Source organism: Blennius ocellaris, assembly GCF_963422515.1.
Source record: "Blennius ocellaris genome assembly, chromosome: 13".
Taxonomy (NCBI): domain Eukaryota; kingdom Metazoa; phylum Chordata; class Actinopteri; order Blenniiformes; family Blenniidae; genus Blennius; species Blennius ocellaris.
In genome coordinates this window covers 6,565,323-6,625,154 of record NC_137662.1, presented here as the reverse complement: position 1 = coordinate 6,625,154, position 59,832 = coordinate 6,565,323, and the positions used below count along the sequence as shown (strand labels likewise).

At 40.4% G+C, this 59,832-nt stretch overlaps 3 protein-coding genes across 3 annotated transcripts; 2 read left to right on the top strand and 1 right to left on the bottom strand.

Moving 5' to 3' along the window:
* Positions 1 to 1,267: 1,267 nt before the first annotated feature.
* On the top strand, positions 1,268 to 27,644 carry blnk (B cell linker; the record flags this gene model as incomplete). Its single annotated transcript, XM_080507385.1, has 24 exons — positions 1,268 to 1,336; positions 1,444 to 1,506; positions 12,637 to 12,683; positions 17,014 to 17,079; positions 17,713 to 17,759; positions 18,865 to 18,908; positions 20,051 to 20,162; positions 20,322 to 20,425; positions 20,504 to 20,576; positions 20,651 to 20,734; positions 22,016 to 22,041; positions 22,141 to 22,169; positions 23,072 to 23,128; positions 23,297 to 23,321; positions 23,413 to 23,464; positions 23,550 to 23,613; positions 23,695 to 23,722; positions 23,799 to 23,829; positions 25,491 to 25,566; positions 25,665 to 25,693; positions 25,780 to 25,835; positions 25,918 to 26,001; positions 26,128 to 26,283; positions 26,892 to 27,644. The coding sequence occupies 24 exons, from the start codon at positions 1,268 to 1,270 to the stop codon at positions 27,006 to 27,008; spliced, it is 1,539 nt and encodes a 512-aa protein (XP_080363511.1). The 3' UTR covers positions 27,009 to 27,644.
* Positions 27,645 to 28,806: 1,162 nt separating this feature from the next.
* On the bottom strand, positions 28,807 to 34,992 carry znf518a (zinc finger protein 518A). Its single transcript, XM_080507384.1, has 2 exons — positions 32,821 to 34,992; positions 28,807 to 31,163 (listed from the first exon to the last, which is right to left on the bottom strand). The coding sequence occupies exons 1-2, from the start codon at positions 34,982 to 34,984 to the stop codon at positions 30,454 to 30,456; spliced, it is 2,874 nt and encodes a 957-aa protein (XP_080363510.1). The 5' UTR covers positions 34,985 to 34,992; the 3' UTR covers positions 28,807 to 30,453.
* Positions 34,993 to 44,835: 9,843 nt separating this feature from the next.
* Positions 44,836 to 49,542, top strand: ccnj (cyclin J; the record flags this gene model as incomplete). The annotated part of the gene is made up of 6 exons (XM_080508183.1): positions 44,836 to 44,916; positions 45,161 to 45,252; positions 45,808 to 46,018; positions 46,106 to 46,405; positions 48,884 to 49,043; positions 49,188 to 49,542. The coding sequence occupies exons 2-6, from the start codon at positions 45,184 to 45,186 to the stop codon at positions 49,540 to 49,542; spliced, it is 1,095 nt and encodes a 364-aa protein (XP_080364309.1). The 5' UTR covers positions 44,836 to 44,916; positions 45,161 to 45,183.
* Positions 49,543 to 59,832: the final 10,290 nt, after the last annotated feature.

Genomic DNA, 59,832 nt, shown 5'->3' with positions numbered 1-59,832 from the left:
TGGCGGATATTTACATCACAATATGACTTTATGTGCTGTTTTTTTTCCAGGATTCTGATTGGCTATCATGGCTTCATGCTCCTTGCTACACTGCCCCCTCCAGGTTTGACATGCTCATAGCAGCCCTGAACCAGATGTATATGTGGGTCAGAGTAAATGAAGAATTATTTATTTTTTTAACGTAGAGAGAGAAATATCCGTTTTTATTTTTTTAAACTGCATACGTGTAGACGTGGCCTAAAATGTGAGGTTATACACACAGGGGCAAACACAAGCCATGTTTACACGAACCTGGGTTTTCAGAAAAATGCATATTTCCCTCAAAAAATGTCTCGTCTCTGCGTCAACGCTACGCAAACCCATAGTAATAGAGTAGATGCAATACCTGCCCTGTAATCTGATTACCCCTCATGTGCCCTCTCACTTGTTACTTCTTATGGATGATCGTTAATCGCTGTGTAAAGTCGCTAATTTATTATGGAAGCAACAAAAATCTAAAATCGGAAGTTAATTAAAACAAGATCTGAAAGACCAGACTAGTTATACAGTTTAAGGATTCGTTTTTCTTGATAAAAACTTAGATAAACGTTGCACTCTGTGATAACTGACATCACCAAAATAGAAATCATTCAAAGAAATTCTCAGCTCTGAAAAAAATCTGAATGTTTCACGATATCGCTTATATTTCCTCTGCGTTGTTGAAATGTCTGATCATCTCCTCTATCAAACAAAGCAAGGCTCAAGGAGAAAGTTTCCACCCCAAAAAAAAAAAAAATGAGTTAAGGGAACAAACTCCTTCTTAATGACTTTCATTTGAGAAGTGCAGCTGCTCGCAATCTTTCCACTCGCGGCAAACTGGAATATTCTCGCCACTCAAATGAGGTTATAGCTGGAAATAAAAATAAATGTGCAGTAAATTACACAGTTTGTCTGACGGTAAATGAAGCATGCCTGAGCTCCGGGGTGAAAATAGAGTCCCGTTATGATGACACTTTCTTTTGGCTTTTAACAAGGAGTGACATTGAGGAAGTCCCTGCTTCCCTTTTCTGTTGCTTCTTGCAATCTCGGGCCCAAAGTGAATCTTTTCCGTTTTTCTTTCTCATGCGCCGCCTTATTTATGGATGAAGGAGAGGGAGTGAATGTGTGTTGGTTTTAATGAGGTGACCTCCCCGTGTGTGCTTCTGCCTGCCGTGGCTGCAGAGTGAGTGTGACGGGTCGGTTCATTACTGTACTTCCAGACGCTCAGGGCTTCCCCGCCGAGGCCGAGATGAACCTGCCGTCCAGAGAGGAGTGCGAAGGCTGGGACCCGGCGCAAGTGGCCTTCTTCATGTGCAGGGTGAGTTCACTGTGTGTGATCTCACTTTCCCGTGACCTCTGTGTCAGAGGGATAAAGTGTGTTCACATGTGAACAGTCGCCTGGATCAGAGTGTTTTCTCTCGTCAGAACAAAATGCCAGAGTGTGCAGTCACTGTGAACAGACTGAGAATTAATGGACACAGATTTCTGGTGAGTCTCTTTATTTTATTTTATTTTATTTTTTTAACCTGAATTCTTTCAGGAATTACTCTTTCATCCCCTCCACTAATCCTCTGAGGATCATATCAGGGTTTTGTTTGTGTTGAGTTCCTTATTTTAATTACATCAACATGAACAAAGCAATTATTAATATTTGGGATTACAGTCTTAAAATAATAATATAAAAAAAACAGCAGCCCAATGATTACATTTCCTCAAGCTGTATGTGCTAGTTTTTTCCTTTATAAACAACATTTTGTTACACTTTCTTTCCCCTCTTTGTCCCTGTCGCATTTAGATAAAAGGAAAGCTTTGAAAATTCTTTCTGACTGAATTAAAGCAAAAACGCGTCACTGACTGGTGTGGATTCGTGCTGCAGCGATGCAGATTCTTCCATAGTTGGAGAACAGAGTTTACCAGGTGTGAACTGATGTGACTGGTGAGAACTCGGCCGTTTGCGTAACTTCCCATGATCCCTGACTGCGTAACCAGCAGGTCCGCCTTATATGGAAGCCAGTAAATCCTGTCACAACTTCTGCTTTTCGCATGACTGTCACTGCATCCTCTCAGTCATCCAGGCCACATGCACCTTCACAGTGAAACTGGGCTGTGGCTAAAGAAATGATTGTCCTGGCTAATTTAAAGACCACAGAAGAAGGAAGCAGACTTTATTATCCCTGTGAATTAACCTGTGAACCTCCCAAACGGAAACTCGCTTTTCTGTTCCTAACCTCTCGAGCCACGTTTACACCACAACGCTTCAGGTGATAATGCATCATTTTTGCATTTCGTTTCAGAAAAGTTGCATTTTCAGAGGCTCCGAGCACCGTTGTCATCTAAACAGATACACAAAACGCAATGAAGGTTTTCTGTTTTCACTTGAAAACGGGGCCTCGGTCAACCACTGCACAGAAACAATTGTATCTATTGGCTGATTGTTCGCTTTTCTCTTAATTTGCAACAAATATTGTTCAAAGCATGATGATTTTCAAGTAAAAGGGGGAAAAAAAGTCCTCATTTTCTAGTAAAACGCTGCGCACGGAAATTAGATTCTAACAATAATGATGTAAAAGGGTAGGATTAAAAAAAAGGTTAAAGTCCTTCCTGCACATAACACACACATTTTAAAATTGCAGTGTATCATGTGAACTCTGGAGGACAGATTTGGAGGATTCTCTCTTTTTTTAATTCTGTTTGTTTCTCTCGTTTCTTTTTTCTTTTATATGTTTCATATATAAAGAAAGAAAGAAACAAAGAAAGTATATTCAACCATTTGTTGATCAGCTAACCAGATATGTTAACTTTTGTCTTTCACTTTTTTTTTTTTCAAAATTAAAGATTTGATAATAATAGTCAACGATTACACCCGCAACATGTCAAATAAGTCTTTTTAAGGTCCTTTCTTACAAATTCTGTATTATATTGCATGACAGTAGTCATCTATTTTAAAATATTCTACATTGCATAGAAATTCAGTGAGCAATATGCTTATTCTAGGAAATCTGTGAGCCATAAATCATTAAATATGTGTGAATTGGACCCGTATTATTTCATTGCCTGTAAGATGAAGATGAAGGTTAGTTTTACTGACTTCAAAAAGTCCTTTAATATCTTTCAATAACACCCAAAGTTACATGAGGGAGAAATCAATTTAAATAGTTTTTTTTAATTATTATTAATAGCAGAAGTGTGGGTTTATATCTCCCAGATATTTAGTGTTTTGAGGATTTCATAATGCTTGAGTAAGACCTTGTGCATCCTTTAAGTGGCCACTTTTAAACACTTCTTGTCAGGAAGCAGGAATCTGTATATTCATTATTGACTGACCATGAGCTGATTCCAGTTTTGGTGAGATATTGCATTACTGTGGGACTTTCTCTGTATTTTCTGCACCGTGAGGCTTTTTATGAGATGGTTTAATGTTTCAGAACGGCGGTTTTGATGTGAGAGTTGCTGGCCCACATCTGAAAAGTGCATATCCAGTATGTTGATCGACGGACTCCACAGCAACAGATGCAGATGCAAGCACAGCAGAATTTTATTAAGCTCCATGTAAACCCAAGCTTTGTATGGAGTGCTTGCACACAGTTGAAGCAGCCTGCAGCAGTTCATATTTCTGTTTGCAGGTTTTGATTCAAACCAAGCGAGCAGCGTCGCTCCGGGGGGGAGCCAAGCATTTTCATACAAAGAGTGCAGGTATTCAGTGTCTTGGAGATATGTTAAGTGCTTCGTATTTCATATGGAAATATATCTCAACAATATGCACGGGAATTTAATTTACAGCAGAAAGTATAATTAGTGAAAGCTATCTTTTTATTTAGTCTTAATGATAGGATAGGGAATTTTTGAAATTGCCTTTTATTTTCACTAGGATCCGATATTGAATAAGATGCTGGACAGATCTGCTGACCATTGCAGCGAAAACAAAGAGTGACACACGCTCAGACAAACTCACACCTACAGGAAATCAAGAGAACATTTTAGGAGAAAATTCCTCCGACGAGGAATTGAACCAGAAAAAAATATTCTCTTTGAGATGAGAGTGCTCACGTCTATACTAAAATCCCTCTGACTGATCCAGATGCTCTTCTATTTCAGTCTTAGTAATGTATAAAACAACAATCTGAACAAAGTATAAAACAGTACATCTGTATCTTTCATAGTTTCAGAGAGATGTGAGTAAGCGTGATTTAAACAACACTCGAAAAATCATACCTGCATTTTACAGATTTATATTAGTTGACCCATATTTAATAACTAGATGAAAGCATTCCGTCGAGTGGAGCTCAGCATCTTCTCACTGTGACATTTAATAACTGAATGTAGTGGGATTGTAATAAACACAAATTACCACAATAATATAAGCTGTAACAGATCCTAATGTTCCATGGAGATATGGTGATTTTTGATACATTAATCCACTTGATTTGCAAACAATGTTCACTGACTTTAAAATCCTGACACATGTTTAGTCATACAATGGAGGTGAAATTTGCCTACAAGGGATTAAATAATCCAAAAACCCCTTATAATTTCAAGAATCCTGACCATTTAATGAGACAATGTCAAACGTCCAGTTTCATCTCAGATGAGTCAAAAGTGTGAACAAAAACTGCAATTGAATTAGGAGATTTAAACCTAATCTGTGTTCAAACTGTGTGTAAAAACCACAGTATTGGAGAAGCAACAGATGAATAAATGTGTGACTCAGGCCTCAAACGTCTCAATATCTCAAGGGAAAGCACATCGTTTTTAGCTGGTTGATGTGAACCGACGCCCAAAACACAACGAAAGTGTCACGTTTTCACTTGTAAATGGGCCTGAAAACGTTTTTTTATTTTATTTTTTTTAATAAAGTAGTCTCAGGAAACATGAACAGCTGTGGCTGGGCTTTGGCAGCTGTACATAATAAATTGGCTGGTGAGTGTGTTAGCTGATGGATGAGGGGGTCAGCATGAGGTGAAGTGAGCACGATTCATCTTTCCCTGTCCTTGTGTGTCCTTGCACCTTGTCTTCATCATGCGAATTAGACCGGACAACGTTAATATTTAATCAGAAATCTGCATCCTCGTTTATGATTCATGGTCGGATCCCTTTCGCTTCAAAGAGTCGCCACCGAAGAGACACATGTCACTTTGCAAACTGGTCTTATCTCGAATATCCTGTTGAAAAAGCTGAGTTTTTGTAGGCGGCGCCACAAATGTGTTCCTGCTCATTGCACACGTCCAGTTCCTCTTCTAATTTTGACCAACCTCAAATTGCCAAGAGCAGTGAAATCTCACTTCCTTTATTTCACCGAAACAATGACCTGGAGGATTTACTGTAGCTGGTCGCGTGTCGCACACACAGTTTGGTCATTTTACCTCAAATGTATGCAGCAAAGTGTCGGGGGGAAAAAAAGTACGGTACCTGAAAAAGTGGATAAAAGCAGAATTTAATTAAATGATCCATGATACCATTGTGCAGCTATGATATAAATCCTTCCACTAATCATACATTAGATTTTTTTTACTGGAATATTGGGAGTAGAAAAATACTGTACTCTCGACGATGAATTATGCTTGAATTAGCTTTAACAGTTCAAAAATAGCTAATAAATAGTACCCATACTTGTATTTGTCTATTAAAAAGTGGTAAATGTGCATGTCTTGTTGTGTAAGAATATGTACATTTTTTTAAATACTAAAATATCATTGCAAAACATTTTTACATGCGATGAAAACAAGTATACTAATCGCAGTTTAATATTTCACTATTTTTAGCTTAAAAGATCTTTAAATTTGTTCAACTTCTCGCTGCAATGATATGGAATATATGTTACATGCACTTGAGCCATTTATTTATTTATTTTCAAAAAGCGTCCCAATGAAGGCATAATTTTCCAAACCTGCACCAGTTTTAAATGCACAGTGCTGTGTTCAAGTACAGTTTTTCCTAGTTCATTTATTATATTTATAAAACGCCCCATAAGGACATTGTACTTTATCAAGAGAAAGACATAAAACACCATCATGAGCACATCTTTCATTGTTTATCATAAATAATATGACTGTAGTCCAGATACCGTTAAGAGTTTAAAAGAAAGAGGAAGAAAAGCAAAAGTCACCAAATACTGTTACTTGCTCAATAAACCGTTGAAAATTGTGTCACAGTTTGATCTTTTTTATCACATTTTTTAAACAGAAGTATCAAAGAGATACTCTGAGAAAGTGGAAATATTCCAAGAGAAATTGGGCAAAAACTCCTCAGTGTCTGAGACTATGTGAAACGTTTAAAGCTGAAGTGTCACATTTGTCATGATTTACACATATTGTACAATTCCGACATAAGCAGCACCAATGTTCTTCATGTTCTTCAGGAAAAAAATTACCAAATAATCGATACTGGGTTAGAAGTACACAAAAAAACAAAAACAAAAAACAACTGTGTATCAGTGTATTACATGCAACATAGATTTTCTCCAACAACTCAGACCCACATTATTTATTCATCATCATCATTATTATTATTATTATTATTATTATCATCATCATCATCATCATCATCATCATCATTATCATTATTATTATTATTATTATTATTATTATTATTATTATTATTATTATTATTATTTAAAAATGGCAGAGGGATGTCATGCAGTGTTTTACCTCTGCAGGAATCAGAACTCTGGACGCATTTACACAACGCCGTTTCAAGAGTAAACACAGTTCTTACATTTCCATTTCAGAAAAGCTTCACTTTTCCACTACAACATTCTTAAAACAATGTGCGTTTATATGGAAATGATGAAAAACTGAAAACTGTAGATTTAATGTTAGGCCACTCGTAGGTGGTGATTGATTGTTTTTATAATGAATCCACACACATGCACAGAATAGAATAGAATAGAATAGTACTATTAAATCCACAAAAAGAGGAAAAACACCAATAACCACCCATCCCTCATCAAGCATTATGTCATTGATCTGATCCCTCATAAACATATCGCTCAAATGAAAAAAGAATGACAGAAGGGAAAGAAAGAGACAACAGGTCAATACAAACAGAAAGCTCAGTGGAAATAATTCATTTACCACAGATGAGTATGGACAAACATTTCAGAAAAGTTGCTTTTTCCCCCCTTTTCCATGGAGATGGAGTCAGTTTTTTTTTTTTTTCCAAAAAAAATTACACCTTGGGAGCCATTTGCAAGAAGGTGCATTTTCCATTTTTCCAATCTTTTGCGCCAGTGAAATAGTGTAAATGACAACATGACTACTTCTCCATATTAACCATTTGTTTGAACGATTTTCTCATCAGATTATATATAGAATGAATGCTACACATACAAAAATAAAGAAATAAATCAGTATTTTTTTTAAAAGTCTGGATCTTTAAATGTGTAATACTTCCCAGCACCCTCACTATTAAGGCACATCAGGACAGTACTTTCCACACATGCATTACTATAAATGTTCTTTTGTTTGTTCTTCCAAAGCCTATACAGAGCAGCGGTACACACTCATCACCGCTCAACATGCTGCGGATGTGTTGGAAGAGTGAGAAGAAAATGTTAAACTAAGTCATGTTTGAGTCATCAGGAGCTCAGCGTGTGTCTGAGGGCAGCGAGGTCTGTACTCCGAGCTCTGAATGTCATCCAGCCAGTGAGCATCGCCTTTGGCTCACTCTACATATTCATGTGATGTTTATACAGTACATGGAGCGGAGGTCAGGAAGTAAAGAGTCAGCTCTGTAAAGCTTAATCTCTCTACTCCCACAATGTCGGTTCACAAAAAAGAAAAAACACACAATCTCATTCTGTCTGGGTGGTGGCAAGACGAACGTCATCTCCGTCTTTTTGATGCTTGGTCAGCTCACGCAGGTTAAAAAGAGAGATGTAGCAGATCAGAAGAGCTGTCAGCATCCATCTCTGTGACGAGTGTGTGTGTGTGTGGGTCTGTGTGTGTGAGTCAGTCGTGTTCAGGCTCCACGCGCCACATCAACATTACAAAGGACAGTCACAACGGACAGCATATGCACAGATCTACCTCGGTACATGTATCACATGTTCACTTTGTTGTTGGAATCAAACGTCCACAGTGGCATGCTGAAATATAAATGATGTGGGCTTAGCAAAGACGGAACGTGTGAAATGTGAGAGGGATCAGGAGTTAATTCCAGTTTAAAAAATGTTTTTTTAAATCACATTAAGCCTGAATTTGCTTGTCACGTCTGTAATCGTAGAACATTTGGTGCAGATTTGCAGACGCGTGGAAAGTCTCCAGCTCAGTGACGGGCGTGAGGCCCGGTGCAGGAACCGTGACAGGACCAGAGGTGATTCTATGGCCGCTGGCTGCCGTGAAACGAAACTCATTTCAGCAAAAAGGCATTAACAGATGTTGTATATGTCAGAAACCTCCCCCTGCATGGATAGATAGAAACAACAGTGGTGGACATCTACTCTTCACTGGCTCTGAGATTAAACACTGACATAACACACACTGCTGCAGCTGTTGACAGCCGGTGTGGGCTTTCGATTCATTCTTTCCTTTATATATATATATATATATATATATATATATATATATATATATATATATATATATATATATATATATATCCAACATGTGTAGGTGTTTGAATGCCATGATTTATGGCTGTTCATTTGATCATTACTGTCTGTAGCATGCATCATCAGTGGTACAAACCAAAGGAAGGTTTGTGGCCGAACATGGTGTGTATTTTTAGCCACATGAACATAGAAGCTCAGAGGAGGAAGGAAGGAGGAATAATTTAAAAAAAAATAATGTTGAAACCAGCATTAATAAACACATTGCTAACACCAGACCGTGTTGATCATATGACTCCACGACCCATCAACGCCATCAACCCTGCATCTGCATTTGTGAATCGCTCAGTGATGAAGAGGACTTCACGTCACACTGAAGCCTGATTAGCAGAGATAATGGGGCAGGAGAGGATCCTTTAATCGTGCATGTAAAAGCCTGTGGAGTGTTTTAGAGACTCTCATGGATCTGCAAGCACTACCTTCAGACTAAGATAATGTGAAATCTGTATTCAGATGGTAAAAAGGAAATATAGATCCTTTCCACAGAGGATTCCAAAGCTTTCACATCTAATGGTCGAACATCAGTACGTTACCCAGCTGTTGATAATGTGAGTAAAGCGAAGAACAAAGTAAAATACAGACAGATAATAGATAAAGGCTGGCTAGCTGGAGTATGACTTATGCCTTTATGTGCTATGAATACATAAAAACTGATATAAATACATCTAAACTGATAGGAATACCTGTAAGCTGATATAAATCCATGTAAACCACAAAGTTTGGACTGTGATGATGAGGCTTAATGTATATTTTCCATACTTATGAATACTACACTGAACCAAATTTTAATCACCACACTTTTGCTTTTGCTCCCAATTCTCGTCATGAGATGAACTCAAAGATCTGAGACTTTTTCTACTTGCAAAAAAGATCTATTTATCTCAAATTTGCCTAAATCTGTTTTAGTAAGCACTTCTCCATTGCCAAAATAATCCATCCAGTAGTAGTAGTAGTAATAGCAGCAGCAGGTGTACTAGTACTAGTAGTCATAGTAGTAATAATAGTAGTATAGGAAACAATTCAATTGAACTTTATTCATATATCGCCTAATACAACAAAGTCATTTCAGGGGACTTTTACAGAGAAAGTCCAACAAATCCAAGAGAGAGAGAGAGAGAGAGAGAGAGAGAGAGAGAGAGAGAGAGAGAGAGAGAGAGAGAGAGAGAGAGAGAGAGAGAGAGAGAGCATGGTCTCGGAGAAAGGCAAATATTAGCGACATGTAATAGTGACACATGGTGAGTGAGAAAGGAGTTGGAGTGTTTCTTACTAATATTCCCTACAGGAAGCATGTGAAAAGTATTGGTCCTAAAACAGAGCCCTGTGGAACTCCGTGTTTTAGTTTCGCGTCACCCAAAATTACACATTAACTTAAGTCATAGAAATATAAAAAAATATAGATATAATCTGTGCAGTAGATCTGTAGTTTTAAACTTTATACGTTGTGGTGTTTTTGCTTGTCCTGTTCTCAAAATTAACTCCTCAGTTAATCTCCAAACGTGCTGATCGGACTGTGTGTGAGTCGTGGGAGCGTTTATGGTGGTTTTGCCTCTCGGTGTGGGCTCCAGGTCGACGGTACAAAGGAGAACGCTGCAGATTGCAGAGCTGTTGTGTCTCATTCGAACAAGCGCAGACATTCCCATAAATAATTTAATGTGGGAGCAGTGCCTGAGTATTCACTGGGGCAGGTTATTCGATATTTTATTCGGTGTCAGAAGGCTAAGTCTGATTTCATACGCATGCTTTTTTCTTTTTCCCTCTGCTGTAAATTGGCCCAATGATCAAGTGTGTCTCTGTGAGTTCAAGGTTCCGTTCTTTGAAGGAGGTGAAGCTTTTCATATTAAGTGATCTCACTGTCTGATTTACAAATGATTAAATCACAAGCTGTGCTTGAAGGGCTTCCGCTCCGCTACCGGCTTATTCCTAGAGGTAATACATGCTTTTGCAGCATCAAGGTTCTCATTTCTAAAGGTAACGGCAGGAAAGTAGTAGCACACAAGCTGCATCACCAACATCCTCCCTGGAGAATTTCTCACGGAATTCATAAAAAGACCAGAGAACATGCTCTGCGATCGAGTGTGGGCAATTCAACAATATGTCCTGACGCTTATGTTTCACGTGTTGATAAAGGAATTCCTGACGAGCGAATCCCAACTTCCCCAAATGTTCATTGTCACGGATCCTCATTACTTTACTGCAAGATTTAAAACAGAGAGGAAAAGAAGTAACGACCTGGAGCAATGAATTATGAATGAAGAGTTGAATACATAATTTAGTGGTATTCCTTGCATATTTTATGGAAATCGTTTTCCTTTCATTTAAGAATCACAATTGCCGTACGGCAACACAAGACATTTGAAAGCAACCGAAAAGAAGGAAAACAGACACATACAGCTACTTTTTTTTTTTTTTTTTTTTTTTAAGTTGATGATTTAGAAAATTGTGTAATGTGAGTAGTGGTGTTGTGCTGGTTAGAAAACTTAGCCTGAAGGTCAGCGGCTTTTATTAAAACAAAATTGGAAGCGTGCAGGCAACAGCGTTTCAAAATCCGGCTCATTTATTTTCTTCGCTTTATTGTGTTTGCTTCCGTTTGATGTTGGGTGAGAAATTGTTTGCTATCAGCCGGGTCCACATGTTGTATGAGCCTTTAATTATCGCCCAGTGAGGCTCGGCGGTGGTCGGCAGCAGCCGTAACAATATGACACACAGTTCTGACTGAACCCAAACAGGGTTTAGTGGATTTCAGGCTGAAGAAGAAATAACTCCTGCTTGGTGGGATCTATGTGCACATGTTATGAATACCAAGTACAGAGATCAAATTTGCAGTTAGCGTGATTCATGAGACGCGAGCACAGTTTGAGCCAGAATGAGGACTGGTCGCCAGTCTATCAGGACACGCGCAGAATCACACCTATGAGCAGCTTAGCGTCACTAATTAACCTCTTGTGCGTTTATTTATGTACATAGTTGTATTCACAAAATCAAAACTTATCAAAGTGGCGAGTTTCACCGTGAAGGCTTGAAAAGCAAAATATGGTCATAACTGAGACATTGAGCATTAAACTTCACATGCTGTCTCCTCTTGCCTGTCGTGATCTCCTCCCCTCATTATTTTAATGACAAATCAATAATTATACAGGCAGTTGGACTTCCAGCATGTGACCTGTCCCTTTGAATTGATTCTCTTTCAGGGTCCATAATTTTTGTTGTGTCATTTGTCAACTGGTTCTGGCTGTCAAATAGACATCCATATGACAACCTGGATAGAAGGATGTAATATCAACTAGTCTTAGACGTCTATAGACCTTATTGCTCATCATTTCCTGCGTTTCTGCTGTTCACACTGGTTTTTTTAATGATTCTGTGTAAACTCAAAACCTTTCTGACATGAAAATAACCATAGACTGCCCCCAAGCTGCGCTATTTCTCTGCCTGTGGATCAGTGGAAGTGTATCAGTGTAGAGATGACTGATCTCCAGTAAATAGCTGCCGTATAAGATTCAACAAACGTGTCTGACACGTTTTTTTTTAAGTTTACTCAAAAGAACCATCCATACGATTGATTAAATCTTGTCTTTGTTGATTAACTCATCAGCACTTTATTTTTCTTTCATGGATTCCTTTTAATATCTTGTTCACTGGTTTCTGATCTTACCAGACCGCATTACTTCACTTTAGAACTTCGTCTGAAACCTTCACAAATCAGGTATTTATCAGAGTTACTCAGGTCGTGATGCTTGCAACTTTCACCAGCTTTCCTTCGCGGGTTTATTGTTTGTTTTGTATAAACATCACCCCTGGGATCAGAAGGTTTTAAAGCTGGGGACTACACAGGAACATGACCCTGCAGCTCTCATGGGAATTAACCTGAAAGACATTGTGAACTGGCCATTGGAGCGATGCTGCCATCTACTGTTTTTCTTTTGGTAGTGCAGACTTGTGTTGTGAAAAATTAATTTGTGAACTCTGCCCAACATCTCAGTTTATTTACACTTTTCCCTCTGATGTGTTTTTAGAACCTGTCTGACAGCGACATAAGCAAGTTTAGTCTCATCCACCAGCCGTGAGTAATGTTTGGTACCTTCAATCACACCCTTCCTTCTTTTACACTTTGTTTATTTTAATCCATCGCTTTCACTTTCACATTTCCATTTGAGGAACTTCACACTTTTCTAATTCACATACCCTTATTTCCATATTGTAGTGCTTATTACATAGCGACCCACGGCTATGTAAGTAGGCACGGAAATGACATTATATTGCGTGCGTGCATGTGTGTGGCTGCACGTGCACGAGTGTTTTGTTGCTGTGTTTTGTTCCGCTTTCTGCCCACACCTGTGTGTGTCACATAAAGTGATAGAGTCAGATTCAAAAACCTTTGTTATCTGATAGGATCTCCTCAACATTGCATTTATCCCATTTATGTCAAAAAAGTTAATAAATAAATCAAATCAAATAAGGCAAGTTTACTCCTATATAATATCATTCAGACACAAGGAAATTCACAGTGCTTTATGAGGAGCATGAGCATGTCAGCTGTTCTCAAGTGTTTAGGAAGTTTGTTAAAGTTGCTTCACTTCGTTTCTTCTGACTTAGTAAACCTCTTCCTGAGGACCTCGGGAGTCTGGATGTTTCATACTTTTCAAGTGAATCTGAGAAGAATTTAAGCTTGAAATCATTCAAAGTTTTCTGGAGCAGTAGTGAGATGTTGAAGTGGATCTTCTCCCAGGTATAATATGTTTTACCCTCTCTGTGTGTCTGGCTGACATTTCACTGAGACCTATAAACACAATGATACAACAATCCAGCTTTTGAAAATTAATGCATGAACAAGTTTCTCTGAATCTTGTTCGATCAGAAATCTGTTAATGCTGGCCATATATCTTGCTTTCGTAATTGCAAGATTACACCCTGATTTCTGCTTGATTTAATGTCTTGAGTGACACGAGTGAATAAGTGAATAGTAATAATAAAAGGAAATTCTTTCTTCGCACTCCTACTGAGAGCTCCAAGAAAATAAGGAATATTTACATGTAGGTTACCATTGGTGAAATTGATTTGTGCTATTTCAGCAGATATCTGTTGCCCAATGATTGGTCTTAATCAGGGTGATTCATGGTCAAATAAGCAGAAATATTGAGTTTGTATTTTTTTTTTCACTTTTTAAATCTGGCATTAATCACTCAATATGTCGACATCATGAGTCTTATTGTAAACGTAACATTTCTTTGCCTTCATCCGTTGTTTTTATCCGCAACTTCTATTAAAACATTTTTTTTTAAATCTGTGCCAAATGCAATTGCAACATATCAGCATTATAAACGCAGATTCCCCTTGTGTCCTCGAGTGTATTTACTTCTATTGAGGAAGGAAAACGTCATAAAAGACTTTTTACTGGTTGGTTACAACATATCAGACATGCAATGATGATCCAGATAATGTACAATATCATACTATTTCCAATTGGCACCACAGTGAAAACTACTGGATTTGTATCTGATTTAGGACTTTAGGTGAAAATGACCAGGGAGGAAATAGAAATAATCGGATTTGTGCTATTTAGATAGAAGAAAAAACTACAAACAAACACATAATTGGAAAAAAAAATCAAAAAGCTAGCATTGCTTGGTATTGTGTGATACTTTATACTTTATAAGTAAAAAGATGTGTCATGATATCAACAAAGATGCATATATTGCATGTTTTCTTTCTTTTTCGTTTCTTCATGTTGTGTTGGTCAATCTGTTCAGACTGCTGGCCCTGATGAAATGGCTAAAATATTTTAAGTAGCTCAAATTGCTAAAAGTAGATACATCCATTCAAACAACTGAAGCTGCAGATTTTCTGCAGAATTTTGTTTCTGTAAAAACTTAAAAAGTGTGAAATGGCTGAACTGCTAAAACAGCAAAAACAACTGAGGCTCCATTTACATGATGCTTCAAATGAAAATGCACCCTTTAGGGGCTTTTGTTTAAAAAAAAAAAAAGTTTCAGGTCTGGATGGTAATGTGTTGAAAATAAGGCGCTGTTTTCTTGTTTTTGCAATGAAACCACACACGTGGAGAGAAAAATACGCTTTAAACATCAACAGTGGTGAGTACACTAACATCCGTATGGACAGACGACCAAGTTAGATTGTTATGAGGGTTTGGATTTCCACAGTACTGTGCCCAGGCCATTTCTCTGCGTGGGACTGTATATCATTGTTGTGTCACAGGTGCAGCTTTGGTCTGCTGACCGAGGGATTCTTTCTAATTATGACTCATCTATAGACGGTTCCTCAAAAAAACCCAAGCTGCTTCTTTTCTTCGAGCACAATGGATGTTTCCAACATCAGAATGTGAGCAAAAGTGGACCGGACGCTTGCAATCATAGTGACAAGCGTCTCCATGGAGACCAAACATAAACGTTTGGGAGTGGGCCAGACAGGAAATAGATGTAAACTTGTTATTTTATATATAGATGAGATGTAGGATGACTTCAAATGTGGTCTTCCTGTTCAACCTTGAACACATACTGATACATTTACAACGAAAAATAAAAAAAAGAAAAGAAAAATACCCCTCACTGACTCAATGGTTCTCTGCAGCTGGTGTGATGATGGAGGAGGGGTCAGCTCAGTGATGCAAGAAGTTTTGCCTAGTGTGTGTGTGTGTGTGTGTGTGTGTGTGTGTGTGTGTGTGTGTGTGTGTGTGTGTGTGTGTGTGTGTGTGTGTGTGTGTGTGTGTGTGTGTGTGTGTGTGTGAAGAAAAGAGAAGTGACTCCTCTGACAGCAGCAGCCTGAAAACATTCCCTCCCCTGTGAGAGAAACGCTTCACCCAAATCTTCATTTACAATCCTGCCAGCAACCTGCTGCCACGCACCTTTCTTCTTCCTTTTTGTTCCCCGTCAGGTTTTTTGTCTTTTTTTTTACACACCAGAGGATGAATGAAGGCTGAAAATGCAATCACATTTCGGATTAAACATGAACGTGGAGACTTTGAGTAAACTCGCTGCTCCCGCCACAGCAAAGATCCGGTAAGAGGCTGAGCTTGGCTTTAAAGATTCTTACTCAATTGTTTGACATATTGATTTTTTTTGTATTGAGCTGTTGGAACAACAACAGCGTGATCACAATTAGTGTCATTTTGGCTCGATGATGCTTTTTCTGAAGCAACTGGTGTTTGGGATGAACTGAAACTAAGGAAAATGTTCAAATAATCCAGAAGCTCACATCAACTTTAACTCTACTGAGGAATAAACATAAAATGGTTTTGTCGTGTGTTTGTGTTCTTAAAGCCACTATCCTGTCACCTATCTAACAAGTTAAATCCTGAAATACAGGTATTTCAATGATAATCACACTTAAAGGTATAGTAGAGGATTTTCTTCTTCCGGGTGGATCATCAAAATAACTGGTCCTCCCAATTGTCAATCATTCTGGTGATATATGACGTAAGCCCGTCGTACGTGCCCGTCCCTGCGCGCATCTCACTCCACACGGTCCTCATCAAGCTGGTGGCCGACCCGACGCATTATTCTCGGACATTTTTACACAGTTTCACCCCCTCTGGTGCAAATCTTCTTGTAAAGTGAGCTTATGTGAGCGATGCCGACTTATGACTTGTAAACAGAGCGTGCACGAGGAGAACTGGGCTCGTGCATGTCTCTCGCACGCGTTTTAGTAGGCGTTCCGTCTCGGGAGCAGGTACAGCGTTGCGCATGCGCATTTTTTTCAAACGGTGGAGAGGGCGGTTCTTTCCTAAAATTCCTGAAAATCCTCCTGTATACCTTTAACTGGTATCGATTGACTGATTGATTAATCTATCTTTATTTTGAACATATAAAGAAAGAACCAAAACAAACTGAACATTTACAAGCAAACGGAGACAGCATAATCTGGATTTACGAGTTCGAGAAGGAAGAAGTTTAAACATGTTTAATCCTACCGCTTTTCATCTTTGACACGAACTTAAGGCTTAAGTCAAAATATGTTTGATTCCATCAATGTCAATACCCTAAACCCAAACATCAAGAGCTACAACTTCCTACTACAGCACATCCATCAATGAATGCAACACCAGAAGCAAACATTTTGGTAGAACTTCACCTGACGTTTGCTTGCCCTGCACCCGACCTTCGCAAATGCAAGATTTCTGTGTGTTTATGGTTGTCATGTGTTGAGAATTCCTGAGCTTCCAGCAACTGTGTTGCCGTCAGCAAACTGGATGTTGATCTCAACCTGCGTAAGCACTTCCTGCAACATGTTTTGAGATATTCCAGTATGAATGGGGCTTAATGTGGGTTGTAATTCATTTGAGCCTTGTTAGAACATCCATTTTATCCATTTGTTATTAATTATGCTTAACAAACAACTTTTTTTCCCCCTGAAACTCCAAATCTGATGTCTTCCAGGCAGCTGCAGAAGATCGTCCAAGACATCAAGAAAAATGACAGCAGCCTTCTGAACAGACTCAAAAGGTGGGTTTTCTCAAACATCAGCAGCTTTGTGAACACACTGACATTTTCAATGGAAACAAGTCACAGAGTGGAAGACAGCCTCTGTGTCTGTTTACGCGGGCAGCAAAAACATGTGAGTCGTCGGCTGGTCTATAAATTCTCCATGTGGTTTGTGTACATGCATCACTGGAGAATGCCAATTCCTCTTTCACAACCGTTTGGAATTGAAACGCAAGAGATGCCAAAAATACCTTGAACAGATGGCTGTTGTCTCACTTTCCTTTCCTTGCAATGAGTCCCCTCAAGACACGGAGCGATACCGACGTGTGTGTGTGGCAGGAGCCATTTAATGTCGTCTTGTCTGACACACACACACACACACACACACACACACACACACACACACACACACACACACACGTGTCTGTGTGTGAGTGTGGTCCAGGTTCACATTCAACAAGTCAACTATTTCCAACAGTTTGTGTCTGAGCTGAGCTGCTCACTGGTTCTTGTGTGTGTGTGTGTGTGTGTGTGTGTGTGTGTGTGTGTGTGTGTGTGTGTGTGTGTGTGTGTGTGTGTGTGTGTGTGTGTGTGTGTGTGTGTGTGTGTGTGTGTGTGTGTGTGTGTGTGTGTGTGTGTGTGTGTGTGTGACAGGCTGAAGAGCAAACCACGTCCGAACCTTCCGGCGAGGGACTACCGAGGTGAGACCATGTTTAACGGAAGACTGAGACTCAAGCAAACCTCTGAACGAACCAACAAATTAACTGTTTGTTTATATACAACTTGGCAAGACATGAAGTCGTGAGAATTCTAAAACAAAAAGCGAGTGGCGGACTGTTGTGTGACTTTCGGCCGTTTCCCACAGTGCGGCCTGTCAGCTGTATTACTGTGTTGCGTAATTTGCGGAAGTTCATCACTGAGTGGGAGGAAGATGCTCTGTAGTCTGCAAGAACTTTGGAAAACTGATTTATGAAGAAAAAAAAAAAAGGAAGCAAGAAAGCAGCTGAGATTAGCCATCACTGTTCAGACAGCAGCACACACATCGTTATATGGTTTTATGATGTGGTTATTGAAGGCTGCTTGTGCTTGACAGTGACGTGTCACTTTAAAATGTGTTTTCTCTGAATGAGGCCTCACATACTTTACACACAAAGGATGACACATTTTGACTTCCTAAATTCTCTTAAAATAACTACAACTGTTTGTTCTGGAGGAGTCAAAGAGACGCTTCAGCATGATTACACAACAAACAGCGACAAAGAGGGTTTTACTTAAGACAGCATCATTTAACAAAATCTTTACTGTTTGATGCTACGTATTTACAAACAGCTGGACCTCAGTTGTGCAAAATATTTTGATTTGGGTTAAAAAAAAAAATTCTTACATTAAAAACGGATTTTCCAGAATCTATCTATCTATCTATCTATCTATCTATCTATCTATCTATCTATCTTTCTGTTGTGTTACAGCATTGCAGTAGTTCCTTTATGGAAACTAATGGATCAACACAGAAAAAATAAAGATGAATAGATGGTATCTTTAATAATGGAAAAGAAGCAGGAGGAAGAGGCGTGGATGTTTGCTAACTGAATGCATGTGAAAGTCTATTTCATCAGAAAATTACCCCACTTGTTTCCAAGTGGGGTAATTGGAAACCCCCCCCCCCCCCCCCCCCCTTAGGTTGAGGGTTTGATATAAAAGTATACGACGCAGCAGCTCGGTGGCACAAATGATCACTTTGTGAAATCCACACGGGGAGCCCTCTGTGTTATTTCTGCTGACATGAACTCTTATCTCTGTTTACAGATGACAACAGGGAGAGCGATGATCAACTGTCCGAACCCGATTACGTGAGTTAGAAAGAAAGTCCAACTTAACGAATGTGTCGAATGTTCAGAAAGAAGTATGAATTTCATGCAACTTAACTATTGCGTTTGAATAAATATGAGCCCATTTTACATGGGATGTCAGCAACATGCTTCAGAATAGGTGGGACAGTTGCAACAAAAAATTTCTGTAATAAAAAAAAAATATATATATACATTATTTACTCATAAAGATTTAGTCAGTTTTCACTTGTGATATTGAATTCATTAATTAATTAATCTATATTTTGAATATACAAAGGAAAAAAGTATAACAGATTTCATTGGGCCCTACAAAATAGGTCACGACTCAGAAAGACTACATGTAAATGACATATATTGTCACTGGATTTAAAATGACTTCAAAAGGATTTGTAACCAACCACCTGTGATGTGTAAAAAGAACAACATTAGAATACTGAATATTCTTGGGGAAGTATTGAAAGGACTTCAACTTCTGCAGTAAATACTCACACTGCAAACACATACCGGTACTCACATTCACACCTCAACCACCATATAAAGACACCAATTAATCACAAATCCAATGAGAAAACTCGGTAAAAATTCACACTTAAAGAGAATATGCAGACTTCCTACAAGCCACTATCCGGCCTTGCCGCCTGTGATCAGGCAGCTTTGCATTAACCATACACATGATTTTGAGGTGGGTTCGACCACAAAAACGTTAATTGCTGCACTGTGTCAGGTTTGGCTCAGGAGAGGACTCAATGCGCCGCCGTAGGTGGAGCAGACGCTTATCTTTCCTTTCAATCAGCAAAAAAAAAACAAAAAGTCATAACAAAGTCCACAAGAGCACATGGGAACCATGAAGAGACGCTGAGAAGCCTGAACACGAGTCGCTGGAGCGCAATCCACACCGCAACACAGACGAAACTAAACTAAACACGAACCATGAAATCTATCTATTGCACACATGACATTTGAAAATACTTCAAAACGTCTGGTCTCAACATGTCGCCTCTGCATGATTCTCACCTGAATGAATGAGTTGCATGCCATTGTGTTAAAGTGGATTTTGTTCTTTTCTTTCCCCCCACCAAATCAGTCTCATCACGATTAGTCGTCGTAATCACAGCTATCTATTTGAAATGTTTTCCTGTCAGGACAATGATACGTACGATAATCCCCAAGAGGACGACAGCTACGAGCCTCCTCCCAGCCACAGAGTCTTCCCTTCAACTCCTTGTGTATCTTTTCCCACGGGGGAGTACCTCGGTCAGTACACTTTACTACAATCCAATGACTTTCCCTGCTCATTTTAAGCGCGTGTCCAACTCTGCAACACACACACACATACACACACACAGAGTTTTCGGGAGCTGCACAATATGCAAATGCAAACGTCCTGTTTCTGTTTCTGCTTCTGCTTTGCAGACAGCTGCCGTAGCCGGCCGAGCCGCCCCCCCAAGAAGCCCCTCCGCCCGGGGAAACCTTCCAAACAGCTGCCGCCCGAGCCCACGCAGGCCGACAGCGATGAAGTAAAGCAAGTTTGAGTCTTCGCATAGTGTGTTTTTAACCGCATCGTGACTGATGGGAATGTTCTCCGTGTCGTGCAGGACGACTACATAGATCCAGATGTGAATACAGACGACGACAACTACGTAGAGCCTGCGGAGAATACACCTGCCAGTAAGGACGATCACTGCCGTCCAGCCATTGAAGTGTGAAACAGCGTTTTGCGTGACGGCTTCCTCTCTGCTCAGATCCTTCGCCTCACATTGGGAGAAGAGCAGGAAGAGACCTTCCCATGCTGCCGCCGCATGTAGAGGAGCGTGTGCCCAGTCCCGGTAGGCAAAACGCCGTCTTCCCTCACCACGACCACGTCAAGACACATGATGAAACACAAACTGAAATTGTGCTTGTAAAAGAAGAACAAACTGCATGTGGTATGATCACATGATTCAATTCATGACTACATCTGGTGGCTGGTTGACAGATGATGCGACTTTTGTTAGTTGTGCACTAGTTTTCAAGAAGCTATTGGCTATTTCTAAAAAAAAAAAAAAAATGATCTCGAATGATAGGTTTAACGAATGAAGTCATTAGCGTTCATTTTCCAAGGACATTAGTTGATTGTGATGGTGTGTCACAGTTGGACTGGACTGGTTTGGTGACCAAATTTCAACTTTAACGACAGTGAGATGTTGCATCTTTATAAACTCATGCAGACAACTATCCTACTGTTTCTTCAATAACAATGTTCTCATTGACACCATTTGCTTTGGGGTTGTTTTTTTTAATGATTTTTATTGGGTTGTTTTTACTTATCTGCTGTGATTTTGGATTGTCACCAATTGGGTTTTTTTTTTCCAAGGAACTGACATCGTTTCAAGGTGGAAATGGCATGTTAATAGTTCTCCCCTATTGAAGACACATTAAACGCCTCTTTATTATCTTTGTCGTTTGTCTCTGTGGATTCCTTGATGGTCTTTTTGTGTGTGTTTAGTTTGTTTTTGGTTTAGTTCTTCCTGCCCTGTGGTGCCGTTTTGTGTATTTGTGGTTGTGGTTGTCATAAGCTCATTTATGAGGGGTTTTTCCTTCTGTGGCTGGTTGTTCATACAACATCTCGGTCATTTCTTTTGTGTATATTAGTGACTGTTTCACATCTCTTTATAGTTTTTATATTTTTATTCTTTTTTTGAGTCTATATGTTTCTTATTATGTTTTGTGTCTCTTTGTAGTTGTTCTGTTTTCAGTTGTTGTTTGGGTACTTTTAATGTCATTTTGCAAATAATTTTTTTCCCCTCTCTTATCGTCGGTTGTCTTCTGTGATGATTTTGATGTTCTTTCTGATTGAATTATGTTGCTTTAGCCAAGTTAACCATAGAAACAGGACCTATACGTTTGACATTATACCTGCTTCCAGGGCCGGTCATGGAGATACGCTGCTCCCAGAGCCAGATGAAGCCACTGTTTGCATGAAGTAAACAGAGTCTTGGCAAATGCAAATAGTCTCTATTGAGAGTCAGTCAAAAGTACTTTGTAGGAATACAGAAAAGGCCCGGAGCAGGTGCTATTGCATTCTGAGGATGGATAACAACTTGATTCTCACTCTTTATATTTTCTAGACTTTTATGAAGTCCCTGACAGCAAGGTCAGTTCTTTTCATTTCATCCAAATCAAATATGTTGATATATAATAATATGTTTATTTGACATCTGAAATGTATTGATTGTATTATATTTCATTACAGCAGAACTCCACTACGTCTTCAGCAAACAGGTCTGTTTGAAACGTCCATGAATCACTGTTGGTTTGTTCGTGGAACTGCATGTTTACTGAAGTATTTTTTCTTAAAACACCCTGTCCAATACAGTTCTCAAATATTCATAATATTTGTTCATGCTGACACAAAACAAATGTTTCTTCAGTTACTTTTGTGAGTTACTTATTGCTCCCTCAATGAGTATTTCCCAATCCCTCACAAACATTTGAAAACCCATCATATTGGTTGCTGGATTAAATTGTTAAAGAAAGAAATAACAAATTATCTTCATAATGTTATCTTATAAGGCCTTCTTTGGTCACCACAATCTAAAACTTTAGAGCAGATGTGAGAGGGGAATAGCTGAGGTGATTCAGAGAAAAAAGCAGCTGCAGATCAACTGTCTCTTCAAACATCTTCTTTCAGTAAATTGCTGAGATAAGTTTACTGTTAATTCGGTTAAACTTCATTTTGGCCCCAAATGACTTTACACATTGATGCTGATCATTTCAGTTCAATTCAATGTTGTTTCTATGGTGCCAAATACAACACAGTTTTTTCAAGACCCAACATGAGTAAGCAGAGGAGATGGTGGAAAGGATAAACTGTGTTTTAACAGGAACAAACCTGCAGAACCAGGCTGAAAGATGGAGACTTTCTGCTATTCAATTTGGGGTTAAGGGGGTAGAGTAGAGCAAAAGAAAGGAGAGAGAGAGAGACAGAGAGCAACAAACATAAATACAATCGTTGCAGACAAATGGGGGCAGGAAGCTCCGACCACCGAGTTCCATTTCCACAGTCAGAGATCCAGCATTTCCATTTGATTAAAACCTCTGAAATCAACTTTATACACAAATACATTTTGAACATTTTTCCACAGCCATATATATATTTTTAATTTCTTGTATCTGTCTTTCAGACTGTGTCCAATCCTCCCGAAACAGACACATTCTTTACCACCAAAACTCAGCCCAAGGTAAGACTTCAAACATCCAACTTAAAGGTACAGTACATAAATCTTTGGTAATACCGCTCGAGTCCAGTGTGTGTCACTGATGAGTGACGTCAATATTGTCTTTAATGTTGAGTCTCCACGTTGTCTCCAACTGCAACTAATTGTTTTGTTTTTTTTATTATTGTTTAGGCTGAATATGAGATCTCATTCGCCGGTAAGTGGCAACAAATGCTCAAGACCTCAATTTAAAAAGTTGCTCGACACGTTGCAGACGCAGAAGGAATTACGTCCTTGTTGTTTTACAGGTCCAGGAGCCCACGTGTGACGACGAATATGAAGTTTGTGATCCAGAAGACGGTGAGAGCCAAATTAAAGTGATTAAAGACAGAGCAACTTTTCTAATTCTGTCTCTTCTCTAATACACACTGCTATACACCTGCAGCCCCGGGAAACAAACCTGCGGAGGGCCCTCCTCCTCCTCGCTTACCGAAGCCTTTACCCAGAGAGTGAGTAGACAATTCCCACATGGTAAAACTGTTGGTTTTTGAGAAAGGAGTGACTGATTGCTATATAATTGTCTTCAACAGGAGGTCTCCAAAGCCACATGTAGCACCGGTAGGAAATTCAGCTTTTACCGTGTTGACTGTAAATGTGCTGCTGATTATCTCTGACTGTGATTTTTGTTTTGCAGAGACCTGAAGTAAAACCAAGGGCGTTTGACAGTAAGTGTTTCAATCAGGTGTTACGGGCAATTTGTGCCATTCTTCCTCTTTAGTTTTACAGCCAAAAGCACTTGTGTCAGTTGCTTTTGTGGACTCCCTGATGATTTGATTAGAGACACACGGGAGGCAAATTAACGACAAGATGTGAATAGAAAAACAAATATGAGGAATGCAGATGGTGCACTGCAGGGTTTAATCAGGTGACGCCATGCAACACGTGTAAATATAATGATGCAAAAAAAAAAAAGAAAAGGTGCAAGTGACTGGCCAGGAATTGCGTTGGCGGCAAGAGCTCCAGGCTCAAGTGCAAAGTACTAGGAACACAATTTCAAATTAATTTAGCTGTTTTAGTTTTTATAGCAGTTTTAGCTTTTTCAACCGACTTAGACTGATTCTGATAGTTTGGTTGTTTGAGCCATTTTGACTTTTGACCATTTTATCTGGTCATTTTAGGCATTTCAGCCTTTTAAAATGTTGAACCTGACCAATAGGACAAGAATTGTTCTACAAATAATTTTCAAAAAAGTTCAGAGATCCCCCCCCAAAAAAAACGTTTCAGAGATCCAAATACAGAGGAAGGAAAGAGCCACATGTGGCTCGAGAGCCACAGCAGCCAGACCCCTGCACTCGCCTATAACCATTAACAATAGAAGTACATTCATATGGAAATTCAACCATGTTAAATTGTTGTTACCAACTATAAAACTTGCATATTCTGTGGCTCTGACCTCCATTGTCAGAGCAAAGAATGCTCTCCGTTTTCCGACGGATGTAAATGACTCCATTTAGATCCGTCTTCACATTAGTGAGTTGAGGTCTGGTGCAACTATTGCTTAAGTAAAGTTTGTGAAAGAATAAAACCTGTCATCGCAGAATCATAACCTTTTGAAAAGCAGGTGACAGTCTACTTGTTGATCACTGATCATTTTTAGGCAATAAATGTTGTCGATAGCCTCTTGAAGAGGATTTTAATTTGAAAGTGCAGGTCATATTAAGACTTTCAACATCATACATTTTAGATATGTTTTTTTTTATGGCCAATAATTAAAGAGAAGCAGAATAGACTTTATTGTCATTGTTGAAAAGAAAGAAAAGTGCAATCTGTGAAAGTGCCACATTATAAATATAAGGAAGGAAGTAAAATGTTTAAAGGAGAACAATAAAATTCCTAAAATAACACTCAGCTATGAAAACCACACTCATACGACATACTGTACATACAACAGTTAGTTATTAGAGTTTCATTTCAGTTATGAGTTATAAGACTTCTTCAATCTGATAATGACCATGCATGGGGGAAAACCCTGTCCAGAGTGTTTTTGTCCCGGCCTAAAAAGCTACTTAAAACACATAACATATTTTTATTCTAAAATCCAACTCAATCAGAGCATCTAGCTTTTATGTATCGACTATGAAACTCTTGCTGCTGATGCTTTTGAGATCACAAATAACACGTCTCACACAAGTAGAACATATTTTAGATAATAGTTGTTGTGATATATAAGATGTGAAAAGCATAATTCAAGGTGTGTTGTTTAGAGATTAAAGCCATAGAGGTATGTAAATTTATCAAGTATATATTTCCTTATGATAATGATTAGCTATGTAATTTTAGCCTCCAGCAATCATGCTCATTTCACCTGTTTTATATATTTTGTCAGGTCGAACATTGCCTGTGGTTCACACTCACCAGAACCTTCCTCCGAAACCTTTTACACTGGAATTGAAACGACCAAAGTAAGAAAAGACATGACATTGCATGTTTATACCTTGCATAATGCTTAATTATGCTGCATGTTCACTATATTCCGTTTGGTCTGTCGGCGTCCCTACAGAGTACCTCTCCCACAGACTACCTCTCCCAGTAAGAACACCTCAACCTGCATCCTGCAAAGCAGCTTTTCACACTCTTCCATGCCTTGATATTTGGTTTGTGTTTGTTGTACCCAGAGCCGCCTGACAGAGAAAGTGTTTCTCCAGAAAATGGGTCAACAGACCAAGTCAAGGTATGCCTTTTGCACATTTCAATGCTGAACTTGACGTTCAAATGGAGAGAGGTGGTTGAAACTACCTCTGATTCCTCTCCAGGATGCGGATGTCTTTAGGAAACCCTGGTTTGCCGACACGTGCGATCGCAGGACTGCAGATGATGCTTTGTGTCGCTCAAACAAAGTGAGAGTCACACTCTTTAGAGGATTTTCCATCTTTTTGTGGTCCCTCCATGGCCTCGGCATTATGCGAAATGTCCTCCTTAACTCCCCCCACTGTGGGCTTTGATCGTGAACATTTTCCTCCCAGGACGGAGCGTTTATGGTGAGAAAGAGCTCCGGTCAGGATGCGCAGCAGCCCTATACATTAGTGGTGTTTTACAACTGCAGAGTGTACAACATTCCAATCCGCTTCATACTGAGCACTCAGCAGTTTGCTCTGGGACGAGAGAAGAAAGGAGAGGAGGTAGGAGAGGAGGGTTTATTTCTCTTTTTGACTGTTCACCTCGAGGTCTCATAATGCTTGCATACGCTTCTGTCTCTCCATAGTGTTGTGTTCTTTATACAGCAGGTTAGACGAGCAAAACACTTTTATGAATTTGCAAATAAATAAAAAAAAGTTTGGTACTGTGAAACAAGAACAAAACTGCAAGGCACTAAAATCAATATACATGGTTATTGTACAATGTCAGCTCATGTGGGACATGTTGAAGAAGGTTTTGAAATTAAATTATTGTTGAATTATTAGCAGCAACAAAGATATTGTTTCATTATCAGTGATTTTGATTCCAAATATTTCCTAAGTCTTTGTATATAGAATATCTTTATTGTCATTGTAACCAGTACAACAAAATGTAAAGGTCCGTCAGCCCATTGTATGTAAACATTCAAAATGTTACACTTATGGTTTCATCTGAAACATGAAACATCTTAATATCATCAATAAACCCAAGAAGCAGTGATTTCACATGGCAACTAAAGTGCTAAAGTAATCATCATGGTGATCAAGATCCATTTAAGAGTAGAAAAATATTGATGTTTCAGCCTATTCTCACTATCTTTGGCTTCTTGTAGTTTTTCAACAGCGTCTCCGACATCATTGAGAACCACCAGAGGATCCCGCTGGTTCTGATCGACAGTCAGAGCAACGCCAAGGACGCCACCAAGCTGTGCTACCCCGTCAAGCCCTAGATGACCCTCCACAATCGCAAAAAAAAAAAAAAAAAACAGCTGACAGTCAAGTGGTCAGGGCAGAACAACCCCGATCCCCTCAGAGAGCTGGCTCTTTATTGAATCGGCGGAGCTGTTCTGCCTCGTCGAGTCTGATTTGTTCCGTTTAGGACAGGTGCTTCATGTACAACGATTTCTGTATCGCCCAGCGGACATTTACAAGAGAAGCTCATGAACATGGGAGTGGTGATGTTGTGTACAGTCGTGTAGCTCATCATCTTAGGACAGTGACTGAAAGAAACCTATGGGCGAGACTTGTACAGTGTGTATTTAATGCTTCAGGAGTCACGTTCACCATTTCACACACTGAATGTCAGCTGACGCCATGCAAGGTGCTACCTTGATGTTACCAAACTTTGGCTCGGGGGAAAAACAGCATGAAGCACAACCACTGACCCGATGTATTAAAGGAGACGCCAACTGAGTTTTGTAAGATTCTTAATATTATGTGGCAAAAAAATCCATCATGATCATGAATGGACCAATTGAAGAATTGGGATAATCCAAAATGGGGTGTTATTTTGTTATCTGTTGCCCATTTGTCATTTGTTGCTGGTTCAGATTGATGACAGTGAGTTTATTCATATTGGTCAGGTTTAGTCCAGTTGAAAAATAAAACCCTTGTGTGAAGGTGTCAGTAAACGTTCTGCGGCTTGATTGCAGTCTGAATAAAACACAGACCATAAAGATCTTTATGGTTAAAATACAGTGGCCGGCGTCACACTGATGGTGAAACACTTCCTGCTGATGTTTTAACTCCTTTCATCGGCTGCTTTTGAGCTTTTTATTTGATCTCTTTTCATAGAGCCTGTGTTTAAATAGCCGTGTCGCGTTGATAAAGCTCATTTTTCTGGGACTCCTTCAGCCAAAACAGCAGCAACGGCATTTCACAGTGATGATAACAGTATCAAACAAAACAAAAGGGGTTTAAACAAATAAAAAACTTTCACTCAAACAAGACCTTCACATACATAACACCTGGGAATACAGACATCGTAAACTGCTTCAAGCTGTTTGAGAGATTAGATTAACTTGTTTGAATATGTAAATTATTCCATTAATTTCAAAACTTTTGGAACCACAAACAGTAACTTTTGCAAAAACCTGCTTTTACATTTTTAGTGTCCAGAAGGAGATCTAGATATATTGATGATAGCTAATACAAACCCCCATTATAATAATTGGTATGCTGTGTTGCATTTAGCCCAACACACACCACTGGCATCATATTATGTGATGCGTTAACAGCTTTACTGTTTTGGTCCAATGTTGCAAATTCTCATTTGAGCCACAAGCAAACTGGATTTAGCAAGCATTTTTTAAGCAAGTTTTTAACTTTAATATTTCAACTATTTCGTCAACTTTCAATATTTGACTATTTATGCAATTATTTATTAGTTTTTACAGTCATGGATCTCATCTCCAATTGGCCGTAATGCAAATTTACTTGTGGATACTTTAATGGGGAGAAAATCTGGAAAATGATAGGCGGGTCTTAACGAAATTATCTTTCCATGTGGAGGCAGAATCCAGACTAAACCGGCGCTCCTCCAGACACAACAATGAAATCGCGGCGGCGCATGCGACACAGATCACACAGGTCTAGACCCATCCCCGCTCCACGGCAGCACGGCATTTGGAACGCCGTGCAGAGAGCTCAAGCACCAGCCGCTCACCACACATTTCAAACTCGTGTTTTATTCAAATGTCTTGTCTTAATGCTCAGTCAATAAACAGTGTATTAAAATGAGTTCGAGGAATGAGACAGTGTCGCAGTAGCAGAAGGAAGCAGGCAGACAGATAATGCGTTGGACAGCAATACTTTGAAAAGTGGAAAAAAAAAAAACCAAAACATTATCCTCTTTTTAATGAAAATCCTTCTTGTGTGCTGGATAGGGTCACACAAGGGGGTGCCACAGGGAGCTGACAAAAGCGCTCATTTCTTCTCTGTTCAGACAAGGTAATGCTTTCACGTGTTGCATAACAGGTATTCCCAGGCACTTGGTGACAATTCTCAGTAAAATATTTTACAGTACCTCTACAGCAGGACTATGTACAATTACACATCTTATTTTCAAAAATAGGTTAATCTCGAATGTTAATCTCCCCCAGCTCCTTTTGTAAAAACAACCCCCCGCTGCTCTGAAAAAAGAGGTTTGTACAACTTAAAAATTCAGAACATTTTCAATTACTTTACTCTTTAAATCTGATTTGTGCAACTTAAAATATCTTTTCACTAGCGGGAGGGGGTGGTGGGGGGGGAATAGAATTCAAGTTAAATCTATTCACCTTTGTCGCCTCAACTTATCTTAAGTTTAAATAAAGTAGAAACTTTCATTACTTGCCCAACTCAACATTTAAAAAAAAAAAAAGGTAGCCAGGTTACACACGAGTCTTAATTTGAACCAGCTCGCTCGTTTCTTCCACGCACGGAGGAGCCGGCAGAGATTGTCGTAGGCGTCGGCCTGATAACGTGAGGTAAGGTGGAAACGAGAAAAATCCTCCTTTTCATAGTGCAATTGAGAAAACGCAGAAGATCGCCGTCGTTTCAAGTCCAAATAAGAGGAACAAAAACGACAACATTTCAAACCATTCAGGCCTCTTCACTCTTCCACATCCAACCGATGTCTTCGCGACACCACAAAACACATGATCACTTCCTAGAAACTTAACGGTCTTCGGGAATACACGCTCCCGCTGTGAATGAAAATATATCTTTTACAGTTAATACTATATTTGAACATAATTTGATGGTCATACAAAGGCAAATATGTACAAATACAAAGACTAACAGCCCCGGGGAGGGAAAGCAACAAGGAAGCATATAAAGGCTAAACCTAAGAGTCATAAATAAATGAATACAACAGCTTATTGTCATGTTTTTGTTTTGTTTTTTTTCTTTAAACACACAGTTTTGGTATATCTTGAGTAACTTGTGGGGCCCAGCATCCCAGTTCAAATATATAAATATGAGCGCTACCACACTGTAAAGCCTACCCGTACATAAACTGATCCAGAACACAGATGGTTATGGCAAATAAACATCGTACAGTGTCCTTGTAAAGATTACACGCAACAGTGTACTCAAATCATTTTTAAATAAAGCTAAAACTGGAGACGAGACACAAACAAACAAAAAAAATATGAAGTTAATTATCACTGCCACGTTCTTGTGGTTGGACAAACAATTGCTGATCTACAAGATGTTTGTATTGAGCTACTCGGACCAGGAAAGAGAATAAAAAAGGTAAATGTTTGGATTACCCTGAGAATGTGAACCCTCCTGAAGGCTTGACCATGATTTCAACCAATTAGATTTAAGACTTTTCTTAAAGAGACAAAAAAAACAACTTGTATTGCAAAGACACCGTTTTCCAGACTTTCTCCATCCAGTGTGTGCGACATTTTAAGAGTTTTCACAGTTTGGCTTTTTCCACTCGATCAGGTGTCGCTGTCTGTGCGACATCCACACTTCCTGACTCGTGAAGATCCGACCACAGAACCAGCAGCTGAACTTGGAGACCACAGTGGGGGAAGCGGCAGCGCCCTGATCTTCTCTGCTGGGAGAGCGCGTGTCCACTATTTGGTACTTCCTCCTGTTTAGCCTGCGAAGCTTCATCTTCAGCACGAACCTCTCCTGTACCGAGTTCTCTTCACGCTGCTCGGGTTCAGCGTGGCGGCTGTCGTTCAGGTCGTCCGACTCGCGGGGTTCGCCATCCAAAGCCAGGAGAGTGTTGAGGGTCCTCTGCGACAGTATGACCTTTTTGACCTCTCCCCGGTACCTGTTGACCACCTCCATGATCCTGGCCACCTCGGGGGTGTCGACGTCAGGGTGGTTGAGTACCACGACGGGCTGATCTCCCGCCGGACGTTTCACCGGCTGGGAGGAGTTTCTGGCGACCAACTTCAGGGTCCTCTCCAGGTTTTTAGGCACCGGGTGCCAGCGACGGCACGCAGAGGTCACGGGCGGCGGCGGCTCCTGCTGGACGGCCGGGCCTGGGTGCGTCCTGCTGAGGGGATCCGAGTCCGCGGACACTCCGTCGCCGTTCAGTGTCCCTTCGACGGTGCGATCGCTCGGCTGCGCAGGAGGAAGCAGGCAGCCGCTCTCTACCTCACCTGGAAGGCAAAACCACGACTGTAAATCACGTGTCACAAACAGCCACATTCAGCCTCCCTGCAGCGGCTCCCTGACGTTTTCTCAGTCTGGAATGCAAATAACCATTTTGCTTTCATTTTTAGTTTATCTGCATTCCGCACTGGCTTTGCAAAAATGATCTAATCTCCAAGATAAAAACAACAGTCAGAACAGCTGGACTAGATATAAACTGATCAAATAGCTATTCAAAATAATAATTTAAAAAAAAAACATTTTTGAAACTATATACTATATATACTATAGTTTATTCTTTACTATATACTATATACTATGGCATATTTTAGCAGGAAGTGAAACAAAGAAAAAACATTTATGGAAAAATAAATGGATAAAAATTAAGAAAAAAGGAAAACAGTTAATAATAAATAGAAACAGGAAAGGAAAAAAAGGGAGGAAAATAAAAGAAATATGCTAAAACTAATCATTAGGAAAGAGCGGCGAAAGAGGTTAAAATAGCCAAGATGCATAAAATGTATAAAAGTGTACAAAAGTGGGAAAATCCATTTTTTTGAAAAAAAGTAATTTTAATAACACCACAAAAGCTAAATATGTAATATACTATATCACAAGTGTGGCAATAACATTTCATGAATGCAACCTCAGTTTTCCCATGTACACCTTTTTATGTTTTTTTTTTTCTTTTAATTGTTTATTTCAGGCGATTTACAGCTCTGGACAAAACTTAAAGGAAAATTGTGAAAACGGCACTTTTGGTCGTAACTGTTGCAGACCACTGCATTAAAAGAACATTGTTCACTGTTGAACTGTAGGGTTGCAACCATTTAATGACTGCAGCTACGTGAATCTGTTTTTTTTCTGGTGCCTTCAGTCTTCCATGGTAATTGTCTAAATGACTTAATTGTAGACTGTTTGTCAGGACAAAACAAGAGGTTTGGTGCTGCATTTCAGGTCACATGTTGAAAGAGTCAATGATTGGTTTAGTAATAAATATTGGTAATAAGTGGCAAACTCATCGCGAAAACACATTAACAACTATGAGTTATCGACGTGTAAATACTGAAATCAACTTTTGTGTAAGCATGAGTCATTTACAGGTTGTAATCAAATAACAACATTATAGAAACTTGCTTGTTTTGTTGTTAGTCATATTCTGAACAATAATTTGATGATATCATTTGATGGATCCCGTTTTGCTTCTGTTGAGTTGCTCCACAGCCACGATCGCTAAAATAAGTCAAATTTCTGTTTCACCACTAGAATAACAAGCTGATAAGGGAACACTGGAACTTCGCAGCAAAATGGGGAAGCACTTATTTCACTTCGCTAAAAGGGTAGTTGCTTTACTTTGAATAAACAATTATTCCATTTATGCAATCTTTTTGAATTGCAAATTTATCACCACAGTAAATTGTGACGTATTGAAATGTAATAAACTATCATTGGGTTGATTGAATTTACTCAAAATCAAATGTGGTTGTAGTGATAAGCACATTTTTGAAACAACATAACAAACTTTTTGGAAGTTCATCCAATAATTTCTTCATCCCTTTTTCTGAACACAACTTCTTAACTCAAAGTTTAAATGAATGCCAAGAAAATCCATTGTTGCGTCTTCAAGCTGAGTGTCAACACAGAGACTGTAATTTGCCTTCTTACCCTGCGGTGTAATAACAGGCTGGGGAGGAGATGAAGACACGCTGCAGTGGGGAGTGGCTTCCTCAGTGGGTGAACCCTCTTTATCCTCCGACATATGGCAGCCGGTGCTACACTGGGGGGTTTGGGGCTGATCAGTCGCCGGGCAAGTCTCCGCTTCTGCCCCCGATTCAGCCCCGAGATGCTCCTGGCTTGTCCTACCAGACGATCCCCACTTGTCAACTTCAGTTTCAGTTTGGGACGACTGGAGAGACTTCTCCGTGTCATCCAGTATTCTGTGATCCCCTGACACCGAGCCTCCCAGAGAGTGTTGGGTCACAGATTTGGACCCGGCTGATGCTTCCCCCGGTTTTGATTGTAGAGGTGAACTGATGGCTTTTGTCGAGAGGTTGGACTTGCAACCTTTCTTCTGCTGTGCTTCTTCGGTTGGCGGACCATTGTGGAGAATCTGCACCGTCTCTGCTGTGGGGGAGACTGGCAGTTTGTAGGGGTCACCTATTGCATCGACTCCGGATGGAGACAAGGAGCTTTGTGACACCCACTGCTTCTCCACAGGGTTTTTCTTCAACACTATTTTTAAGGCCACAGACCGGGATTTCCGGTCTGCTTTTCTATACCTCGTCTTTCTTTTTCGCCGCCTTTTTGGCATCCTAGTTTTTGGAAGAACGCTGCTGATGGTCTTCCCTTCGCTCTCGTGCGTCAGCTTCAGATCACAAGCCACGTGGATCCCGTCGCCCGGTGCCTGTGCAGGGCTCTCGCGTCTTTTATCGTGCTCTTCATGTTTCTTATCAGTCTTTAGATCCCGATTCTCCCTGTTTTCTTGCATCCGGGAGCTCCCGGGCGGCTCGTTGAGGGTCGGCACTGGTACGTCCATCTGTGGCTTGTTTTCAACCGGAGGACAAGGTGTGTGATCGTTCATACTTGACAAACAGTCCTTCTGATCGCCCTCGCCCGCGGCGCTTTCAGCAGAGGCGATTTCTTTGTCCAATGAAGACATCATTTTCAACCTTTTCGCATAAGTGGCACCATTCTGACCGACTGTGATTTTGTTTTTAACAGTGAGCACCGTGAGATCCGAGGAGTTTGACACAATGCCATTCTCCGATTTGGCATAAAGGTTCACATCTTGTGGAACGTTTGACAAAACGGTTTTAAGGGCCTTGGTCCACTTCGGGTCGCCGGTTTCCCCGGCGACAGATTTCATGAGGAACTGCTGAGTCTCCTCCAGCGTTGTTTGTGGGTCGGACAGATGACAGTATTTATCCAGAAACTCCCTCCCCGGCAGTGAAAGGCAGTCCTGCGTCAGCCAGCACATTTCCCTCACAGCACTTCTTGTCAATCTGGCGTTCATTTTGGGGGCCGTGTCATTTGGTTTCGCTACTATGGAATGATCATCCTTCTTCTTCTTCCTCCTCTGGTTACCATTCTGGCGAGCGTGGACAGCCTTAACGTGCTTAGCAATCTGCCATTTCTGAGATGCCTCATAACCACAGTGCTGGCAACGTAAATTCTGACGGGTCGTTTTCGGCCCACGCTGACTCTTGTTCTTTAAATGAAGAAATAAATGATCATCAGCTCCATTCAGATTCAGATTGTGCAGTAAAATGTGTTCAAGAAACACATTAACGTCGCCTGTGGAGAACTTCGGGCATATTCCACACAAGTATTTCCCACTGGAGCAGTGATACGTAGTCAGGTGTGCTTTGAATTCAGGCCAGGTGCGCTTTACATTGTCCTCACAAATGCTGCAGCTCGAAAAATTGTCCTCGTGGCTTAAGAGGTGCACCTGAAGGTAGGAGAGCTCGTGCGTCGTGAACGGACACGTGTGACAGGAAAACACTGGCGGGCTCCCCCTGTGTTTCTCCTCAAAGTGTCTCATGTAGTCTTTGTGAACGTACTCCGAGCCGTCACTGCACTGGGAGCACGTGAACCTGAGCGTGTTGAAGCCGTCACTCGATCCGCTTGGCGGCGCCCTTCGGCGGGGCTTCTCCAACCCACTTCTCTCAAGCTCCTCCACCAACTTCTTTGGTCCGTGCTTATCTCTCCTTTGCATAGCTGGGGGCCGAGCGGCGGCCTTCCTGAGGTGGAGCCGTTTGTGCCAATCTCTATTCTTCTTGTTGACGCGCCGTTTATTGTCTCCCGTGGACGTGGCCGCGTCGACATTCATAGAATCCATGCTTTTTGAGGTTTCTGGAAGAGATAAACAAAAGAGTAATGCAGCTACAGGGCAAATAATCTCTCACCATCCGCACATTATCAACATTATGCGACTATCCTCTGAAACATACGGCCTGTCTTCTCTCTTTACCTTCATGCATGGATCTCTAGCAGTGGCGAAGAAAGTTTTTTTTTGCTCTCCAACACTCTTCCAGTGGCTTTTATCCTTTTCTTTTTCCCAATCAAATAACTAAGGATGCAAGCAGAAAGACGGCACCTCCCAGAATGTATTTGCACGCATTTCTAAATGCTCAATTCAGCTTTTTTTTTTGTTTGTTTTTGCAGAGCTCTGGTTACTTCCGTTAGGATTTAAATGCAACTGTAATAAGACTCCAGTGTAAATAGTCTGCGGCCCAGAAGACGTGCATACAGGAGAAGACTGCATTTGTAGGAGTAAATTACTACACATAATGTGCGAGTTTTCAAGCGGTTGTTGCAAATGAAGGTGACAAAATTATAACCAAATGATAAAAATTATAACAAAAGAGGATACAGGAAGTAAATGTGGATGAAGAGCTTACTCAGCATCACATGTAAAAATAGTCTTGATCTAATTTGACAAAATAAAAATCAGATTTGAGCCATTAAGACGGACATTTAAGAAAAAAAAGAAACTGTCAAAACATGTGAACAATTTCCTAACTACGGACCTGCAAGATGATTCTTCTCTATGCCTTTGCTTTGTATCCAATAAGATCCAATTAATCCAATATAAGAGCTCACCATCGCTGCCTGTATTCCCTGACCTCTCTTCATGCATGCAGAGAAACTCACTGGTTTCATTCCATCTACAAAACTCCACATCTCCAGTCCCTCCGCAATAGTCACAACACAAATCTCGCTCATTTCATTTTTCTGCTGCAAACGACTGGAATGATCTGCAGCAGCTTCTTAAAACCATCTACATTTATTCCGCTCTCCTCTTTCATGACTGCTATACAACCAATAATAAAGGATCACTGCTCTTGCTTTTAGCATGTTTCTTAATGTATACCACTGTGAACATGACTTTCCTTTAAGATTGTGTGACACTGTATGTACATATAGAGGGATACACTGATAACACCTTTTTAAAGGGCAAGTATGAGTATTAACCTTTAGCTACTTGCCGATATTAAGGATCGATACAAGTACTTATTAAATACCACTTGGCCAAATTCAAACGCCATACGCAAATCATACGTGAAGACTACGCGTTGATACACACACCTCCAAAAGCCTTACCGTCTACAGTACTCACAGGGCGTACTGTAGACCGAGCTCGCTGTTTGAGTGGATCAGTCACACTATAATCATCTTTAGCATGTAGCGTCGCCGATGTGTGATCGCTGAAACGCTTTAGTAAATAACACAGTTTGGTTATGTGCTGAGCAGTTGAAATAATGAGTGCCATCAGACCAACTCTACATAATTTACAGTCCGACTTACTTTTGTCATTCTGGTTTATTTAAAAGGATCTCCAAACCATGGGCATTGCTCACACCCTCTTGCATACTGGCGTTGTCGATGCCCAGTAGTTGCCCTGTTGTATCAGGGATCTTTCTGCGAGTACGAGAACTCCAAGCAGTATCGGAACCCTTATACCGGTATCGGTACATCCCAGTATTTGTATATTGAGTTCTATGACTTTTGTTGTGCCTCTTGGCTGAAAAATAAGCAGGAGTGAATTGATGCTTTCCCAACATCAAACATTATCTCAAGAGTTAAAAGTGCTGTTGTATTATTTACCAGTGCCAGAGCAGTTGCACCCCCTCCTGCTCTTCATACCCGTTCGCCATGGGTCCACCTGTTGCTGGCCTTGGTTCAAACTGCTCCTTTCTGGACTGAAATTAATGGCACTCACACACATCCAGAAGGGAGCAACAGATCCATATCAGCCACCAGCTGCAGGAAGCAGCACCGAGACTCACCTGCTCTTACTGCCACCACAAAAAAAAAGCCTGCTTTCAAACACACACGCGATTCACCGCGATTACAAAGAAAATGCACCGATCTCGAAGCGACGTGTTTGTATTTAGCAGCAGATTAATGGGAGCGGAGCGCGAGAGGAGAGGGAGAGGGGGGGAGAGAGATACCGTGCGGCCATTGTGCAGTTTGACTTGACCACAACAAAGTGTCAAGTCTGGCTTGGAACCGGGCGAACAAAGCTCGAGGAGATAACTTCGGATTGATTAAAATAAAACAAACAAACAAAGAAACAATAACAAAACTTCGCCGCCGCTTCGCTTCAGGCTTCAAACGTCCGCACGAGCGAGTGGTTTAAATCAACGTGACGCACGAGAGCTTACACATACACACACATACACACAGAGAAATAACTTGAGGCGCACAAAAAGCGTGGCGATAAAAGTTACGCCGCGACGCTTTTCTCAACACCGCGGTAAATTATCGCTGCGCGCACGGCCGGTAGGAATTAACACGAGAAGGCAGGAGTAGTTTGAGTCTCGGTCCTTGTTTGGCTTTTTTTTTTTTTTTTCTACCTTTTCTTTTGTGGGGAGCTTGACAGCTCAGCGAGTGGCAGCCATGATGGTTTCATCCGGGGATTACAGCCTGTGAGCTGCTTTAGCCTTTAGCTCCGTCCCGGCCTACAACACACACCGAGCAGGGGAGGGGTAGGAGAGGGATAAAAACCCTCCAGGGGCGTCGCTCAGGGGTTTTTACTGCTGTCACCGTCAGATTAAGCTACATAACCAACTCTGCTCGCTCAATTCCTCGTTTTATTTAAGGGAAAACTGCAAATTAATTCGATTGTATCCACAATCCCCTTGATCAGGACAGGAAACCATGATTCGCCTTTAAAATTAAGCTCAAACACTCGTATAGATTTGCCATATATTAATGATTGTATCCTATGCATTCAGAAGGTATACAATTATATTTTCATACAGAATTTCTAAATACTTTTGAGCTGATTTACCATTTTAATGGATTTCAAAATAATGATTTGAGGCCGCCAAATAAAAAAAAAAATTTCACACAATTTGAGGCCTTAATTGTTAACACGTTTCAAGTGAAAACACATAATTTTTGCATTTTCATTACAGAAAAGTTTCATGTTTTTAAAACCATGTCTTGTCTCCATAAAAATGTTTTGAAAAGGATACTTATAAATGGCAGAAATGTTGCAAATTGTGTACTATTCTTATTGGGCTTCGAGTGGGTGCAGTGGTTTGTTTCTCTAATGAAACCACACACACACACACACGTGCACAATGAACAATACGCTACAAACCAGGGATGGGCATTCCTGATCCTCGAGGGCTGCAGTCCTGCACGTTTCCAATGTCTCCCTGCTCAAACACACCTGAGTTCTCATGATGAGGCTCTGCAGAAGGTTTGGGTTGATGTGAAGACACATTGAAAACGTGCAGGACTGCAGCCCTCGAGGACCAGGAATGCCCACCTCTGCTATAAGCAATGAAAGTACGCAGACATTTGTATAAACAAAACGACCAAGTTGTATTGTTATTACGGTGACTGTCATATACAAAACTACCAAATACCAGGAGAAAATGCACTGGGAGTCATGACACTCTGGTCAATATGAATGAAAACAGTTTGGCTATGTATTGTGCATTAACGAAATTGAAATGGCATTAAGCATAAAGATCATTCTATTGTCAGCTTCATCTTTGTTACCAGCTTCTTATGCTGAGTTTGGTAAGCATAAGTTTAATATGCACACGTTTTACATTATGAACATAACATATTAGTTGACTAAGTTGGACCAATTTGCTTATTTCTACTGAAAATGAAAAGAGCTTTTTTTGCACCGCTTTGCATCTTCTTGTTATTTTATTCAGGCACAGTGCTAAAATTAAGGCCCATTATCTTGCAGAAGACAGAAGAAGTGAAACTTTAGGTTACCTCTGCTGTGTTGCCAAGGGGTTGGATGTCCTTTGGGTCTGCCTCACACTCTGCACAAATTACATTACCATAGAGTGAAGGGCTGCTCTTTGCAGTTCAATAACAGCTACAAAAATAGCTCCCCGGGCTTGAGTTCAGTGACTGTGACACACACTTTATTGTATCTCGGTGATAGGCTGCAGATTAATTCACAAGGGTGACCTTTCACTGACTGTTAATAGGAGCCTTTAGCATAAATTTGAAAAAAAAAAGTAGTCACCCTCTAAGTATGTCACTTCATAAGCATACCATCATGGATTTTATTGACTCCTTAAGGAATAGTCCGTGAGAAGTGAATCATGACACTTTTGAGCATTGGGTGGGAGTGGTGGATCTCTGGAGCGTTCACTCCGTCCTCAGGCTGACTTTTGAGAGTTAAGTTAGTCTTTCCAAAAGTGTCAGCTTGTGCCAACTTTCAACTTCATTTGACTTTCCATAGACATATAGATGTCTTTTGTTTCTTCACGTTCTGTTGGACAAGCTACCAACATGGTGGATTGTCCACACATATGGTGCAAAACAACAGTTTCCTATTAGGGCTTGCATCTACAACTGTGAATATCTGCACAAGCCAGCTGGAGTGGTACTTGTGCCTTTTTCCAATTACTTGCATTGCATGTATGTCCAAATTCACAATGTCTTTTGGCTTAAAATGTGAACCCTGTCAAAGGTAAGCTGTCTAAATAGCCAAACATTTTTGAGTAACCTTAGTTTTGTTGTCAAAATTAGGTAAAGTCAATATTCTATGTCACTGAAGAGAGTTTGGTTAGAAAAAAAAATCGGCTAAATCCAAAGTAATTTGGTAGTTTAATCATTCACTTTGGGTTTTCTGTGTATACACTCTGAAAAAAAGTCAGTGGTGGGCGATTCACACTCCCCGTCAGGCCAGTGGTTCTCAGCAGCCCGCCAACCTGGAACCACATGAGACCGGGGCATAAGAGAAACAGGGAAAAGACGGCCACCGGCTCCTTCCACCCAGGACGCCGTCTATTTCTAGTCAAGACTACCCAGCACCTCAGCACCATCTACCACAGAGCACTTAGCAATAGCAATGCCCCGGAGACTCACCCCCTGCCTGCCGCCACACTCCCCTCACTGTTCTGTTTATTATCCAGGCACAGCATGGACGCACCATGATGCCTTTCTAGAAAGGATTTATTTTGGAGACCATTCTTTTATAAAAGTGATGCACACTCCTGGTTCCATGTTTCACAATAAATTGTTTGCACAAGGGGGAGGTTTTAAAAGGATCAATTGTTTTAAGGGAAAAGAAGGAGCTATAACACAGTTGGATCACCCGAGCTCCACTAAGACAAGAACACAATAGTCAGACGGAGCCTGTTCCCCTGATGCTCTACATCCTGCCCACATTAAGCTATTCCCAATGAATTAGTTGAGGTTTTAAATTAAACACATATAATGTAATTCCTTTTTCATCATCAATGACAATGAGTAAGGTTTTTCTGTGAGCTTGGTACAGAGCATTACCTTCAGGTCTCTTTTGCTATTGAAAGCCACAGAAACCATTGTAGCGCTGATGCTGCTTTGACCTACTTGGGTCAGATTTAATGGCGCTGTGCTGCCGGGGCAAACTGACCCATTTTGTTTTGGTGCAGCAAAACCGACTCACTGATCTAATTGTTCTGCATGAAAACTAACAGACACAGCTTGTAACCACATAGTGAAATATGGAGTGAAATACAGTTTGAACGAACCACAAATGGATAGTGATGACATTCATTGAATGAAGGGAGGGGTGTCTCACACTGACCTGGGAACAGAGTTACATGTTTTCTTACTCTCTAGGAAATCTCATTTGATATGTATGGTCTGTTATTGGCTCTTTGATTTTGAATAATGTTCAATGTATTTTGTACTATCGTGACAGAAAGGAACAAATTATATACAGCAGGCCTATTCAACTGGCGGCCGATGACATCAGACCGGCCCGCAGATCAGTTCTGTTTGCTTTTTTTTTTTTTTTATTAAAAAAAAGAAAGATATTTTAAATACATTACAGTCATTCCAATTTGCTTTTATAGAGAAAATAGAAAAGCCCAACATATCCACATGAGCAAGCAGCTGTGTTTGCGACTGTGGGAAGGAAAAACTCCCCCCAACAGGGAGAAACCTTTGCAGAAACCAGACTCAGAGGTGGCGGCATTCTGCGGACCGGTTGGGGTGAAAGGATAGAGGAGAGGCTAGGAGAGGAAAGACAGAGAAAGACTTGTCGGGGAGATACATACAATACCCTTGTTAGTGCTACATACATTTTGTTTTCTTTCTTATTAATAATACAATAATCACAGTGATCTAAATATTTTCCAACTGCCATGAGATTAAACCAGCCTGAGCAGCAACAGAGCAAAAACCAAAATAATCACAACAATTATAACAAAAGCAAAAATAAAAGGACATAAAACAAAGAAAAAAAAGGAAAAGAGAAAAACAGAACGAAACAAAAAAAATAAAAACAAAAAGCTGTGGTATTAAGTCTGTTCGATAAACAGCTTTTGTTGTCAGATGCTCAAAATTTTCAGCTACTGTGTGACATGAAATCCATTGGCAAGTTCAGCTAATCTTTCAATTCTGATAATCTGTTTGCTCTCTTCTGTGGATTGCTTGAAAGAAAGGGATTTGTATTACAAGTAGAGATGTCAGAATTTACAAAATTATACAGAAAGACATACATAATCTTTCAGATGTTTCAAATATGTGTTTATGGGGCTGTAACAGCCTTTGTTCCAAAACAAAAACAGTATGATGTGTATAAAGTCAGTGATTTGTACTTTTTTGCCATGTACCAAAATGAAACACTTTTGAATGTGGCAGAGCATTGTGTCAGGTTGAGATCAGGAATAATAGGTCAGGGAATTGTCCAGCCCCCGGGTTCTTAGCTTTCTGAAAATGTGGCCCTCCCAAAAATATAGTTGAATAGTCCTGATATACAGTATTACGTGTATAACCAGCAGTATCATCTTGAAAACAAACCTACATGGCGGCTGTTCAAGGTGGTAATCGACACTAATTCAACGCAGTTACATCCATCCATTCATGGATGGATCCATTTTCGATACTGATTTTTTCAGCTTACTGTCATTGGAGCTAACCGCAGCTTACAACAGGCGAAGATACACCCTGAGCAGGTCACCAGTCCATCACGAACTAAACACAACCACACACAGTATATTTCACACCACTGATCCCTTCAGAGACTCCGATTCACCCGACACGCATGGTGTGGAGGATTGGCGAGCGTGAACCATCATCTCTTCGCCCATGACACACATCATTGTTTTGCTTTTAACAGTTTGGATTCTTCAGACCATCACATCGTTTTGTTATTCACCTCAGGCTCAAACAAATGTGGAGTTCCTCTGCTAATTGTTCATTTTTTTTCTTTTTTTGTATTTCACATTGGTAGGTTTTTGCATTTTTCATAGCAGTGTTAAACTGCATGACAGGATCATTCTTGTTTTTCACGCAGCTCTCACAATGTTGCTTATGTCTGCAGAACTTCATTGTGAAATATTTACTGCCTCTTTGAATCTTGACTTGAAAGGGTGACTCATGAATTCTTCTAACTCTGTTTACACATTTGATGTGCAAAACAAGGTAATAGTCACCAATTTTAGAAGCATATAACTGAGACATACAGCTCATTTCAATGGAAAACATGCACAGTCTATATCCCAAATAACATGGCGGATTCTACTTTCATTAATATTTTACTGGACAGGAGATCATATTTTGTAACCTTTGCATTTCTCCCTGTTTAAACTACAAAATGGACGATTATGATGAATAAAATCAATTGTTAGGGAAGATTTTCAAACAAGAGTTCCTGTTTGTTTTTCTTTCTTGTCCAAGATAATCGGCAGGATTTTAGTTCCGATCTCTCCTCCGGTGCATTGGGAGCACGTGTCTGATTTTCCTGTGGTCTGGGGTGTGTTAACAGTGATTTTGTCGGGTCCGATCCACTCGGAAGGTCCCGGAAGGAGAGATCGCAGATAATGAATGATAATGAACGTTCAATATTTGCGACGAGAAATCCTGTAGTGTGTGTTCTGTGTTCTGAGAGGAGCCGAGCAGCAGGGGGGTGTGAAGTCATGTGTGCCCGTGTGGAAGCCAACCAGGCTGAAAGCAACACTGCTGTTTCAGCCAAAGGCAGGAGGTTCTTGACTTGTTAATGCCTGTCTTCATGAGATTATACGATTTTAATTCATTGGACCTGCACGGCACTGTGATCACTCAGTTTCACTTTATTGTTCCCCACTGCTCTTCTTTAACTTTATATTTTCCATCAGTTTGTTTTGAGGTTTTTAAGTTTTTAACCTGCAGCCAGTGCTTTTAGTGATCCGTTAGACTATGTGTGAAATAATACATTACATCTTAAAATTGTGGTTTTAAAAAGCATATGTCAATATATTGTGAGAAATTCATCCAATTTAGATCTTACTTATACTACAAAGGTGATTTTATGTTTAGGGCAGTGCACTGCTTTTTACCATTTTCATCATGTGTACATGACACATGAGTGTGTTGTTTTTTTTTACTAGACTTACTGTCTTGGAATGTGTAAATACTTTGAATATTGACTTTTAATACATTTAGTATATCTATAGGTTTTGCAATTAGGAATGTCTTGTGTACTAACTGTTTAATGTCAATCTGACTACTGATCTGCCTGTATTTGTGTCCTATTGTTGTATGTGGGCTGCTGAAAACTAGAATGTCTCTCAGAATTAAAGTATATGTCTGTCTATCTATCTGTTTTTTTAATTGAATGAAATAGCTTTAAATAAGACTGTGGGGCTGTAACTTTTCATTCTTATAGTGACCTTTAGAAATGTTCTTGCCTTAGAACGTGCATTTATCACAAGTGGGCTCAATGTAGATCAAATGACATAACGTGCAAATCATCCCCATCACATTTGAACTTTTATTACATGAAAGCCACATAGAACACATTTTAGATATTTTTTTCTTCGTCTTATCATTCCCAACAGTTAACAGTTTGAATAGTAAGAATGATTTACTATGTGGAAAAGAGTTCTTTATGACTTAATTAAAACAAATTGCACTGGAGTGGGGAAAAAAGCATGACTTCAAAGTGTTGACACGATCATTGTCATCACGTTCCTATTATTACAATATATTCATTTCTTAAGAGAAATGTGCTTGATACGTACATGAACATTTTGTACTGCAATATCAAAAAAAGATATAATAATTAGGGCAAACTTATAGAAATATATCAAAATATAGACTTTTTGTGACATATATTCTTCATCACAACAAAGAAATGCTTTAGAGTTTAGAGTTTAAATATTAAGGTTATTATCCTACTATTTTACCTGTCCTGTCTACTCAAAATGAAATTGAGCAGTATGTAGCGCATGACCTAAAAAGGGTTTTGACGCCCCTGCAGGAGTTGCTCTGGGGAGCAGTATCGCAACCATTGAGGGGGCAACTATTGGCTGCAAAAGGCAAGTTCCATAAAGCCTCATAGATGATTGGTTGCTTCCATTGTTATACTTATTTGTAATTGGCTGCGTCCCGTGCAGCTCCAGGGATGACAATGGCTTGATGCGTTCAAGTGAGAAGGTAAAACTTTTAACACTCTTTTTTTAGAGAGGGATATCAACATTTATCCAAAATGTTAATTTATATCTGTTTAAACACATGCTGTTTTATGTGTGAGAAAGAAGTCAATGGCGCAGCAGTGGTGAATAGGAAAAGAAAAAAAAGAACTTTGGTGATGATTATTACGACTCTCCACAACTTTTCGGGTTTTTTTTTTCGGGGTCACGTCAACGTCTCATTCGAGTTTGGGGATTTTTTTCAGAGCGCACCTGAACGCAGCACGCCTCACTGACTACAACAATGCACGCAAGCATGGCACGTCCGGCGAGTCTGAATGGAGGCTCACTTCTGTGAGGCTGCCCGTTATTTCCACTTACATGTGCTCAGTGGGTGAGTCGAGACGCGTCAACGTGTAGTTTTCCAAGAACAAAAAAAACAAACAAAAAAAACCCTCATTAGAAAACATATCACAATGAATTAACTCCGACTCTGCGAGCTGCTGCGGCTGTGCTACTTTTTGTAAGGTCGCATTGCGCATTGTGTGTCAGAAACAAGAGTTTCTTTTTGTTTTGTTTGCATCTTCCTTCAGTGAAAAACAGCTGCCTGGTTGTATGTCGTGTCTCCTGCCTTGCAGAGGTCTCCAAAGCACTGCGTTAAATGGAGCTAGAGGACCAATGGTGGAAAGGACAACTTGCTGCAGATATTTACCAGGCGCTGCGATACAAAGTGAGTGAAACACAGTGAGCTGAGCAGGGGGCTGCCAGGAGAGGAACCTGCGGGAAAAGTTACTTTTAAAGACTTGCATTTACTTTACATATACTCCATTCCAATTTAAAATCACCAAAGATTAAATAGACTTAATTTTCACACCATTATAATCTTTCACTACTTTTTAATTTTCTCTTAAAAAAAAACCCAAAAATTAAGCAACAATAATTGGATCAAGCTTTTTTTCTCAGATGGTGATTGCTTTGAGATTTTTTTTAATGATGGTCAGTTCAAGATGCTTTTTGTGCTGATTATTAAAATAGTAATAAAACAATACACCCAACAGTCAGAGAATCAACAAGTGATGAAAATAATTTGAACAGAAGGATCCATGCAATTTTGACTGCAACCATTAATAAAACTAAACAATATTGGTCCAAGATGTCCCCTTAATGCCATTATATGGAGGAAGATTATCACCAAATCTTAACCGGGGTCCTCTGGCGGTCTACTCCGTAAATTCGGGCCCGAAGTGAATTCTTGTGATGTCACGCATAATCTGTTGTCTGACAGGAGCTCAAGTTGCCTTCCTACAAAGGTCAGTCTCCTCAGCTCAACTTAAGACGCTACTTTGCGGACCTCGTCGCCACCGTCAGCAACCGCTTCAGACTATGCCCGGCAGCCAGACACCTGGCTGTCTACCTGCTGGACCTCTTCATGGACCGCTATGACGTGACGGTGCAGCAGCTCCACATGGTCTCCCTCTCCTGCCTCCTGTTGGCCAGTAAGTGTGCACTTGACTTCTTAATCGACCATTTGGTACATGTCCAGGTTTCATTAGAGTCGTGCGCTGGTTTTTGCTTTGCTCCAGGTAAGTTTGAGGACAGGGAGGACCGGGTGCCAAAGCTTGAAACGCTGAATAACCTGGGCTGCATGAGCTCCATGAACCTGGTCCTGACTAAGCAGGGTTTACTGCACATGGAGCTGCTCCTGCTGGAAACCTTCCAGTGGAATCTGTACCTTCCTACAGCCGCACACTTCATAGAATACTACCTGTCCATTGCTGCCAACGAGGGAGACCTGCATGACGGCTGGCCGATGACCTGTCTGGAAAAGACCAGACTGTACATGGCCAAGTATGCAGATTACTTCCTGGAGGTTTCATTGCAAGGTACATTTTATTTTGAGAGCTTTTTTTGAAGTGTTTAGAGAAAACCTTTCTGCAAAGGCTAAAGTGGAACTATTCCATATAATGGAATTGAAAACCAAATGCAGTCGTTTACAAATAGAAAATAGCTCATATACATTACTCACTAACAGTTCAAGATATTTGGGTTTCGGGTGAAATATCAGGATGAACCTAAAATACATTATCACCTTTACAGATGAACTTAATGTGTGTTTTGAATGTACGTGTCCAACTAATCAAAGTTCAAATTCTTAGCACAACTTTTTCTTCTCTAACAAGGAGCTTCATAACAAAATCACCAACAAAACAAAGGTGTTTGACACATAAATCGACCAATAAAGTTTTGGTTCAATTAGAATTGGTATTTAAACAGTCGTCCTCATCATGCTTTTCACACTTTGACATCATGAGACCAAGACAACGCCAAACAACTGATGACCTGGACATTAAAAGCTTCAGACGGGATGAGTCCACTGAGCTCAAAGTGTCATCAGTGATACACAGAGACTGCAAGAGTCACAGAAAGACACAGAAGTGGATGTCTGTTGGCCATTTCTCACACTGATGACTGCTCCATGATGAACAGAGCACCGTGGAACCGGACGATGAAAGCCACTCAACTTTAGGTACATTTAAGGAAGATGAGAAGCACCAAGTGTCACGTCGGACCGCTGGAAACGTTTCACATCAGCGTGGTCCGCGTGCTCGACGAGCTGCAAGAGTACTTGACCGCGCCACCAGGCACTTCCTCCAGACTTTCATCCCACAGAAAACCCCTGGGATCATGCGAGTGGCCGTGTTGAGGCTCGTAACTCTATATATAGAGCGTCAGTGACCTCGGGGCCGCCCTTCGAGAAGAGCTTGACGACATCGAGCTGCAATTGATGCTCAAGCTATTGAGACGTTGACATTTTTTATTGTGTTGTACCCACCCCTGTTGTTGGCTCTTATTTCAATAAGTTCTTCGAGATGAGGAAGTCAACCATTGCGTGCTTCTTCTGAAATGCCCTGCTTTCATGATGTAAAACCACTGTAGCATGACGTTTTTACATTTCCCATGAATTTCACCCAAAACCCGAATATCCAGAACTTCCTGTGGTTTAGTGTATGTGCCCAAAAAGAGGTGGGGTTTTTCATCGGGGTGGGAAAAGAGCAACATAGCATCTCACAACTGTTGGGGTTAATTATAAACTGTTTAGCATGTACAAGTGTGCAGAAGACTGCCAAAGCAAGCAGGTGTAGAGTAACATCAAGAATTTATGGATTTGTGACTGGTGGCGGGGGGGCAGCAGTCTCTGTACCCTATTCTCATGGTGTGACCACAAATAGAACACCCATCAGCACATCTTTTGGCCAGACTGTCCTAAAACTGGAAACAATAGTCTGAAAACCACAATAAGAACTTGCTGACACCTTTTAAGAACCGCAGTCTCTGCTCGAGCGCTGCGTGTGGCCCCCGGGCCGCCAGATGCATGTCTGCTGTATATATGATGCCACATTTTATTCACAAGAATAGTGTAACTTCATACACTGTAACAGAGCTTCAGGTGCAGATCATTGTACCATCAGTTGTCTGTGCTGTAAAGGTAGCAGTTAGAGACGGGCTATGGGAGTATGTCACACCAAGTACTTCACTAACTTGGATTCCTTGAAGTTCACTGTCATGATTCTGATGAAAACGTATGTTGGAATGCAGACGGACAGATGGTTTAATGTACCATCAAAGGTGGAATTGGTATTTCAGATCACGTAATTTAGGAAGAAAGTTAAATATATAATTTCTTATATTGACACACAAATGTAGTGAAAGTTATGCAGGACATGCAGTCTGATAGAAATTGCAGGATTGCTTTTGAAGGCAGCAGGAGAGTAAAGGCAGAGTCAAACAGTGGTGGAAGCGGCAAAAGAAAGTTTAATATTTGTTGTTTAAGAGAGAAGTAAGACATCTGACAGGGTTCACTGTGTTTCCTTGTGGAAGATGCACAATGAAGTTACGTGGCTTGAAGAGCAAATGCAGCAGATAAACGCTCATAAGGCGTTGGATAGGCAAGAGACGCGAAGAAACAAGACAGGATTGCAAGCAGGTAATGCAAAGAGGGTTGACAATGGAATGAGTTTTCCGACATCGGTGAAGGATAAAAAGACTTTTCCGCGTTGGCAAGGGACAAAACGGGTTCAGATGTCTAACTTACCCAGAGTTACACTGATCAGGAAGTTGAGCTTTTCACTGTGATTAAGGACCCGACCTCGAATGGCCTCGCTATCGCAAGAACGGATATAGACTCATGGTATTTGCATCTTAAAGAGAAGATGCCCCCTCCCTGGTTTTAACTTTGGATGAAATGTGCTTTTAAGGTCAAGCCAAAGCTCTGACCTTAGTTCCAAAAAGCTTTAGACGTTGGCGATGCGTCCTATTAGTTTTTGTTTACGATAACTCTTCTGGCTGCTCTCTTTCCACAGACCATGTGTTTTTGTGTTTCACCCCCTCGCTGGTGGCAGCCGCATGTGTGGCGGCTTCACGGGTCATCCTCCACCTCACCCCCACGTGGCCCCCCCGACTGCAGCGCCTGGCCGGCTACACGTGGGAGAACCTGGTCCAGTGCACTGAGAAACTGCTCATGTGTGTATCTGAACTGTCGACCTGGTGCTTCACGGTCTCCGAACATGACCGTAGCCATCGTGAGTGAGACTGCTGGATGCTGATGATGTCCTGTTTTTTTGTGTTTGTGTGTGTGTGTGTGTGTGTGTTCCCCCCCCTCTGCAGTGCACATGATAGCGATGTCAAAGAAGCCAATAAGCACAAGTGCTCACAGCCTGCTCAGCAGCACCAGCAGGGGCATTCAGCGTACATCAGTTCTGGTCAGGTGGCCACTGTGGCGCAGTACTCGCACCGGCCCGGCGCCCCCTACCACCAGCAAGCTTCGCAGCCGGTTCTGGCCACCGGCAACGGGGCCTCCTCCTACCTCAGCCTCGCGACCCTGCAACCGCCGAACAGCCCCTCACACAGCTACCCCCAACCCACCCTAGCCTCGCTGGATCCAAAGCCCTCCATCCCCAGCAGGGCCTCCTACCCCGTCAGCATGCGCTACTCCTGTGCCGCTCCCTGCTTCGACCGATAGCGGAGATGTAAAGGTTATTTTGGGGGAGGAGGGGAAGAGATGTTTCTCTTGAACCCAACTTGAGTACACTGAAGGAAATGAAACGAGACATGTTTTTAATTTGAAGAGACTTGATTAAACTGCCGCAGCACTTTGAACCCTGAGGTGTACGCGATGTGCAATATGCCTACACTGCTTTAATTTTCCGTGTAGAGCCTGCATGAGGACTTTTTGTTCCCTGAGATATTGGAGGTATCCGGTATGAATGTTGTTGTGAGGTGCTTAGAGGCACAGTGTGCACCGCTGTGCCCACGAGTGTTATGCGTGGTTTAGCTCCGGACCAAAAAGTCTCATATTTATAGAAACCAAAAAAAAAAAAAAAACTATGAATGTGCACATAGGTTGTGCCTATGACTTCGAGACTATAGTACTGCGGTACATTCAAAAGGCAGTAACAAAAAAGAGATTTATTTGGATTTGTTGGTGAGAAGAGTTCACAGTTTGTGTAGGTGTGGATTTTTTTGTGTTTTATTTTTGTTGGACACGTGAAAGAAATTGTACAGCATGCGCAGAGACATGTCTTGCTGTTCCACACACGGAGGATTTCAGTCGGTGGTGTCCACTTCTAACATAATAGTTTTAAAATAAACCTCTGTTAAACTGTGACTTTCGTCCCTTGGATTTCTTCATCAAGCAAGCTGAACTTGGGAGCAGACGCCAAAACATAATTTCCGTTTCATCACATCCGCTTAAACCAGATTCTACAATTGTACAACAGCCCTTGATGGACTAGTCGCTCCCTGTACTTTAGTGTGTGAGCTATTCCCAATACTTTGGAATCTTATTCAGGAGTAATGTGTTTAGACATGGTGAGATGCAATAAAGTGTATTGCTGTAGTGGTTTAAAAAAAAAAAAAAGTCGCCAAGCTGTAAAGCCGAGTTCTCTGCTTACTGGTCGATCTACATGCCCATCCTTCGTCTCTGGTCTTGACTAAACGATGAGATCTCCGATATAAAGGATCATGGAGTGAAGAGATTTTCTCCATCAGGAATAGAAGACCATTTAAAGTAAATAATGGATTTGCGATAAAGGAATTTGAAGGCCTCTTGGTCATGTCATTTCTGTTTGAGCAAAACAAGTTGGAAAGCTTATCAAAATTGCATCTATTCGACGTACAACTTTACCCAAGTGTATTTTAGTCATGGGCACACAAGACATAGTCTGACATTTACCACATCTTACATTTGATATACGTTTTTGTTCATGTAGTTGCCTGTAAGAGTCAACCTGCAGTAAAACCTCATAAATTAGTAACTAATCTAAACAAATCCTGAATGTCTTCAGCATGGAAAGCTTTTGGTATGTGCCGTTCCCATTTAATTTAACAAATACATTTTGAAAACGGTAAAGAGACCTTTAATATATCAAACATCAGATATAAGCTTTTTATTTTGAATAAAATATTGTTTCACGAGAGAATACAAACCATTGCTATGAGTCAGACTAACCTTTTTGTAATCATTACTGCATTTAAACATGTATAATTCTACACACATTACACCGAGCTACGAAGTCCTCCAAGTGTGTCATGGCAGTCTGCAGCCTGCAGAGGGCAATGTGAGCCACACTTTTTAGTGACGCTTCTTCAGTCTTTCTTCCATATGTGTGTTAAAATATCTTTACCAACCCAGACATGAGACTAAATAAACACTGCCAACCTGACAGCCACTTAATTCATGTACTATTAAACTTTAAAATCCCCAGCGGTGTTTGGGAAGGGGTGAGAAAAAAAGAAGAAGCTGCAAATGTGAAAAACATATTTATGTACTTTCCCTACAGTCAGAACAGTTTTATTGCCCTTGAAGTGAAGATGAATGAGACTGGCTGCTCTAAAGCTTGAGATAAATATTTACTCTGCTATATTAACAGTGAGAGCCACATGCCCCCATTCTCCCTGCATCAAAGAAGGATGACATCTTGAGAATGTGATTCAGAAAACCACTTGCTGCCCCCTCGCATAAACTCTAAATCAATTTGTTTTCCTTCCACCTCAGCCTTTATATTGTATGTTTATTCACTCTTGGCACAGGACTGAGGGCTTTTCATTAAAGGTATCCCCGCGGGGCTTTATATGACCCTCATTTAAGTGAGTTACTGTTAGAAACCACCTTGACAGAAACAACAGTTCTGAATAAATCTTCGCCGCTCTTCATATTCCTGCAAGTCACACTGTGGCAGACTCACTGAGATAGCATTTCCAATCTGCTGCAGGAGGCTTCCTGTGGAGGAGGAGGCCGACGTGATGAACGTGGAGACGAGCGGGTTTCTTTGTGATTCTCTCCAGAAGATCTTTGACAATAAGTTTTCCAAGCCAGTGGGTGAGACTGAGACTTACGAAGACAGCTCTTGCCACTCTGAATGTTGTATCTATCAACTGTTTGATAAGCGGCATTGTGGACCTTTTTTTTTCAGTTTTCTTTCTTGGAACAAAACATTGTCAAAGTCCAACACAATGCAGGAACATGTGCCATGATAATTGCACATGTGGCTATGATTTTGCCTTCAGGTGTAAACCTGTGTGTTGCCGTCTGTTTCCTTTACCTTTGATGAACCTGTGATTCGACGACGCTGATAAAATACATCTGAGCAGTAACCTTATCTTAATTGAATCTGTGAAACAAACAATGAAAATGTATATAATATATCAAGTATTGAAGTTACAAATATTTACAAGATACAAGAAACTTTTTTTCACAGAACATGAATAATTAAAATAATGTGAGACAATCGTTTCTGAATTCATCCCCAGAACCAAAAATGATCTTATCTTTACTGTGTTTCATTTGGTATTTTAAAACATTGAATACTACAACACTCATAAGCGATCAGGATTCCCATGCACAACAGATGGATAGAACATCAAAGATATTGGAAGATAGACTATGATCAATCTGTCAAACATACAGTCCGGTTTATACAGATGATATAAGGATGTTTAAAAAACCCAAAAAGAAATAAGTAGTTTAATCAAAGTACAATCTTGCATGATCATACATTGTACAAAAAATTGTCTTTATTTGTTTATGTAGATTTTGTCATTTTTATTATATGTTAAAGTGTGGTATGTCCAGTGAACAAGAATAGAATAGAATAGAAACACTGTATTAATCCCAGAGGGAAATTCTTTGTGGCATTGCTCCACACAGAAAGAGCACACAGAATAAATAGACAAAAAAGTGACAGAAGTTTTGCGGATACACTCGTATTCATTGTCGTGTAAATGGGGCCTAATAGAACGTACGCAGACACACCAGAAAAAAACCCCTCATAAACAAATACAACAACAAAAAAAGCCGTTACTTTTTCAGATGTTAGAATTTCACTTGCACACCAATAAGATGCTTTGTAGAACTGACAGCAGGCCTGGAGAACAGCCAGAAACCAGTGTTTTGCTTTATGTAGTGCTGTATGTTTTTTTTTTTTTTTTTGTAAACATCAAATTTGAGCTGTTGGGTATCGTGTCACCACTCTTAAGAAAGTTGTGAAAGAAAACTTTTTTTTTACTATTTTCTTGGTGGTTTATTGAATTTACCGGTAATTGAATTGAATTTTTTTTTTTTTTTTTACTTTGTGGAACAGATTGAACCTCCTCCAGGCCTGATTTGACCAACAGGCCTGATGATTGACACAACTGCTATCAGGGAACAAAAGACCAGGAAGCATTGATTTGAACTGTAATAAATCTGTCATGCCACGACCCGATCGTGTCATACATTTGCTCCACTGCCTCCCATGCAGGAAAAGGAAAATCACAAAAACTGGCAATGCTGAAAGACTTTAAAATCCCTATTTGTGTGTTTCAAACGGATCCATGTCAACCAATAAGAAGAGGGGATTATCAGCACTAGTTTTGGTTCTGGATCTGATTATTTGGCCAGGACACACACACACACACACACACACACGCACACACACACACACACACACACACACACACAAAGTAGAGATTTGAACTCTTTGTCCGTATAATTTGGGCTCCTCTCTCCATCGTCTGCCGCTGTGCAGCTGGCAAACCACACAGCTGCTGGGGAAGCTCCCACATGTGCATTTGTCAACGTTAAGCATCGGGCCCTGTGGGAACTGTTGGGAGGCTTTTCCAGCTTGTTGAGAAAAATAAGTCCTCATTGAACATTTTCAATGGGTTAAACATGTGAACATCTGCTAATGTGAGACTTTCCACCCACCCGGTCTCCACAACTTCTCCTGCTGCTAATAATTATTCCCTTGCTTTTTGGTATTAAGGACCAAGTTGTTGTCTGTATTGTCTTAATGCAGCCTCTGATTTATGCCCAGTGACTGTGTTATCTTCGATTTTTATATCGGACTTGAATGGGGTTGCATTGGTGAAAGGAGCTCAATACTCTACTCGGTGCTACACTGAGAAAAATCAATCTGAGGAGACATAAATTAAGCTCAATTAAATTTGTGAAGTCAACAATAAAAATTCAGGTTAGTACACAAATATATCTAGTATTGAAGTCAACAATATTTGGTCCATTTTTTTTTGGGTGTGGGGCATGAATAATTTAAGCAACATGGAGGAATCCACAAAAACGAATCTTGTTATCTTTACTGTATTTCATTTGCTATTTCAAAACACCAAATACTACAATACCCGCAGGCCATCGGGATTCCCAAGCGCCACAGACGGATAGAATGAAGATATACAAAGAGCTGGAAGATAGATTGTGAACAGTCTATCAAGCATACACTCCAGTTTATACAGATGGACCTAAAGATCCTGAGACAGGAAAAACATGAACTTTACTTGGATTTAAATTTTCATGACAAAAAAAAGTATAATAATAGAATAATTTTACCAGTGTAGGCTGCGGATGAAAGAGAAACATGTACAGGTTTTTTTTTTTTTTTTTTTTACGAGTTGTTGTTTCTGAGGAGTTCTTACCCCGCAGGCGCAGAAAGATTTACACACCCTTACTGCTGAATTTCTAATGCATTTCTAAGATATGAACATAGTAAATGAATCATAGCTCACAATCAAGTGTTTTGTCCTAAAACCATGTGCTGGAGCAGTGTGAAGAGCTGCTGGGTGCCAAAAAGTTTTTTCCCATGGATCACAAACTTCCAAATCCACAGTCAGAGATCCTGCAGGAAGTTACAGGGAGAAAAAACAGACCAGGAAAGAAACACAAGAAGAAGAATCAGAAATTCTAATCAAGATTTTACAGGAAGCCAATATCGGATAGATATGATCTCCCCTGCTAGTTGCTGTCAGGACTCTCTCTGCAGTTTTTTCAATGACGAAATTAGATAATATGATTTATACAATAATTACATGGATTGATTTTTCAATGTCACTCATAACCAATGTCTTTTGAGTGAACAGGTTGTCCTTCACACTTGTGTAAAGTGGAAATTAAAGAATCAATATCTCCAAAGTTCTTCATGATAAAACCGTATGTTTGAGACATGCACGCTGACAAATGCGAGCCTACCACCTTAGTTTATATCCAAAACAAAGAAAACTCCAGCTAAAATTAGCATTGCACTTTTATAATAACATGTAACAGCCTCTCTTCCTCAAATGTCTCGACTGTGAGGACTCAGAATCACCGTTGCCATAATGACAAAAGGCAAATGCTGCTGCAGGAAATACCAAATCTAGAGGAAGCAGATATTTGCTGTCTCATTACTTACAGATAAAATTAACAATACGTAAGTATATTTCCCCATGTGCATGCGATTGTGCTGCATGCTGTTGCAAAGAACGTCCTGAAATGTGTAGAACTACAAACGCAGTTTTGACGGTCACCATTTTCTCCAATGAACGTGTCATTCCTGATACCACAAGGTAGCGCTATGACAGTGAATGGAGATTAGAATATAACAAAACCCTTCATTCTGAAGATGTTTGGGAGAAAAAAGAAAGAAAAGCAGGCCACAGGCTAAACCTCCGACAGATGTGGTGATGCTCTAAATCCCCCATGGTAAGAAAAAAGTGGTTCAATTGAGGTAAATGGCCTGGCAGACAAATTTCACTTAAAAATGATGTACATCAATAAGAATCAAGTGATCCCTAATATATTGTGTAATGGCCTCATTGAGACATAATGGAGACAAATGGAGAGAGAGAAGTCCACAGCAATGAGACACAGATGAGTCCCACCAAAAAAACAAGGGGGAAAGGGGACAGGAAGCAAGAGAAAACAATGCAGAGAGGAAAGGAATTGAAAATGCAATCTGTGTGGAGGAGAGCAAATTGATGAGTGAAGGAAGAGTACAAGAAGTGACTTGACAACTGAGCCAAAGTGTTAGCTTCCTCTGGAGGGTGTGTAATTGTCCCCGGGCCACGCTGCGAAGATGGGTCAATGGCAAGAATGCTGTTATTGAGAAAGAAACGAGGCTCTCTGAGGCAGCACAGAGGCTTCAGTTGTTAAAGACCATGTCATGTCAGGGGCTTCCGTCTCACCACGCTCGTTATGTAGCAGCCTTCCAGTGACGGCCACAGAACCAGATGAAGTGCTTGTCAAATTAAGTAGTATTGTTTTCAGAATTAGATAAAGTAGCCCTTTCTCTGTGGAATTTGCATGTTCTCCTTGGGTGTGTTGGGTTTCCTCAGGGTACTCCGGTTTCCTCCCACAGTCCAAAAACACGCATGTGACATTAAGTGGTGACCCTATATTGGCCCGAGCTGTGAATGTGAGTCTGTGTGGTTCTGTCTCAAGGTTGTCGCTCACCTTCACATCAAAATATATGAGCTGTCCCTCTCCTGAACCCCATCCTAATTCTATCCATTCTGCTCACTCCCAGGCTAAACTGTAACACCCTCAGCTCTGTCAACTCCTCTACAGACTCCTGTCTTTTAGTTAGTGGCACCTTTTCTAAACGACACAACAAATAGCTGGTGCTGTCGGTCTTGCAAGACGTTTTCAAGACAGCTGCTACCCTTCTATCGCAGATCACTCTATAAAGCAAACCTCCACGTCTCCCAAGTTCTACTAAACTGGCTCCAGAACTGTCACTATAGATCACTATATCCTCCACGGACATTTTACTTCTTATCTGGGAGCCTCTTTGTCTCCACTGAAAGCAAGAAAAAGAAAAAGGTCATAGCTGATCATTGGTGTAATTACAATAAACTAATCTCATGAAATAATTCTGGCTTCTTGGATAGTTGAATGCCTGATATATTACATGCAGCTCTTTGGAAATCTGGAAGAAATCTGTAACTTCATTGTGATGACCGCTGACTCTGTGCTGAGGAGATTCTATTTGTCCTCAAGCACAGCTGAGGAAACCATCATCCCATATATCTAATGGGATATAACTCATTTTTTCCCCCTGGCATTTTGATTGTGAAGGTTTGTCTATTTTTAACCCTGTTTTCTGCAAGACACAGATCGGGTTTGAAACATTGCATGATTCACTGTCAGTATGTGGTATGTGGTGCTGCGTTTTCTGCAAGCCGCCACTTGATGTCTGACGGTTTGCTTCCTTTTCACCAGCATCGAGCAAACCAAAGGTGTGGAGAGGAGGATGGTCGGTGGCAATGTCACCTCCACCAAACGTGTCATGGTGCACCTCATGGAGCATTCTCATTGGAGCATGTATGCACACGGTTGCATTTCACTCGTTTTGTAACACAAAACTCATAATCAGTTTATACTGTTGAAAAAAAGTTTCTTTCATCATATCAGATGCAGAATCACTGCGTTCATCAATCATGGTTTGTTTTAGACCTTTTGAAATAAGTAAGATGGGATTTAGAGTAATCTAATATGAGCACACAATACACTTGAAGCTGCGCTGCCCTGTTCTTATTTTAGACGTTGCGTAACAGTTTCATAACAAAGATTCTGAAAACAGCCCAGATCTTCATTATGAGACGGAACAAACGGAGGTATTACACAATTTAGAGTGAGACTTAGAAAAAAATCATCAAAAATTCAAGGCTGTGATACTGGTTATACTGTCCACAATGCCTGCATCTTAATCCTGCGTGTGTGTGTGTGTGTGTGTGTGTGTGTGTGTGTGTGTGTGTGTGCGTGCGTGCGTGCATGCGTGTATATTTTTATTATGTGTTGCTTTGTTCTTTGTATGTACCATAAAGAACATGATTGAGTCATTTCTCCTGTGAAAACCAGAATATACATGTGATGAGTGAGTTTAGTTGTGCTCTCCAATGCTTCCTGGTTGAAGAATTACAAATCTGAAGAAAGCTTTGCAACTTGACTGCGTGATCCTCCAGCTTTATCTAACTCAGGTTAAATCCTGACTGACTACGAGTGAAGGCGGGGTTCACATGTTCACATCGATCTATGTTGCCAGTGTCACAGGGTGAAGAAATGGAGACAGGTTACCACACTCACATTCACATCTCCAGCAAATTTAAAGATTATCAGCTTCAGGAACTGCTTTTGGACTTTAAGAGGAAACCCACACACAGGAAGATCATGCACAAAAAGCTTCAAATCCGGGGACAGTCTCACTGTGTGCCAGACTGTATTCAGTCCGACCTCACTCTTTCTCTCAAACACACATTTTTTAAAGCAGGATATTGACGAAAATGCGTCACTAAACAGTACACGTACTGGCATTTCCCCCCTGATCTTTTACAGATAATGGAAAAGCAAGTCAAGGCGTTCTGGATGAGGTTTTAGAAACGCTGAGGTTGATGACGGATGGGTGGTAGACGTCAGCAGCGCAGCAAGCTGTGACTAATCTGAAAACGCAGAGGCAAAAGGAAAAGAGTCAGTGGACACAACATGCAGATACATGTTGGTTAATCTGTGCGGCTGTTCACTGATCACTGGAGGAGGAGGAGGATATCTTCAGTATGAACTAACTCAATCCTCTCGAAAGCAACATGGAATATTTATTGGCTGTCACTTTAACATTAGCCTTTATCTAATGACTGCAACTTGAGTTGCCTGCATGTTGGTTCATTTCCATGCTGTTAGTTCATGAATCACCTTCTCTAAAGAATTGGTGTTAGGTTGAGTTATAAATGGCTGCTGAAAAGTGGAACCCTCCATGCTGTATATCGAACTTTATTAATGACCGATTCACTAAAACAGATTAGAATTCCGTGTGCAGCAGCACTTGACAGCTTTAGCATCGGCTGAACTTGAGAAGGGAATCAAATTGAGAGACAATTTAAAAGTAATCCATTATTTTTCAAAGTACCTACTGCTCTTTACTTGCAGTAAAATCTATACTTTTCAAATGACAAACGAGCAACTGTAATCAGGTACGAATTCACTTCAACTTGCACAAGACTGCTGAAAACTAACTCATACTTCCTAATGTGTATTTTTTTCAAATATATTTTGTTTATTAATATATTATCATTTTAACACCAGATAGCCAGGTATACACCCATGGTTTCAACAGAGAATTAAACAACATTTGTAAGAAAATATATTACAAATCAGGAACATTTTGGAGATTTTAATGTACTTATTGACACTTCACCGTACTTATTGTTGAATCAAAACTATTTCATTTTGGCCTTTAGGTGAATGTTGCCAAAGGAAAAACACATGTTCAATAAATAATAGTTCCTCAATGTGAGTAGTTCTGGATTGCAAGTAAAGCATGTTTACGGAAATATGTCACCTAATTTCATTCATCTTTATTTAATCTCTTTCACCCTCCACGTGATCCGCATCTGTCACCTTTCTTGTTATGGTGTTACTCCAGTGCCAGGATTAATGTAGGTACGGACAACAGAAGAAGTCGTTATGGGAACTGGGATGGACAATATCACGAATCAGTAACATTTTACAACACATTTGATTTTAAGAGCCTTTCATCCAAATCCAACAATTTCACACGAGCAAGCAATAAGCAAGCAAGATGCAATAAAATCAGAGCTGAAACCATGTCTGGCTGAAAAATGTTTCTAGGTCTGCAAGCACAAGCTGAAAAATACATTATTAAAAGTGAGTGAGCAACTTTATTTGTAATACACGCTGACGGAGAGGAATTTGTGGTAAAATCCCACAGTGGGAAAAAAATGACCACAAAGGCATTCATAGACAATGCTTAACTTAAAAGTGGCTTCTTTTTTCTTTTTTTTTAACTAAACCAATCCATTGTCATCTCGTGATTTTTGAGCATGACTTCATTAATGAGACTGAACAATGACGTAAACCTTGTGCATTCTGGGGACATGTAACAAGCTGGGAAAATCACATATTTGGGGCTTTCCTCTGAAAAAACCCGTCAGGCCCAAGATGTGACGTGGAGGCCCCCAGAGAACCCTCATGAGAATTCTGTCATGAAAT

Excerpts from the sequence above, each read along its gene's own strand:
- znf518a (XM_080507384.1), bottom strand. The coding sequence starts at position 34,984 with ATGAATGTCGACGCGGCCACGTCCACGGGAGACAATAAACGGCGCGTC. Across the intron at positions 31,164-32,820 it reads GCCTGTTATTACACCGCAGG|GTGAGGTAGAGAGCGGCTGC; the intron begins GTAAGAAGGCAA and ends TTTGCCTTCCAG.